Source organism: Cygnus atratus, chromosome 23 (genome assembly GCF_013377495.2).
Source record: "Cygnus atratus isolate AKBS03 ecotype Queensland, Australia chromosome 23, CAtr_DNAZoo_HiC_assembly, whole genome shotgun sequence".
Lineage (NCBI taxonomy): Eukaryota > Metazoa > Chordata > Aves > Anseriformes > Anatidae > Cygnus > Cygnus atratus.
This window is the reverse complement of record NC_066384.1, coordinates 4,008,038-4,074,203: the sequence shown is the minus strand read 5'-3', so window position 1 is coordinate 4,074,203 and position 66,166 is coordinate 4,008,038. Positions and strand designations below refer to the sequence as shown.

At 56.9% G+C, this 66,166-nt stretch overlaps 7 protein-coding genes across 9 annotated transcripts in view; 4 read left to right on the top strand and 3 right to left on the bottom strand.

Annotated features, from left to right (window-relative positions):
- Window positions 1-9,985: 9,985 nt before the first annotated feature.
- On the top strand, window positions 9,986-12,843 carry KDF1 (keratinocyte differentiation factor 1). Its single transcript, XM_035562333.1, has 3 exons — window positions 9,986-11,081; window positions 11,988-12,062; window positions 12,761-12,843. Exons 1-3 carry the CDS (start codon window positions 9,986-9,988, stop codon window positions 12,841-12,843), a joined length of 1,254 nt encoding a protein of 417 aa, XP_035418226.1.
- A 6,764-nt stretch (window positions 12,844-19,607) lies between these two features.
- NUDC (nuclear distribution C, dynein complex regulator) lies at window positions 19,608-29,396 on the bottom strand. Its single transcript, XM_035562342.2, has 9 exons — window positions 29,207-29,396; window positions 27,980-28,057; window positions 25,342-25,545; window positions 24,812-24,895; window positions 24,360-24,473; window positions 23,715-23,909; window positions 23,007-23,090; window positions 22,565-22,683; window positions 19,608-20,734 (listed from the first exon to the last, which is right to left on the bottom strand). Exons 1-9 carry the CDS (start codon window positions 29,300-29,302, stop codon window positions 20,683-20,685), a joined length of 1,026 nt encoding a protein of 341 aa, XP_035418235.1. The 5' UTR covers window positions 29,303-29,396; the 3' UTR covers window positions 19,608-20,682.
- Window positions 29,397-31,100: 1,704 nt separating this feature from the next.
- Window positions 31,101-32,752, top strand: NR0B2 (nuclear receptor subfamily 0 group B member 2). The gene is made up of 2 exons (XM_035562347.1): window positions 31,101-31,734; window positions 32,201-32,752. Exons 1-2 carry the CDS (start codon window positions 31,191-31,193, stop codon window positions 32,479-32,481), a joined length of 825 nt encoding a protein of 274 aa, XP_035418240.1. The 5' UTR covers window positions 31,101-31,190; the 3' UTR covers window positions 32,482-32,752.
- Window positions 32,753-35,787: 3,035 nt separating this feature from the next.
- GPATCH3 (G-patch domain containing 3) lies at window positions 35,788-41,000 on the top strand. 2 transcript variants are annotated; one of them, XM_035562329.2, is made up of 7 exons: window positions 35,788-36,161; window positions 36,518-36,933; window positions 38,251-38,425; window positions 38,798-38,857; window positions 39,132-39,253; window positions 39,406-39,533; window positions 40,060-41,000. In XM_035562329.2, exons 1-7 carry the CDS (start codon window positions 35,795-35,797, stop codon window positions 40,277-40,279), a joined length of 1,488 nt encoding a protein of 495 aa, XP_035418222.1. In that variant the 5' UTR covers window positions 35,788-35,794; the 3' UTR covers window positions 40,280-41,000. The 2 variants fall into 2 exon arrangements, with proteins under 2 accessions (XP_035418222.1, XP_035418223.1); XM_035562330.2 differs by lacking the exon at window positions 40,060-41,000 and adding an exon at window positions 39,866-40,051.
- Window positions 41,001-41,152: 152 nt separating this feature from the next.
- GPN2 (GPN-loop GTPase 2) lies at window positions 41,153-46,847 on the top strand. The gene is made up of 6 exons (XM_035562345.2): window positions 41,153-41,246; window positions 42,327-42,762; window positions 44,305-44,461; window positions 44,652-44,812; window positions 45,589-45,719; window positions 46,227-46,847. The coding sequence occupies exons 2-6, from the start codon at window positions 42,346-42,348 to the stop codon at window positions 46,297-46,299; spliced, it is 939 nt and encodes a 312-aa protein (XP_035418238.1). The 5' UTR covers window positions 41,153-41,246; window positions 42,327-42,345; the 3' UTR covers window positions 46,300-46,847.
- Window positions 46,848-51,709: 4,862 nt separating this feature from the next.
- Window positions 51,710-52,450, bottom strand: SFN (stratifin). The gene has a single exon (XM_035562348.1). The coding sequence runs from the start codon at window positions 52,448-52,450 to the stop codon at window positions 51,710-51,712; it is 741 nt and encodes a 246-aa protein (XP_035418241.1).
- A 3,861-nt stretch (window positions 52,451-56,311) lies between these two features.
- The window catches only part of ZDHHC18 (zinc finger DHHC-type palmitoyltransferase 18), a 14,380-nt gene continuing 4,525 nt past the window's right edge, over window positions 56,312-66,166 (bottom strand). The window contains exons 3-9 of one of the 2 annotated variants that reach the window (XM_035562346.1): window positions 64,620-64,769; window positions 63,093-63,230; window positions 62,531-62,579; window positions 61,992-62,094; window positions 60,419-60,528; window positions 59,103-59,202; window positions 56,312-56,673 (exon numbers count right to left, since the gene is read on the bottom strand). In XM_035562346.1, coding sequence (XP_035418239.1) covers window positions 56,632-56,673; window positions 59,103-59,202; window positions 60,419-60,528; window positions 61,992-62,094; window positions 62,531-62,579; window positions 63,093-63,230; window positions 64,620-64,769 — 692 coding nt within the window. In that variant the 3' untranslated portion in view covers window positions 56,312-56,631. Of the gene's footprint in view, window positions 56,674-56,991; window positions 59,203-60,418; window positions 60,529-61,991; window positions 62,095-62,530; window positions 62,580-63,092; window positions 63,231-64,619; window positions 64,770-66,166 lie in introns of those variants that run through there. The other variant, XM_050715210.1, reaches the window with a different exon arrangement.

Genomic DNA, 66,166 nt, shown 5'->3' with positions numbered 1-66,166 from the left:
ATTAAGAGAGAAAAGCAGAAAATCTGGTCTTAGGTCTTTGCATATTTTTTTTTTTCCTAGAAAGTTGTTTTCTCTAACGGAATAATCTCATAAAAAGGCGGTGGGGGGGGTGCTCTTTGCGCAGCGTTTTTGCTGGTGGAGGTGCTGGGGGTTATTTAAAGCCCTCTGCTCTCCCAGCCAGGGATGCTCCTGGCAGCAGGCAGGGAATGGTCCAAATCCTGGGCTACATCTCCCCTCTGACCATGTGTTTGGGGGTTTTCTCCCCAAATCTGAGCCCAAAAGGGGCCCAGGGCCCCCCAGCAGGTTGTTGTCCCCCCCACGGTGGGTGAGCGCGGTGGTGGTGGCAGCACAGCTCTCTGGGGGTGACACGGGGTTCCTTGCCCAAAACCACGGCCCTGGGACTCGGAAGGATTTGGGGTGCGAGGGCTGGGCAGGGGTGCAGGTGGCCGCATCCCCCAGCAGTCCCAGGAGGGTTATCCTGGCCTGGAGCAAGCGCCCTGTGATGGGACTCGGGTTAGATTTTATCTAATTTTTGTTTTTCCTAACGCAGGCACCGGCCTGGGGGAGCTGCTGTTGTTCTTTTACTCTGCAGACCGGGCTGAGGACACGGATGCCACCAACCTCCCACCACCCCTCCCCCTGCATTTCAGCTGCAAGATGATGCCCTGTGAACAGGGACATCCCGCTGCCCCCCGAGGCTGTGGGTGTCCAGGAGGCCACAACTGCCTCCCCCCATCCTTTAAAATCCCTTCTGCCTCAAGCGCAGCTTTCGCCACGTATCCAAAGCAAAAAGGTATTTTATTATTATTATTTTTGAGGTAAACGAGCGCTTATTTGCAGGAGTGAAAGCTTCAAGGACGCCTGGGATTGCTTCTTGCTCTCCCACCAGCCCTCCCGTCCTCGCTAACAGCAACAACCTCCCCTATCTGGTAGGCAAACAGGAATGTGGGTGAAGCACAATGAATTTAACACTTCAGCTGCAGACGCTGCAGGAACACGGTGTGACGAGGCCGTAATTGTACCGAGACTGAAGGGTGGGGAGGAATTGTTGCACCAAAGGATTTCTGAATGATTCTGGTCTTACCGGGTTAACAGAGTGGATTTTTTTTTTTTTTAAGGTCTTTCCCTGCAATTCCTTTAAGTAGGTTCGGCTCTAATCAGGTCAAAAGCTGATTTGCAAATAATCACCAGAGTGGGGGGGGGGGGGGAAATCGAGAGATTTAAACCCAAGCTGTGCATTTCATACTATTAATTGAAAGCCTGGGAGAGATCACAGAGAGATGATGTGTCCTTTCTCCTGGTTGAGCCCCGTAAGCTGCTATTAGCAGCAGCCTCCCACCCTGCTGCGGGATGCCTCCTGCCTGGGATTATGGTTGGGCACACAAGGGCAGAAGTCAGGGAGCACCGAGGTGGGATGTCAGCAGCACGGGGAGCATGAAAACGAGCAGCACGTGCACTTAAAATCAGTCTGAAAATGGGAATTAATAGGAGAGACACCTTTGCAGCCAGTGCTGCCTCCTAGCTTTGTTAACATGAAGTCGATGCTCAAATATTGCTCTGCCACACTTTTCCTGCACATATTTATGGGTGTCGTCCTGTGGCCTTACAATATTTTTTTTTTAGGGCAGACTCGATGTGTATACATGTAACTTATATATATGTGTGTGTATATATATATATATATATATAGTTGCCTTGTAGAGACCCATATGCCCACAGTGGCCCTTTCTGGGCCAGGGAGCCCCTATCCCATTTTCCAAGCCCCTACGTGCCTGGAGGAAGAGGTCACTAATCAGTGAAATCCACCCCGGTATTAATTACATGCGATTACTGGGGCTTATTTGCTAATCCCTGTTCTAATCACCCTCTCGGTGATGTTTCAGCCAGCACCTAAGGACACCAAACATAAGGAATAAAATATATGGAGTTTACTTCTGCTTGTGCCCCGCTGTGGAGCGGGGGCAGCGCGAGGCGGGCGGCAGCCCCAGCCAGCGCGGACGCGAGCGTTACACAACAGACCTGCTGTCTGACGGGAAGGTAGGAGCAGCACATTCATGAGTCAGTGAAATCCCCCCCCACCCCGACCCGAATCAAGCGGTTTTGTCTTTTAAATTAAAAAAAAAAAAAAACAAACACACGAAGCTGAGTTGGGATCTTCTGGCAGGAGGGGGGATGCATGCAGCCTCCAGGGAAAGCCACGGCGAAAGCTTGGCGCAGCGAAGCGAGCCCCCAGCTCCGTGGCTCATCCGTGGGGCTGAGGAAAGCTGCTAGCCCAGGGGCTACGAGCCCTGTGGCTGGCTGGAGGAGAGCTTGGCCAGCAGGACCGCTGCGGTGCTCCCGGCACGATGGGGATGATGCTGTCGGGTCCGAGCCCTCCGTGACGAGGCCAGCTCGGGGCTGGTGGGGCACAGACGGGGACAGCAGCGAGGCGGCCCTGCACCATCCTTCTGCTCAGAGAGGGTGCTTGGTCCCGAGCCCACCTCCTCGTCCCTTGAGATCCCACAGCACGTCTACCCCAGGGGCACGCTCTGCAGCAAGGTGACATTGGGGTGCCCGCAGGACGCTTGCTCGGAGCTGGAGGCACAGGGAAAGGAGGCTTCAAGCAGCGTTGGCCCGGTCAGAGCAGTCCCAAACATCCAGCGGCCGGCTGAGCCCGGTGGGAGGCAAATGGGGTCAGTGCCACGGCAAGGAGCAGTCCTCCTCTGCTCTCTGCCCCTGCAGAGATGCAGTCCAAAGCTGAAATCGCCATCTGGAGGTGGTGGATGTGGGGCAGCCCCCAGCCCTCTTGATCGTCCCGAGGCTTGCGTGGGGCACGCTCAGGCTGAGAACCGGTACCCGAGCTGTGGTGCGAGGCTGCGTCCCCCGCATTGTCCTGCCGGACACCCCCAGGGCTCCGGGGCATCCCTGGGGAAGGGGCCCTGCCCCGCAGCGGCTGCTCTGAACCTGCTGCCTTTGAGGGCTGCTGGCAGCAGATCCCCCTTTGTTGCCCCCAGAGCCAGTAAGATCCTCCAGGGACCCCAGACCCTGCAGGGTCCCCCAACCCCATAGGGGCTCCCAGACCCTGCTGGAGCCCCCAGCCTCACTGATACACACACCTACCCTGCACACCCAAGGACCCCAGACCCTGCAGGGTCCCTGAAGCACTTCAAACCCCATAGGGTCCCCCAGGGACCCTCCACCACCCATTTTCCTCAGGGCATCCCAAAGTCCCCAGACCCTGCTGGGTCCCCTGGAGCACCCCAATCCCACCAGATCCCCTAAAGGCGCCGTAGAGTCTTCCCCCATCACACTCAGGCCACCCTCGCGGGACCCAGACCCTGCTGGGTTCCCCCATCCCATAGATTTCCCTCAAGATCCCTGCAGGTTCCCCCCACCTCACAGACCTCCCCCATCCCCTACAGGTCCCCCCCACCCCTTAAGGCTTCCTCCATCCCCTGCAGGTTCCCCCTACCCCCCTAAACCCTCCAACACCCCAAATCCTCCATCATCCCCACCCCCCCAGAACCCCAACTCCCCAAGATCCCCTCAGCCTCCCTCAATACCCCTGAAGATTCTCCCCACCCCATAAGGCTCCCCCCACCCTCCTAAACCCTCCAACACCCCAAATCCTCCATCCCCCCCCAACCCCCAAGACCCCCCCCAACCTCCCTCAAGACCCCTACGGCTTCCCCCCCACCCCATAAGACACCCCCCACCCCCTCTAGCTTCCCCCTAAACCCTCCAGCACCCCAAATCCTCCATCCTCCCCCAGAACCCCAAGCCCCCCCACCCTCCCCCAAGCCCCCCCCCCCCTTTGGGCACCCCCTTCCCCACCCAACCCCCCCCTTCCCCCCCACCCCCTTTAGAGCCCCCCCACCCCCCCCACCACCACCCTTTAGGCGGGGCTGCGGGGGGCTGCGGGCAGGCGGCAGGCGGCGGAGCGGCGGCTGCGGGGGGCTGCCCAGGGCACGCAGCTGCGGAGCGCCCGGGCGGCGGCGAGCAGCGGGGCCGAGCGGAGGCGAGAGCGGCGGCGGAGCCCCTTCTGCAACCTCTGCCCTTGGGCTGCCAAAGCCAGCTGGGCTTGAGCGACCCCGGCCCCCAGCCGCCCCAGGGTCTCGGCCCTGGCGGCCAGGCGCAGCTCGGCGTGGCGCAGGGCGCAGTGCACCTGCAGCACCCGGCCCTCCAGCTCCGCCGCCGCCCTCCGCCGCCCCTCGGCCGCCACCAAGCGCCGCCGAGCCGCCGCCAGCTCCCCCGAGCCGCCGCTCGGGGCCGGTGGGGCCGGAGGTGGGGCCGGTGGCGGCGCCGGGGAGGATGCTGCGGTGCGCGGGGAATTGGGGCTGAGCTCCCGGTGCTGCTCGCCCGCCGGTGCTGGGGGTGCTGGGGGTGCTGGGGCCGGTGCTGGTTCCGCTGCTGGTGTCGCCATGGGAATGGGAAGGGGTGCGGAGCGGTGCGGGGCGGTGCTGAGCGGATATAGAGCCCGGGGGCGGCGCCCGCACAGCGCGGCTCGGCCCCGGTGGGGGCGGCACCGGGATGGGGATGGGATGGGGATGGGATGGGAATGGGATTGGGAGGGGGATGGGGATGGGGAAGGGGTGGAGATGGGGATGGGATTGGGATATGGGATGGGGATTGGGAAGGGATGGGGACGGGCTGGGGATGGGATTGGGATAGGGATGGGGATGGGATTGGGATATGGGATGGGGATTGGGAAGGGATGGGGACGGGCTGGGGATGGGATTGGGATAGGGATGGGGATGGGATTGGGACGGGGATGGGGTAGGGATGGGGGAGGATGGGATTGGGATGGGGAAGGGGTGGAGATAGGGTGGGGATGGAATGGGGATGGGGTGGGATGGGGATGGGGTCGGGGATGGGATGGGGTGAGATAGGATGGGAATGGGGTGGGATGGGGATGGGACGTGATGGCACGGCACGGCATGGGGGGGCAGCAGGTGCGGCTCTAGTGCGGTACTGGCACGGTGGGGGGCGTCCCTGGAATGTAACGGTGCGGTACCGGCACGGTGGGAGCAGCACCGGGACGCTGAGAAAGGTTGGGCTGGGGTTAATGAGAAAAGCTGGGTGGGTTCCTGGGGGTTACTGGGAACGGCTGGCTGGGATGCTGGGAGGTTACTGGGAAGGGTTGGGGGCAGGCTGGGCTGGGCCAGGCTCCTGGGTTCAGGTCTGCAGCCCCCCAACAAGCTTAAAAAGCCCCCAGCTGCCTGGGGATGCTGGTGCCCAAGCACCGGCCTGGGAGCAAGCAGGGGGCAGCCCCCGCACCAACAAAATCATGCAGATGGGAAGGTCCAAGTAAAGGTCCAAGAGGTGAAGAACGGAAAATCCTTCGTTGGTTTTTTGCTCTGCTCGGGTGGAACCCCCAAGGCACCCCCAAGGTTCCTGGCTCTGCCAGGGAAGGGGGGCACTGATGAGGGGCTGGGGGCTGGGGGCTGTGTTTGAAGCACCAGACGGAGGAGCCGAGGCATTGCCAAGCAGTGCATCGAGCTGTACAGAAACGAAACCCCAGCCAGGGAAACGACACTGTCTGGAATTAAGCACAGTGTTCCTGTGCCAGGGGCTTAAATAAATAAACACGGTCTTCATGCCCTTTAGAGAAGGAATGAGCTTCTTGGCACTCGCGTCGTCCTTTGAATTGATTTTTCTCCATCCTTCCCTCGGAGCCCGCCTGGTGCATCTCAGCCAAGCTCTGCCTGCAGCGTTTCTGCTCTCCTCTTCCTCTCTGGGGAAGGATTCGACCCCAGGAACGTGAGTCACCAGCACTTCAGCCACCGAGCAGCAGCAAAGGACAAGCTGGCACCCGGGCAGTGCACCGCATCCCCATGCCACCCCCATACCAAGGGGGGTTCAGGCATAAAGGACCCTCCTGCTGGGCAAAGCAGGACAGACGATGCTGTTTGCTGAGCTTACGGGGTGAAATAACCCCCATGGAGGGTGCGGGTCCTTGGGGCAGGGCTTGGGGGCTGATGTGGGTCCCTGCAGTGCTCCAGGCCCTTCACCAGCTTCGTAGCCCTTCTCTGGACACACTCCAGGGCCTCAATGTCCTTTGAGTGGGGGGGGAGGAGGAACGGCTTTAAACTCAAAGAAGGCAGATTTAGATCAGAGGTGAGGAGGAAATTCTTCCCTCAGAGGTTGGTGAGGCCCCGGGGGTGTACAGGACCAGGCTGGAGGGGACTCTGAGCAGCCTGACCTAGCGGGTGGCATCCTAATGTACGGCAGGGGTTGGAACTGGGTGGGCTTTGGGGTCTCCGGGTGGGCTTTGGGGTCCCTGGGTGGGCTTTGGGGTCCCTTCCAGCCCAAACCTCTGTGACTCTGTGACCTCGGTGGCCATCGACATGGACCCCCCCCCCCCCCCCCCCCCCGGTGTATCCCTGCCTCCCTTGTCCCGGAGGACCCAGAACGGGACACAAACACTCTGTCTGCGCCCTGGGATCGCGTGGAAGAGGGATCCCGCGTGTGTGGAGGATCCCTGAGATCCCACGGGGCGGACAAGGGGGGGGGGGGGGGGGTTGGAGGCCGCAGGGGGGTGGCTCAGGGGCAGCTTCGCGAGCCGCGCTCTCGTGGCCCTCGCGGCGCCCCGTCGGGCCGGGTCACGTGGGCGCACCTGGCCCAGGTGAGGCGGGGCCGGCGCCGCTCCCTGGCTCGCAGGTAACCGGGGCCGGGCCGGGCCCCGCCGCTGCCCCCCCGGCCCCGCCGCACCGCGCCGGGCCCAGCACCCAGCGGGGAGGCGCTGCCCCGCCCCGCCCCCGCCCCGCAGCCGTCCCGGGGTCCGTCCCGAGCCCTGCGCCCCCCGACAGGCTGAGCCCCCCCCCCCCCCCCGGCACGGCTCGGCCCCGTTCGGCCCCGTTCCTCCCCGCCGGGCCCGGGGCTGGTCGCTGGGAGCTGCCTGCGGCCCTCACGGGGCTTTCCCGTCGGGCTGGAGGGCGGTGGGGGCGGCCCCGGGGGTCCCCTGTCCTGCCCCAGGGGTCTCCGCTCCTGCTCCGGTCCGTCCCCGGTGGGTCCCGGATTTCCCCGGTCCTGCCCCGGTGGGCCCCGGTCCGTCCCCGGGGGTCCCCAGTCCTGCCCCGGGGGTCTCCGGTTCGTCCCTGGTCTCCCCCCGGGGGTCCTCGGTCCTGCCCCTGGGGTCCCCGGTCCGTCCCCGTTGGGCCCTGGTCCTGCCCCGGGGGTCTTCTGTCTCTCCCCCCCGGTGGACCCCGGTCCGTCCCCGGTGGGCTCTGGGCTCTCCCCGAGGGTCTCCGGTTACCGGGACCGGGCAGGCCGTGCCCAGCCCCTCAGAGCCTGCCAGCCACCCTCCGGGGACTCTTTAACCCCAGCCCCGTGGGGAACCGGCCGGGCCCCGCGGGTGTCCCGGTGGGCAGAGGAGCGGCACCGCTCGGCCCCACCAGGTTCCTTCTCCGGGAGCCCCGCTCCGACCCCGTGTCCTGGAGCACGGGGGGGGCGCGCTGGGGGGGTGCAGGGGCCCGGTGCGAGGCGTTTGGGTTTGGTCAGGGCCTGAGGGGGGAGGCTGGACGTGGGGGCACGAAGTGGCCGTGTTATTCCGAGCCAGGGTCTCCATCCGGAGGCCGAGCCGGTGCTCCCTGGGGCAGCTTTCGCTGCTGATGGGGGTGGCTGGGAGAGCTACAAGGTGTCGCAGCTTCCATAGACCTCAGAGAAGTTATATCTATGCCTAAATCCTGAATTTAGCATCCATAGATCCAAGAGAAGCTCTGTCTATGCCTAAATCCTGAATTTAGCTCTTCTGGCCCATTTTGAAATGACTGCTTTGACTTCCCTAGTTTCTAGAAACAGGGCACTGTGGTTATTGGCAAACCGGCGTGGCTTTATCGAGCGTACTCGCAACCTAATTTAGCCTTTTTTTGAAACTTTCGAAGGAAATCCTGTCCTCTGAACAATGAAGATCTTAGACCCTGGCTAACTCTTAGACGCGCAAACTGCTTGCAGCTCCCACCTCGCTCTTTGGGTACTGAAGTTCTCTGGAAGGATCTTCCCGACTCGGATAGGTGCCTGCGTGAGAGCAGAGAGAGCTCCCGGCGATCCCGTGAGTATCAGCCTGGCGGTGGATTTTAGCCCAGGTGTGCGTTTGGGGCTGTGTTGAGCTGCGTGTTGCGGTCCCTGTGCCAGAGGAACCTGCTGAATCGATGGGCTGTGTTCTGTACGTGCTCGCTGGGACGCTTTCAGACGGGTGTTCTGGTGGTCTTTTTCTGCAGAGCTGAGATAATTTTCCTAGACTAAAGATGCTTTGAAACTTCAGGATGTTATATTTCGTTCCATAAATGATGGTGGTTGTTCACGGGCAGTGCACGCGTTAGATCCGTTAACAAGACCTCCCTACTGAGAGAAACATCCCCCTAAGTGTTTCTGTGATTAGATCAGCTCAAATATTTTTTTGTTTGCTTTTAAATTTTGGACCTCGTTACAAAAATGGTGAAACTGAGGAAAAAAATAAAGACGGTTCTGAAGTGAGAGCAATGAAAACCCTCCGCTGGTGCCGAGTCTGGCGAGCTCTGCCCGTTTGACACCGAGATTGGAGCATCTGGGGCTTTTAGGTTTAGCATATCACCCAGGAATGTGCAAAAGGAGCTCCTGGGACAGGCGCTACTTACGAATTCTTATAAACTCATGGAGCCAAAAGGTTCCTGGAAAGCAGTGGTGTGATATAACTGCCTGGGGAGCGTTTTCAGTCTGCATCTGTTGCTTGGTGGGGGCAGCGTTGCAGCCGTAGTGTCACGCTGCCTGCAAAGCACGCTCTGACAAGGCAGGACAGATTTACTTACTCATGCTTGAGGTGCCCTATAGAAAGTACAGAGCAGAGCAGCAGGCGCAGTCCAAAACCACTTACGCTATGTCTGGGCTCTCACTGTTTATTAATTAGCCTAATTAGTATTGAAAAGGATCTCTTGGGGGTGAAAGCGGTGCTAGCCAAGAAGCTTAGGAACCGTGGACAATTTAGGGGCCCGTCACAGGCTGGGATAAAAGCAACAGCAATAAAAGTAGAGAGCGCCAGCCTTGACCTGACTTCCTTTGCCGTTGCCCGTTGCTGAGCTTTCTTTGTAATGGGGAGATTTCGTGTGCCAGACTCTGCCTGTGGGATCTGTGCAGTGTGACAACAGGAGCCTGTAAAAACACTTTGTGCCCAGACCTGGGGTAGCTGTGGTAGAACGGCGGCTAGGAGAACAGCTCGCTCGCTCTAGGATTCCTGCAGCAGGGCTCTGTAAAAGTTTTGCTCCCGTGAGGCGTGATTTCAGACGGACTCGTTGACAAGATCTTTAATCCAGATGAAGGCAGCAGTTTTCCTAGCGAAGCCTTTGACGTAACACGGCCGTGACTGGCAAAACTCAGCAGTGTTAGTAACGCCGTCATTGCTAAATCCTCCAAATTTGCCATTCGAATAACCTAGAGTCTGAATTGGCAGCTTGCATAATGATTGATACCTGTCATCTCCTCCTGGGCATAGTGTGTTTTGAAACGGGTAAGTGCTGTCAGAGCCCAGCTTAGTCCCAAAGAATGCAAGGCAAAGGGGAAGTTGGTTAAAAGGAGATACTTTCCCTTTGGAGCCTGTCAGTCAGCTCCACCTACGGCTGTGTTGCTCGGTTATCGCCTGGAAGCAGCGTCTCTGGAGCCTGCCTTCTTCAGCTGCCTTAGGAAAACCTCTTCTGAAGGCTGGGGCGATTTTGATGCCTTGAAAGGGGCCCCTCTAAAACATCTCCTTCCCGATTCGGGCACCTGCTGAAAGGAAGCAGCAAAGCTGTAGGAGTCGGGGAGCTCTGAAACACAGGGCAGTTTTCTTGTCTGTGCAACAAATAAGAACCGAGCGAGTTCTAATGCAAAACGTTTCTGTAAATAACTGAGATGCTGGATTTGAGCTCAGGCGTCACGGAGTTTGAACGTTAGGCCCTTCTCTGTTGACCGGGAGCTCGCTAAGGTGAGGCTGGGGGCAGACACGCTTTGTTTGACTCGAAGCCTTCTTGTTCTTCAGGTGCCTGAGCGGTGAGCCATGCTGGGCCGGAAAGCAGGACTCCCCCCCGACCTGAACAGCCACCGCCAGGTGAACCAGTCCTACCAGGAGGCCGTGCCCCTGAGGACCAGAGCATCCAAGGAAGCCGATGTCAGCCTGGAGGTGTTCAGCGGCTCTACGCCTGAAATCAAGCAGGGCCGCACCAGAGCCCAGCAGATGCGGGACAGGAAAGGTCGCAAAGCCGACCTCAAAGAGTCTAACGGGAGAGAGGCAGAAACGATTACCTTTATCTCTGGTACAGCAGAGGCTCCCCCGAACCAGAGCTTTTGCTGTTCCTCTCTGTCTCAGGCCTGGAACACGTACAAGGCTGTTTTCTGTTGTATAGTGACCTGCGGGGGCTGCTTTCAGGACTGCAGTGTCTGTATCCCCTACCCGGGGCCCGCTGAGACCTCCACTGATGATGGGAAGAATGGAGATTATAACGGGCGACTGCCAAACAGCCCTGCCAACGTCTCTCCCACCGAGAAGAACGGGAACCAGATCAAAAAGTCCCACATGGGCAGCAGTTTCAGTTACCCGGATGTCAAACTGAAGGGCATTCCTGTCTATCAGAACAGGAGCCCCAGCCACCACCTGGAATCCGATTCGTACTTCAAGGAGCTGCTGCCAGAGAAGCCCTTCAGGAACAGCATAGAAAAGCCGCCGCTTCCTAGCAGCCACCGGAGTTCGGAGGAGTATTATTCCTTCCACGAGTCCGACCTGGACATCAGCGAGCTGAACGGCTCCATGTCCAGCAGGGAGATCGACGTCCTGATCTTCAAGAAGCTGACGGAGCTCTTCAGCGTCCACCAGATCGACGAGCTGGCCAAGTGCACGTCAGACACTGTCTTCCTGGAGAAGACCAACAAGATCTCGGACCTCATCAATAGCATAACTCAGGACTACAACCTGGACGAGCAGGATGCTGAGTGCAGGCTGGTCCGCGGCATCATACGCATCAGCACCCGGAAAAGCAGGGTCCGGCCCCATATTTCTGTCCCAGCCAGCCAGAGCCACGAGGAGAAGTCCAGCAGAGGCAACGCACCGGACAGCGGTAACGAAACCATGCTAGAGTCCACGGTCATCAGCCAAGACGGTACGTGCAGGTTCCTTGGCGTTACAGCAGGGTAATTTAATCGAAGCTGTGGAGATGTGGCAGTGGAGTAGGGTTGAGAACTGGTGCCTGTCTTCAGGCTGGGCTTCTCTTCCCGGATGTGTGAACGGAGATCTTTGTGGAGACCTCTGCTTCTCGCCAGTCATTGCGATGTAGCTTTCTTGGTAGTATCTGTCACTGCCAGGAAAGCTTGCGCTGAGCAATGCAGCACTTATTCTGCTGCTTCTGCAATGGTGCTGGCTTTGCTCTGAACCTCTCAGCTAGGCAGAAGGACTGTGAGTCAAACGTAACTGGTATGACCAGACGAGCTGGCTTATTGCAGAGGATGTCCAGTTACCGTGCCGGCTCTCTTCCCCGTGTTCCAGCAACGTTCTTGCTAATTCCGCTCTCAGACCACTGTGACAGAGGGCTGTGTTGGAGCTGAGCCTTCCTCTGCACGGGGGGGTGAGGAGGAAGCAGTAAATAGCCCTGCAAGGAGGAGGGGAGGGCTGTGGCCGTGGTGTGAGTGCCTCGTGGCTATTCCAAGGATATTCTCCTTGTCTGCAGCAGCCTGAAGTGACTGACCTCTAGAACAGGAGAGCCTGTTGTAGAAAGACCTTGACAAGCTGCGTACGGGGAGCCAGGAGACACCCAGAAGTAATGGAGGAAACTGGTTGGCTGTCGTGCTTCCTCACTTAACAGTCAGGCTGCTGTTACTTCCTGGTGGTGATGGACTATAAAACTCAGATTACCGAGACAAAGGTGGAAGCAATCTGGGGAATAAGATGCTGCCTCTCCTGTTACCTGCGGGTGGTGCCCTCTGAAGGAGAGCGCCGGCGTTCCCTGACAGGTAGCTTTGCTCTTGAGTCACCGTTTCCTGTCTCAAGCCCTCTTGTTTTTTCGTTCCAGACTTGGCGGTGCAAATTTCGGAGGAAACGCCGGCAGATGTGATCGCCAGGAACATGAGGCGGCACAGCAGTGCAGGTAACGTGCCTGGCCGGGGGTCTCAGCTGCAGAGGCCTCGCTGTGGGAGGGGATTTAGCAGGAGTGAGGGGAGCGCCCTGAGCTTTTCCTGTTACGTGTGCCTTTGTTTTTCACCGCCTGCAAAGGCTGAGCTGGCATCTGCCTCTTGGGTTACCGTAAGGTGTGTCATTTTCGGGAGCTTTGGGAGCGAAGGGGGCTCAGAAGGCTGGGGTCTGCCCGGGTTCTGGGTCCTCCTAGAGGGAAGGACACCCCCGTGTGGGGTGCTCTCTGCCTGTGCACAGCGCCTGCCCCGAGAGCTGCCAGTCTGCGAGTACCCTGACAAAGTCTGGGGCTGTATCTGGGGTGTGCCCAGCGAAGGTCACAGCTGGGTTACACGGGAACAAAGAGAACTGTGCAAAAGGGGAGTGGGGCAGAATGACTGGCTGTCCCCTGAGCTCTGATCCTCACGGCATGCATGCTCCACTCCAAAGAGCCGCCCAGGGCTAAAAGACAAGTTTTCTCCTGCATAATAACAGATCTCTCCTCGAAGATGGCCACAATACAGGCAGGGTTGATCCCTGCCTGTGGGCTTTGTGTGGCTTTCTCCTCCCTCATGATACACAAAGCCTTTTGTGGCAGCTGCTTGCCTAACTGCCAGGCACTTGGCTGCTACAGTTCACCTTGTCTAATGTCACCATCTCTTCTCTCTCCTCTCCAAGGCTCTCCAACAAGCAGAGATTCCTCTTTCCAAGACACAGAGACTGACTCATCTGGAGCACCTCTGCTTCAGGTGTATTGTTAAGGAAAAGGACCCGAGCAGCAGGCAGGCATTGCGAGGCTTTGCTGCCATCAGCTTTCTCCTCTTTCAATACGGAGCATGCTATGTCACTTTTTCCCCCCCCCCAGTCTACCCTTATCCTTTTGTTGAAGCCAAACTACTTCTGCTGTCTGAGTTTCACTGGATTTTTATTTTTTTTGGACAATATAGAACATCAAGGAAGTGAACTGTGGAGCTAATGAACTTGGGAGGTGGAATGTGTGCCCAGGGAGGAGAAGATGGACAAGGAAGTATTGGATGACTTGTGCTTCTATGATTTTATTTCCTATCTTCACGTTTAGCTTCAACAAGCCCAGTGGCCCAGGTCTTTCCCTGCTTTGAGAATTTGCTGTACAGTTCTTGCTTTCTGGCGTTGCTTAAGTTAACCTGGGGAGGGAATAATCAGATGGTGTCTCTGTGATTGTGACGGTGCTGAGGCGAAAGCCAAGCATCTGCTCTCTAGGGACCCAGATCTCTGTGCCAAGGGGCTGGGTTGGTGGTCCCAGGAGCGTTAAGTCCTCTGTCCGTGGTGTTGCAGTGGCCAGATGACGCCTTCTTCCTCCTGACACCTTCCTGGTGACACCTCAGCGGTGTCATCTCCTGCTGCCTTGTAAGGAGAAGGTTCAGGTAACGTGGTTCATTTAATCTTTGGCCTTTTGGTCTCCCAAGATAGTCAGTGCCAACTGGAGGGTGGCGAGATGCCTGGACTGCTTCCCCACTCGTCTCCCAGTTGCTGCCAATCTGATGTGAACTACCAGCACGAGGTATTCTGGTTGCACTTGGTGACCTGTGGCTTGCATGCCAGTCAGCTCTTCTCACTCATCTGCCAAGCCCTCTGCGTTTCCCCATCCTGCTTGGTGTCATTTGGTGCTGACTGCTGGGGCAAGCCTTGAACTTGGGTTATGGCAGGTGAATGAGAGAATCGGTTCATTTGAAGGTTTTTGTGATTAAGAATTGGGCTGTTCGACTGTTCTGCCAGAAACTCCCTTAAAAGTGGCTTGCTTTGAAAGGAAAGCCTTCCTTGGAGAGCATCTCCAAAGGGTCTGCGAGGAGCTGCTTGGTCCTGCCTTCCCCTGGGGGCACTCGGAACCTTCTCCTTCCCTTTGCTCTTCTTTAAGAGCCAGTAACGAGCACGAGATGCGGCATTGCCACCGTGAGGGCACGGAGCCAGGTGACCTTGAGGGCTGCAGCACTGCAGCAGGAGGAAGCCCTATCTTTCTGTTGCTGCCACTTGGTTATCGTAAAGTAAACATGAGAAGCCATGGGACTTGGTTATACGTTCGGGTGTCCTTGGACATGACTAGAAAATGCTTAGTTGAATTTACCGGTAATGGAATAAACACACCCGCTGTTTTTTTGGGGAGGGGAAACCAAAATAGGTCCTGTGCTTTGGTGTGGACCATGTTTTTGTGCCTTAATTGAACTGAAATGTGCCTTGAGTTCATAGCCTGTGATTACTCTTCAAAAGGTTGGGTACGGGGGTGGTGGGGGGAGAGGATTATGTTCCTTACGTAAGCAGTCAAGCTTATTTAACTGGCCGAAGCCCTTTGAAATGTACAGTTTAAGTCCCTGTTAGAGCCTGTTTTTGTAAACTGCTCGCGTTTCTGAGCATGCTTTCATAAATCATGGACGTTACTGAGACCACACCTTGAGACACTGACTGGAGAGATTTTGACAATAAAGGGGAGAGACTGAGACTTTGGTTTGGCTTCCCCTCCCTGCTTTGTTTTTAAAGCTGGCCATTTGTGAAAAACCCTGTTTATGCAAGAAGAGACGCGAGGCGAGGACAGCCCGGGACTCCCAGATGGGCTGTGTTTGGTGACCTTCCTCGAATGCTGCATGTACCGACGGACCCGCTGGGCTTCCTGCCTCCGAACGGAGTTGTACATACATATTGGGACAAGTTTACTTAGACCTGTGCACTGAGGCGTCAGCACGGGTCACACTGACACGCAGCTCTGCGGTGGAGCTGTGGAGACGAGGGGGTGAGAACGGACGTGCAAAGAGCTACCAATGCCTACTACAGATGCAGTGGCCCATTTTTTTTGTTCAGTCTGTGTACCACGAGTGAATGTGTATGGATCAAACTTGCAAAACACACACAAGCCAGAAAAACCCTCAAGTGGAGTACTGTCAATCCCCTGGCCCCTGAAGCTGGTGCACCTGTGGTGTCTAGCGGGATTCTTTTGCATTTCTCACCCTTAAAATCCGATTCGGTCTTTTTTTTTTTTTTTTTTTTTATAAAGCAGAAGGTGTGCTCTTTACCCGGGCTCTGTCTCTTACGTTCTGCTCACGTTGCACCGGTGCTGGGGGAGCATCCTTCCGCGGGGGGAGCCGGGGCCAGGAGGGTGGTTTGTGCAGGGGAGGCTGCTCTCTGCCCTCCCAGCAGCACGAGCACGAAGGTGATTTTGTCCAGCTGGGAGCACTCGCAGTGCATGGGGGGATTGTTCCCAGGACTCAATGCGGAGCGGGTGTGTAGGACATGGGAAAGCCAGATGCAAATAAGGGATGCTCTGGGGAAGTGCCTGTTTGCATGTAGGGAAGCTCAACGGGCGGTGTTCGGAAAGCTGAGCCTGGGGGGGAGAATTTCCAACTTGTTCCTGGGGCGTAGAAACCTCTTGCTTGAAGGTGCCGCGATTGCCGGCTCCGTCCCACTTCTGTTCAACGAGGACTGCAGTTCAGCCTGACCACCAGGCACCGTTCATTGCAGGGATGTTTCCTGGAAGGATTTTAAACCCAGAACCAGGTAAATGCTGCCTTCTCGCAGCTGGAAAGGGTCTGCCAGAGAGGATGCTTTGGTGCCTGCAGCCCTCGGACCAGCCTGTCAGGGCCCCAGGGGAGCGGAGCAAAGGCTGCCTGCAGCAGCCTGCTGGCCAGCCGCTGGCACTGAGCTGGGACGTGGCTGTGTCACTGCTGACTCTGCTGTCCCCACCGGCTCCTAAGCTGCCCTGCTAGTTCCTCCTGCGAGCCTGGGCCACGTTATTCTGTCCTCTGTCCTTTCTACCTGAATTCCTGCAGTGCTCTTCCTGGAGGAGGTTGGTCTTCCCTCCGAGGGAGTTTGACCAGGTGGGGTGGCGCAGAGCGGCTGTTACCGGTGCACGGTACTGCTCCTGCTTCCCTTGGGTCTCCTGAACGCCCAGGAGGGCTGTTTGGATGTTTCGGGTTGTGCCTGCACAGCGTGGGAGCTCGTCCCCTGCCCCAAACTAGCTGGCTTGTTCAACACAGCTGCTGCAAGATCATTGCTGTTTCTGGAAATACTTGAAATCTTTGCCTTTAGAACTATGATCTCCTAGCTGCTCGCTCTCTCTTGCTGTTTTGTTTTTTTTTGTCTTGTGTTTTGTACCTCTCCTGGCTTTGAGCGTTGGTTTGCTGCATTGACCAGGCATTGATCATGGCTTGCTTTGCTCACAGCTGCCCAGGGGATGAATGCAGTCTGGTCGGCTGCTGAAGGTCGTTTGCCATTGACCAAGCCGTCTCAGCTGCTGCTGGAGTGGTTTTTGCTCTGAGCGTTAGCACTGAGTGTTTTGCTGGGTGATCTGATGTGGTTGCCAAAGAGATCTCGGAAATACGAGAGCCCTTTACCCAGCTAAATGCACAAATGTGGTGGTTTTTTTTTGTTTTTTATTTTTATTTTTTTTTTGCCTGGGCGCTTCCTTTAGGGAGCATGACTCAGCACCCTCCTTTTCCTGGAGACTTCGGTTTTGCTGGGCTCGGTTTTGTCAGGAGCCTCTCCCCGAGACCACGCAGCGCACGTGTCCTCACCGTGCTAAGCGGCGCTCCCTGCTGCGGCGAGGACCAGTGCCTCCAGTAGCACCCAGTGCCGCGCAGTCCCCGACACCCCACTGCCAGCGGCTTCCTCGGCTCGGGGTTGAGGAAGCTCGGTGGCTCTGATCGGAACGGCTGCACGTGTTAGGGAAACCTCCCCGTCCACACCTTGAGCTACTGAAGGATTTATTTCAGGGCAGCTTACGGGGTAGAAAGCAGATTAATTTTACCCAAAGTTTTACAGCCTGGTCCTTAGCAGTGACAGAGGAGTGGTGGCTTCTCTTCGAAGTACGCGAAGCGAAACTGATGTAAACGCCTCGTGCCCGTTTCCCTCCTTGGGGTTCTGCTATCTCACTGCTCCTTCCTAAGCCGTCCTGCGGCCTGTGCTGTTTCCTGAGAGATGTGAGCTGCGATTGTCATTAATCAAGGCCACGCCAAGAGCTGATGCTAGACAAAAGACCAGGAGACACTTTTAACACATGGGAAGCCCTGCAGAGAGCCTGCGCGCCTTCAAGGTTTTGTTTTTAAAAGATGGGAGAAGGAAGAGTCGGCGCTACCTCAGGAAAGGGGCCGCCTCGCTGGGTCCCACGGCACTGCTGGGGCCTTCCTCTCGGCTCCAGCCCTTCTGCCCCTGCTCCGAGCCACGGGTGAAGGGGAGCAGCCGTGCCCCCTTCCCCAGCCTGGCTGCTCGCTTGGGGACAGCCCCAAAACCAGCAGCGAGGGAGCTGCAGCCGGGTGCCGCACCGGAGCGTGCTGGCAGCCGCTGCTCCAAGGGGTGGCAGCAGTGAAACGGCTTCTCCGGGAGATGCGACATGGGTGTGACAGGCGAAGGGACCGTCATCTCTTGGCACCCTCGAGCGCAGCCACAGCTCGGGCAGGGAGACGTTTGCTGGGAATCAATACAAGGAAATATTTGTTGGGTTTGGTCCCCGATGTCCCCTGTGGCAGGCACGTTCCCTGCGTGGGTCACGAGTACGAGGCTGCGGTCCGGGCTCTCCGGTAGCTCAGACCCAGGGATTTGCAATCTTTGAGCCGCTTTTGCAGCTGCCCGGCCCAGAGCTGTCCTGCCCTGGCACGGTTTGCTCCAGAGGAAACCGCCTCTCGGGGCCCAAAGGGTGCTTTGGATTCAGCTCGGCCCAGAGAAAGTCGGAGGCAGCCGGGTGGTTTGCAGAGGACAAGGCCAGCGGGAGAAACACCTTCTGTTCCGCTGGCTGGAAGGGTTGAAGTCCAGGCGTAGCGCTCGGATCAACCCCAGTTCACAAACACAGCTCAGGGCATTCACCCGCTGCCAGTTCAGAGCTGCAGCTCTGGCCCAGTTCTCCCAGAACTGTTTGCCTTTCCTCTTTACGTGCCTGAAAGAAAGGCAAATGACGTCGCTCCCCCTCTCCCCCCCCCCCCAAAAAAAAATCCCCTCGCAGCTTCCTCCAGGGTTCCTGCTACTGACTTTTCTTGGTCTTAACTCTGTTTTTGCCTTCCCGCTCCGCAGCCCGCCTCCTGCCAGTGACACCAAGCAGCGTACGACTTGTGCCAGCCCGAACTGGAAAACTCAGGAGTTTCAGTCTTGCTTGCACCAACCACTGCCCTGGGCTCACACGGGCACAGACCGAAGGGCTGAGGACAGGAGCAGCCGCGGAGATTTTGGTTTTTGGTAACAGCGTTGTTTAAAAAAAAAAAAACAACAAAACTCACGGGCACTCTGCACTTAGGCCAGGCAGCCCCACGCTGACAGCCGCCCGCCGAGCCCCCGGTCCGGCTGCCTGCCGTCCCTTTGGGATGAGCTTGGGGTTTCTGGTGCGGGTTACAGGGCTGAGGTGGTGCCGGGGAAGTCACCAAGGTTGGGCTCGGGGTGGTGCCGTGCACCGCGCCGGTTTACGACCGGTCCCCGGTGCCTGCCCGTGCTTGCTCTGCAGGAGGGGCTGGTGGCCAGCCCCTTCTCCTGCTCGCCGGGAAGCAGCGCGGCATCGAGCCGTGCTCTGACGCACCACTGGGGACTGAGGGAAGCTCGTTGTACCCCCAGCACTGTAGCTCGTTTCCACACACCCCCCCCCCCCCCCCAAGCCCAACTGCTCCACGCACCGTGGTTCAGAGCAGGTACGTTCACACCAGGGCCGAGAGCCTCTGAAGCCAGCGCGCTGTCTGGTTTCCCTACAACAACGCAAGACCCTCTGCTGTTTTTCAGTCAAGTCCAGGAAGGCAAAGGTGCACAAGGTAACCGCAAGACTGACAGGCAGCGGGACCCCGAGCGCAGCTGCCCCATCCCAGCAGGTAGTGGGGAGGGCAGGCGAGACACAGGTGCCCTGACCCGAGTCCTCGCTTGCCCACAAGGTCGCTGCTCGGCTGGGTGGGTGTTGGTTTTTGACCCTGAGGGCCTGTAAAAGTGGAAGACGGAATGCAAACGTCCTCCTATTCGAAAAATAAATCCAAATAAGCCAGGTGCAATGCCAGGCTGAACTTTGCCCAAGCACGTTTTTCAGCCGTTTGTGCCCACTCCCTCTGGCGGGAGGTGGAAACGTCTCAGGGCAGCAGAAGCACGAACCCCAGCTGCAGGATTTTGGGGTAGCCTGTAAAGGACTCACGGGAGCCACGGCTTTTGTGCCACTTTCCTCACGCGGTTGTCATAAAGCAGACCTGGGGCAAGGGTGGCTTCCTCAGCACAGTCACACGCTGCTACGTGGAGCCTGGAGCCACGAGCCTTGGTCACAGCCAGGGGTTTAAGCTGGGCACGGAGATTTTCGGTGCTCCTGAGCAAGGCCCACAGCTCCTGCTGCCTCTCCTTAGCTGGGGAGCAAATGTTACGAGCGGGGAACCCGAGAGGGATTCACAAATAGCCACAGAGCACAAGCCCCAGCCCCTGTCAGGCAGCCAACCCCCCCCCCCGGGGCACCCTCGTCTGCAGGCGCTGCCCCCTCCCAGCTTGCACCCAAGCCTGCACGGGCTGCTTGGAGCCCTCCTGGGGAAGAAATCACACGTTCTGCCTGAAAATATGCCACTTTTTTTGTCTTTATGTTGCACCGCAGTTTTAACAAAGATACGAACATGCAGAGTAACGCCACTTGCCAGCAGGAGCTCAGAAGAGAACGCAGCAACGCCTGTCAGCGGTCGGCAGGGAGAGAGGCGCTTGGAAAAGGGCCGGGAGATGCACTGCCAGTAAGAACAGCACCCCAAAGACCCCCCCACGCCCTCTCCCTGCCCGCACCCACAGATTTCCTAGCCTTCCTTTCCCACAGGGCAGCAGGTCATCCTCTCCAGCTGGGACGGGAGCCCTCCCTTGAGCCCCATGGGGTCCAGACTGTTCCACCTCTGGCAAGAACAGAAGCAGCAGCAAGGGTGGAAGGCACCAAGTGCAGCTCAGCCACGAAACCCTCTGCTCAGATGTGATTTACCCTTGCGCCCATTACAGGTGAGGAAAAGGGAACCGTTTTTTTTTTTACCCTTTCTCCATTCGGTTTCCACGCAGCAGGATGATGCCCTCTGCTACCTGAAAATGATGGGTTATGGCAATGAGGAGGAGCTGCAACGGCTGATTTTTATGCTACTGTTTTCCTTTCCCAAGGCCCAGGGAAGCAGAACAGGAATTATTTCAAAAAATAAACCGGCCCTTGTTTTCACAAGACAGCAAGAATGCCAGAAGGGGGAGGGAGTAAAATCTCAGGAGAACCTGCTGCCAGAACTGATACGGCAAAGCGTGGATTACTAACGCTGAAGAGCCAGGAGATTAAGCTAAGCAATACATTAAGGGTATGTCCCAAAGCCTCTCGAGTCTGGCTCTTGTAGCCCTAATGCTCTTTTTGCTCTAGCCCCTCCTTCTCTGCTAACTGCTGTTTGGGAAGTGTCGCAGATGGCTCTGACTGGAACTGCTGCAGGCTGGTTCTGTGGCCTTGTGTTCTGCTTGACACGGGACAACTGAGGATGACTTCACGGAGCTGCCTCCCCAGCAAGCTCAGGTGGGGATGCTGGAAGTGCTTACTTGCCCAAGGTAAGGGATCCCTACTTATCCGGCAACACAAATCCTGCCCCGTTCGACGGGCTGACCGAGGGAGGGGAGGAAAAGAGGAGGACTCAGTTGAATTTAGCCTTTGAAAAGTCCATTTCTGGATGCTGCTCCATGAACCTGCAAGGAAAACAAAGGTAAGAGCTTGGTCAGTCAGCAGGAGCCGCAGAACAGCTCCCCTCAGGGACACACAGTGCCTAAGAACTCAGCACCCCCTCAATCCCATTTCAAGTCGCTCGTGCAGCCTCCTCACGTTCCGCTTTTCAGGTTCGAGGCAGCCTTCTCCCAAGGTTTAAGGCGTCCCTACTTCCTGTGCTATCGAGTCTGCTTCCTCCTCACACCCTCCACAGCAGGGACTGTTTTACCGAGCTTCCCGGGCCACAATCTCCAAACTACAAACGCTTTTCCCTTAGGTCAGTGGTATCAGCAATCCTACCAGCCGCCAAGGTCAGCAAGCCCAGACACATGGCAGTTGTTAATTATCAGATACACACCCTTTAACTGTTACCTCTCGGACAGACACGTAGCAGCTATGACCCTGATTGTGGGGCAGAGGGGAGATTATAAGGGCAGATTATGATTTAAGCTTAAACGTGTTCACATTACGCATTACTGGAGACACCGGGAATGTCTCCAGTGCTGCGACAGTGAAAACTAACGAAGCACACGACCGGAGAAATCTGTTCTCAGACTAGGTGCAACCTGATTACAAATGCCCTGCAACCCCAGCAGATAGGACTATTTGGACACGGGTTGCCACATCAGAAAGTTCTGAGAACAAAGCGCCGTGCCTGCGGGTGCTCAGCAGCGAGGCATTAGCACACGCAGAAGCTCCCACCTTCCTCCTCTGCCCTGCAGTTCACCATGGGGTACAACGCGTAACCGTGTGGGGGATGCAGACGCAAAGCACAGGAAGGGCAGGCCCCCTTCCTTCTTCCACGCTCTCATCTCGTGTTTTCCCCTGAAATGCTACCGCAGCATTTCCACCTCCACGGAAATCTGTGCTGCGGGACTCGTGTCCTTGTTTAGCAGCCAGGAGGGCTTCGCTGGCAGAGATCAGCGCCCACCTGGGTGTCACTGAGTCCACTTTGGCCTGAACAAAGTCTAAACTTCCCATCCGCTCCTTACCAGCCAATCTGCACCCAAGCCAAACTTGCAGGGAGCCCAACGAGTGACCTTGCCAACGAGGTATCCTGTACATGCACTTTCCAGGGAGGCAAGGACTGCCTGCCATGCTATCGGCTCCACGGGCACTGAGGACGTCTGGTCTCTGCTCCAGCAGTCTCACCCTACCCTAAACTCAGTGCACTGATCAGAGCGAAGCTTCTGCCGGCACAGATAAGCCAAGGAAGGAAAGGAGTCAGGTGCAGAAGGCAGGCCTGCTGCACTAATCCTCCTTCCAACCCGGAGATAAGACGGGGATTTGCACTTGCTGAGGAAGCTGCCTGATCCAGAACTGCCTCCACGCCTTCCTACGCGGCCTTGGGAGCCCTGTGAGTAATTTCCCCGCCGAGGTGCGTTTATGCCAAACAGGGCAATAAAGACATAAAAGGGTTATGGGCCTGGAGACAGCTGTCTGGTGGCAGGTGTGTAGAGCGGGGAGATTATCTGCGCTACTGAGTAGGAGATTAGAAAACAATCAAGACCATGTTAAAGTTCAGTAGAGATGGCACCTCCATGCCCAAACATGCTTTCTGGACTTGAAATCAGCAGATTAAGACAATGCCAGAGCTAGGCTGTTCCTAGAATTTCCCATTACACTTTCTACACCCACTGACTTTTATAGACACCGGTGGGTAGCCAATGACCGTCTAACTGCTGACATGAACTCAGGCAGGACTGAATGCCAACCCGTTTTTTGCTCGGTTGCACTGCTAGATATTTGTGAAGGGAGAAGAGGAGAAGGGGTATGGGAAAGCGAGTACCCACGAATTAATCAGTTCTACGCACTTTTTCAAAATGTCTTGCTTCTTCTGTTCGTCAGACGTGGGGAGGCCCATGGATTTCTGTCGTTGATCATACATCATTTTCTCCACCATGCTGCGAGTCTCGCTGTCCAGGTCTGACAACTGAAACCAAGGACTTCTATCAACACTGAAACCTTCCTCAACCCCCCCCACACACAACCTGCTTGCAGAGAACGCGACTACACTGACGTTACATGGTGCTGCGTGCACGGGCTTCAGAAATACTTATGCAGACACTAATCTATAAACTCAGCTCCATTCACTCGCAGTTCTGGGAGCGTTTATATTCTAAGATAGCACCATATGCATCAGTACTCCCAGCGCTGTTTTTTCTGCTAGCAGAACAAAGATGTAGTAGTTGAATGTGAGCTCAGCGCGAGCACATTTATGAGAAGGCTCCATTCAGTACAAGAGGGAGTTCTTACTTTTGAGTTCTCTGGATTAATTTTCTTGGTGTTGATTTCTGGGTCCGTGGAGACTAGTTTGTTCCACCATTCCATCTTGTTGATCTGAAGGAACAAAGAGGCAAAAATTATTTATTTTTCCTGGACTTGTTCTTGGAATTTTATGTCTCAGTCACAAGAAAAAAAACGCTGGAATCAAACTTTGACGGTTTTCTAAATGTCAGTAAAATCTGAAGGTGGATAAAGGGCATTACTTTCCTTTCTAACCACTTCACCTAGCCTGAATTTCCATAACTGGCAAATCTTGAGAGCATGTTACACGTCACGTTTGGCACAACAAAAGAGGATTAAAAAAAACACACCTGGAGAGGCCCAGAAGGGACAAGAGCAGCAATAAGTTCTGTCCCTGGATTTTTCATGTCGCTAACGGATGTGAAAGAATAGCGCTATTCCACTAAGGCGTAACTTTAAAATTATTGATTTCCTTCCAGCTTTTCCTGAACTGCCTAGCAATCAATTGGGCATACTGGATTAGCATGAAGGTAGGCTGAAAATAGAGGCAAACTGAAATACCCTGCTTCCAGCAGTATCACTGGCATTGTGCAACGGACGAGCATGATTCTTCTGTTTCAGCTCACAGAGCCCAGGGCTTTCGTTGGTTTTGTGACTCTCATTTCACTAAGTAAGAGGCAGACAAGCCCCAGTTCTCCCCGATCTGTTCTGCTTTACCTTCTCCAGGTGCACGGTGACTGTTTTACCATCTTCAATCAGCCAGGAGCTCTCCTCCACCTTCACTTCATTGAAAAGGTCTCCATCGATAACGGGCGAGTGGCCCTTCAGGCCGACTTTGAGGTGCCGTCTCTGGATATCAACCACCACGTCCTTCCCCTTCAGCCGGAAGCTCACCTTGAAAGGGATGGCCAGCTGGACCAGACAGAGGTCAGATGTGAGGAGCAGAGCAATGGAGTCTCTCCTTGCCCTCTCGTGCTGCTGTTTTAAGGCTTTTTGCCTCGCTTTCACCAGAGTAAGACAGTACTCAATGATTTTCCCTACGGTACTGAGCAAGCAGGCATAGGATGAAAGGATACGTGTGTAAATTTGGCAACAGGATGGCCAATGTACCTCAGTGGAAGGGAAGCAGATTTTAATGTCTTAACCGTGTTCGTCAAGGTTTGTCAGAGTTAAGTACAGCTTTTGGGAATTGTATTTAGTTACCAAGCTCTCCTCCAGCTATTGAAATGCTGCCATTAAGTAAAATTAGCAACCTTCCATGAGCAAACGAGATACAGGGCATCAGGTCCACCGTCCTTACTAGCACTTGCTCTTACTTCCTGGCTAAGATTCCTCAGGCCCTGGATATAAGGCAATACTTACATCCAGCTCTGAAAGAGTCTGTGTCCATCTGTAATTTGGAAGGTCAGCTCCATTGCCAGAGTTGGGTTTAAGTTTTCCTTTATCCTTCTCATCTTCCTCTTCTTCATCTGTTTCCTAAACAACCAATTTAGAGTGTAAAGAAAGGTTTTTCGAGTCTTCATGCATCTTTCACTTGTGTCAACAATTCTAGGTTTTTGTAAGAATTTCAGCTGCACATATTCAATATTCACATAACTTTGACCCACACTGGAAAGGTGTCTCTATTAAGACACAGTAACAAGGGGGCAAAAGAGGTGTTGAAGTCTTTGGAAATTGTGTTATGACACAACTTTTTCAGTGCATATTCCCAAAGAAAGCCAGGCTGGACATCCCGTAACGCTCACGAGAGTTCTGATGGTTAACCAGAAACATGTTTCTCTCAGCCTAACGTAAAGTCCCTAGGTGAGCTTTACCTGCTTGTTAGAATCTGAAGATTCACCTTCATCTTCCGAGGATTTCACTGGGACGCTGTTAACCTCTTTCTGTGCTTCTTTTTTCTGTTTAAACAGAGAATGAACACGCTCAGATAGCGCTGATACTTTGTGCCACTTGCTGATCTGACACTAGGTGGCCTCAGCCTCTTCATCTGGAGCTTAAAGAACCAGACTCGGAGCTACAGGGGGAATTTTCAGCCCTTCCAACAGCGTTACAGCAAAGTGGTCCTGCTGAAGGGAAGTCCCCCCGCCGTGATGACAGCAGCAGAGGGTGTTGCTATGAGACACCTTGCCAAGGGCAGAAAGGCAACGTGACTTATGGGCAAATCCACACCAAAAAGCAACGACGGTCCTCGGCTGACTTACGTTAGCAGCACACCACCTGCTCCCATCTGGGGATCCAGACACGGCCTTTTACATCGCTCACCACTACCCGAACTGCGTGCCAGCCAACAGAGGAGACAGCCCAGGCCTGGACGGCACCCACACGTGCCAAACGCTGCTCTCACCTGGTCGATTTCCAGCTGCAGCCTTTCTGCTTCCTCGTCCGTAAGTTCCTTAATCCTCGGCTCGTTCGCTTCCTGCTTTGCTTCTTTAGCGAGTTTCGCAGCTCGCTCTGCCTTTTCTCGCCGTTCCGCCTCTTGACGAGCCTTTTTCTCCTTCCGCTCCTTCTGAGCTAGTTTGTTGTGATGGTTGAAGGTGTCTGTGATCAGCTGAAAGACAGGAACACATAACAAAAGGTTTAAGGAAAAAAAAAACCACTTTTTCAAACCCAAATGACTAGCTACTAAGGCTCTGAGAACACGTTAGCCATACTGATGTGACTTCCCCTCATTTTCGCTCTAGTCGTTTGACTGAAAATTTAGAGGGGGGAAAGCTTCAAGTATTTAAATGCAGCCCTTCCTAGCCCTTTCTTATATAGGGAGTGTATTTCAATGGAGATAACAAAAAAATAAAGATTCTCCATTTGTTTAGTCATTTGTGCTCTTCCAGCAGAACAAGCAGCTGCCTAACCCAAAATTTTGACCACTCTCCGTACACCTACGAGAGCTGGAAGAACAGCGACACTAGACCTAGTTTTTGCACCTACTTTTGTCCTCTCCCACAACCACGCTTTCCCCAGGCACTAGATGGAGGTTCCTCTCTTATTAAGATCTGTATTACGAAACCTTTTCAATGAAGAAGCTCTAAAGCTCCTGGAAAGGTTGCTACTACTGCAACAGCAAAGGGCAGCAAGCAGAAACCAACAGGCATTGCAGTTTAATATCAGTGTTATGATTTAGCGGAGAAAAAAATGAAAAGCTTATCGTTTTACTGAGGGTCAAGTTCCTCCAAAAATCTTTGCTCCAAACCTACCTACAACTGCTCTTGTTGTTGTGACTGAAAAGCAAAATCCCAAGGTCTCTGATGCAAATGGCTGTACTGCTCAGGGGGAAAGCTGAGTACACAGGCAGTAAGCCAGAGCAATTGCCTCGTGGTCGATAATGCCAGGGAATGCTGTGCAAAGCAGCACGTATGAGCGCTGCTGTCTGCTCCAGAAAACAACGCAGAGACGATCTGAGTAATTAAATCGGAGTGGAGTTTTCAGACGGGTTTCATGTACTCGTTCATGTATACCCCAGAAATTCCACAAGGAATCAGCACCTTTCCAGAGCAGCTCAAAGCACCCAGGCCTCGCGTACTTCTGTACCCAACCGCCAACTATTTCGGCTTTGTTTTTGAAGGGCAAAGTGAGATTTATTTACGCAACCCGAGCCCAGCGCTTCCTAGGACACAGAATTCAAGACGTGCATCTCCCAGCTCCTGCTCCTAACAAGCCAGGGAGCGAGGCTATTTACACAGCCCGAGCCTGCCAGTGCGCGCACTGCATTTCTCTCAACTGCCATCGCATCCCCTCGCTCTACACAAGGGCTGCATAAAAGACGATGCCTTCCCACCCTCTCCTCTCTTTCTTTGATGCCAAAGGACCAGCAGGACTGGGGAAGCAGCTTCTGCACATTGTGCTGTTACTATGGTGTCGCAGAGCCCTTGTGCTGAGCACCTCCTCAGGAGACCATAAAGCATTTTAACAGGTATGGCAGTAGCCAGGACCTCCAAGAGCACCAACCAGTGCTTATCTCCAAGCTGCTGCTCGGTTTCAGTCCCAGGGAGCAGAGTCCTCAGGAATCTGGGAGATTTCTCTCCAGTCTAAGGACAACAGCAGGCGACTTCACCTCATTCTTCCTTTGAATCCATCCCCTTTCCCTTACCTGCCTCACTTAGCCACTCCGGGGACTAGACAGCGTACATAACGCCCTGTGTCAGCAATTAACGCCTTCCCTAACACGCTCCCCGTGGCAGCAGTGCCTGCTTTGCTCACAGGGAGTTCCACTAGACCAGAAAGCCAAGACAAGTCTTAGACAAGACAAGCACTCCAGATTTTGTCCTCAATTCCATACTGCCTGGGATCTAGAAGTACCAGACCCTCCCACATCAGCTCCCCTGTAAGCTCTGCTGCAACCGCCTGCAGCCTCAAAGCCAGGCGGGCAGCCGAGGGGCACCACGGCCCCCAGGCAAGCGTTGCAAAGCAGCTCACGTGCTAAGCCAGAGGGGAACGGCCACCACGCGGGTGAGTCCAACCAAGAAACCTTCAGAGAGCCTGCCTAACTCCTGCTGGAACGCTCCGCCCGCCAGCGAGGCAGCCCAGTGCCCCGGGCTCGCTCAGTCCAGACAGGTACGCAGCCCGGAGACAAAGGTGCAGCCGCATGTGCAGAGACGTGGACTTTGTGCTTTCTCTGAGGTGAACAAACAAGGTAACCCGGGGTTATCGCTTCTGCAGTGTCTGTCACCGTTAAGTCAGTGTGTCTGGCAGATTTGCTTTCCAAACAAGCCTTTGGCCAGAGCGTGGCAAAAAAAAAAAAAAAAAAAGAAAAAAAAGCCCTGCACCAACGGTATCGCTTGAACAAGCAATCATGCCTCACCTCACATCGGGGCAGCTCATTATTGCTTTGTTTTGTGGTGTGTTTCATCAGCAGCACAGGCTGCTCGTCCCCGAGGGCATTAAAGGGCTTTGGGGCCTTCAGAAAGGGAAATCTTAGCATGGCATAGACACGGCACATAAATAAGGCAAAAAAAGCGTGGATTTTGGTTTTGTTTTTTTTTTTTTACCTTCTCTGCTACGCCATCTTCTCCACCAGTGAAGAAATCTGTTTTACGCCTCAGGAAACTAAAGAACGTGTTCACAAGCTGGTAGAGAGGGAACAGAGAAAGGGGGGAAGAGAAGGGGTGAAGAGAGGAAAAAAAGAGCGGTGAGACCAGATCACTCCAGACCTCGTGTCTCTAGAGTAGCCTTTATTGTGCCCTTCCCATCTGTGTCTGCATCAGGACCGTACTGAAACCCCGTGACTGTTTCCCAGAGAAAACAGCCAAGGGCTTTTATGGAGATCCAGTTCCTGGATCCCATTTTTCGGAGGCATGTGTGTGTTTCATGTTAAGAGAGGGCAACCAGTTTATTCTCAGGTCACCTCGGGGACGCACCTACTTTGCCATCCCAAACTGTTACTCAGATCTCTCTGATGCAGAAACTTTGGCTATGCATATGTGCTTTTAGATATATATACACACACACAAATGTATGCAGATGCTCGCATATTCCGTATGCCTGTGCCCTCAAAGTGTGCAAGCCACCCCCAAGCTGCGTCCTGTTTATTTACAAAAGTTTAAACTTCTTTTTATTTCTGACTGTCTTGCTGCCTGCCAGATGTTGCTGGTGAACTGGCAGTTATGAACTGCCACCCCAAAATACCCCCACGGAAACGGGTTTGACTCTCAGTGGGTTTGATTCCCACTCCCCCCTCCCCTAGGAGTTATGTCTTGTCAGTATTTCAACCTGAAGCCCCACGGCGGCAGGAGGAGCTGTGTTTAACACCATTTCCCCATGTGTGGGGGCAGGGGTTGTTCCCGTACACCCCCCCTTGCGGACCAGCTCCCCACCAGGAGCCACCGCCTGGAGGAGCAGGAGGCCCCCGCAGCGCCCCACGAGGAGGGGAGGAGCCGCGGCCGCGTTTAACGGCACCTGGCGGCGGCCACAACCCGCTGGGGACTCGAGGGACCGCAAAACTGGGCCAGGGCGGCTCCGTCCTCCCGTGCCTCTCCCGCTCCGCAGCCGCAGCAGCCCCGGGCCCCGCGCGTGGCGCTGCCGAGGCCGAGAGCCCCCGGCGTGGGGAGGCCGCACACGGGGGCCCCTCGCTCCGTGGCGGCGGCGGGGGAGGGAACCCGGGGGGCTGCGTGGGGCCCCCCGGGGCCTCCTCCGAGGGCCGCCGCCTGCCCCTCCCCCCCCCCCCCGTTACCCCCGGAGGAGCTCGGCGAAGCCTCCGCCGGGCCCGGCGGCGCTACCTCGCGCACGCCGCCCTGGTGCTGCTGGGCCATGGCCAGGAGCATGCCGTCGAAGCGATCCTCCTGCTCCGCCGCCTCCTCCGCGCTCAGCCCCATCCTGACCCTGACCCCGCCGCCGCTGCCGCCTCGGCCCCCTCACGCCGCCGCTTGCCGGAACCGGAAGGTGAGGGAGCGGAAGCTCGCGCGGCGCTCGCCTCTCCCCTCTCCCTTCCGCCAATCGCAGCGCGCGGCCCAGCCGCTCCCTTCGCGGATTGGTCGCGGAGGGGTGGGGGAGGCGGGAGGAGAGGAGCGGGGCGCGGTTGCCACAGCAACGGAGAGGCCTAGGCCTTTCCAGAAGGCTCCGCGGGGCTTGGGGAGGCCCCGGGGGCCAGGCCCTGATCCCCGCCCCCCCCCCCCCCCCCCCTTCCCCAGCCCCGGTGGGCACCGAGCCGCCACCGCCGCCCCCTTCCCCACACGGCTCCTGGGGCCGCTCACCCAGGCCCCGAGCAGGGCAGGGGCCTGCAGCCTGCGTGGGGACGGGTCCAGCAGGCCCCGCAGGCCGCTGCGGGTCTCCCCCCTGTGTGATCCCCCCCTCCCCCCGTCTGCACCCCCCAGAGCTGGGTGTGCTCGGGGAGGGTTGTCCCCGTCAGGGCGAGGTGTGCTGCTCACAGGCTCCTGCTGCCCGGGGGATTCCTCAGCAGGCCCCCCGAAATCAGTGTTTGGATGCTGCCCCTTCCCTAAGCCAACTTGTGCTGATAACACATACAAATACATCTTGACACCTAACAATTGACATCCGATGATAAGACCAGGGGCGGTGGGTGCAGGCTGGAACGTAGGAGGTTCCGCTTAAATATGAGATGAAGTTTTTTCACGGTGAGGGTGCCAGAACACTGGAACAGGCTCCCAGGGGGGCTGCAGAGCATCCTTCTCTGGAGACATTCCAAACCCGCCTGGATGCGTTCCTGTGTGACCTGATCTAGGCGCTCCTGCTCCGGCAGGGGGCTTGGACTAGCTGGCCTTTCAAGGTCCTTTCCAATCCCTAACGTTTTGTGATTCTGTGATAGCTGAGAATTCAAGGTGAAAATCTATAAACCTGGCCCTCCCCTGCCCAGTATTTCCCCTGTGACACGTGGGGCCCTGCCTTGCCCACAGGCTCCTGCTGCCCGTGGGATTCCCCAGCAGGCCCCCTGAAATCATTACTCGGATGCTGCCCCTTCCCTAAACCAGCTTCTGATCAGCAGATACAAATACCTGAGCAATTCAAGGTGAAAATCTATAAACCCGGTCCACCCCTGCCCAGCATTTCCCCTGTGACACATGGGGCCCTGCCTCGGGATGAGTCGTTCAGTCCACCCGCTTCCTTAACTGTAAGAGCAGCGAGGCTCCTGTCAACAAGGTTAGGCAAATATCTGCTGATAAAACGACTTCCAGGTTGCTCTTTCCAAGGCCGGAGCACACAGGCCATTTGCCACAGGGCCCTCGCTCCAGACGGGTGCCGTGTGTGTGTGTGTGTGTGTGTGTGTGAACTTCTTGGCAGTGACACCTGCCATATAGTGCTGCCTGATTGCAGCGCGGGGCCTTGGTGCCATGGTACAGCCCGGGTTAATGACTTTGTTTATACTGTTTGGGTAATCGCGATAAGGCCGCCCAACCCGCGCTGCCCCGTCCCCCCGCGGCAGCTGCTGGCGCTTCATTGAGAAAACGGCCATTGACGCCACGCCGAGAACTTGCTGGCCCCAGCCAATCATCCAGGGGACGGCTGCTTTTTTTTTTTTTTTTTTTTTTTTTAATGAGGACCGCTTAATCACAGAGCGGTCAAGGCTGGGAAGGGGTGTTTCACTTGTGACCGAGCCTTATAAGAGCTGGTTTGAGCAGCCATGTGCTGGCAGAGCGGGGAGGACAGGGTATTTCCAGGCTGAGACAGGGAGGAAGTCTACGGCTCTCTCACATCTGCTGCAGCAGGAGCTGAGTTTCACAGAGGATCCGGGCTTCCAGCTCAGCTATGACGACCAGCAGCATGGACGTGGACTGCGAGAGGTGTCAGTGCCAGCAGGAGGACAACCGCACCGCCATCCTTTACAACCTCCTCAGCCAGAACCTGAACCACAGCCGGGGCAGCTGCAGCCCGGCCCAGCAGCGCTGCCTGTGCCACCAGCGCCGGACGGTCTGCCTCCGCACACCCCACGTCACCTGCAAGGCTGCCTCCGATGTGCTGGCGAAAACCGTCAGCTTCATGAAAAACCTCCCTTCCTTCCACCTGCTGCCGCGAGGGGACCAGCTCCTGCTGCTGGACAGCTGCTGGGTCCCCCTCTTCCTCCTGGGGCTGGCGCAGGAGATGGTGACGTTTGAGGTGATGGAGACCCCGGCCCCCAGCATGCTCAAGAAGATCCTCCTCGATGGCCAAAGCAAACGGCAGGAGCCCGAGCGGACGCAGCCCACGCTGGCTGCCGTGCAGCGGCTGCAGTGCTGCCTCAACACCTTCTGGAGCCTGGACCTGAGCCCCAAGGAATACGCCTACCTGAAGGGAGCCATTCTCTTTAATCCCGGTGAGTGCTCAACCCTCTGAGCCCTGCCTGCTGGTAGCAAGAGAAAGCCCTGCACGTGTTAGCATCTAAAAACATATTTCTTGGCTTGGAGTCGCTCAGAGTACGGGCAGGAGCGTGCGTGAGAGCAGAGAGGGCTGCTTGCCTTATCGTTAGCACCGATAATGCAGCTGACAGCTGGAAGGCGGGAAGGAGGGATATTAAATATAGCATTAAAAACAGAGACCTTATCGCTCTGCAAACAACGAAGAGCCCTGTACTTACTCTGTAAAGCTTGTTTGCCCTGTTAACTGTTTTTGCTCCTTCAAAACAGCAGCCCTGAAATAGCCACGTCTCAGCAGTGCTGTGTACATCTTGTTAGCGTGGTGCTCAGAGACTCCCTCTGAGATGCAGGGGAAAGGAATGGGAGAAACCTGCAGCTGTTTTCCAGCCTCCCTCTTCATGGGCTTTTCCTCCTTTCTCTCTGCAGATGTCCCAGGGCTGAGAGCCTCCCTGTACATCGAGAGCCTTCAGCGGGAAGCCCAGCGAGCACTTCAGGAGGTCCTGCGGCCCCTGCATCCTGAGGACCAGGGCCGCTTTGCCCGCATTTTGCTGATTGCCTCCACCTTGAAATCCATCCCTCCTGCCCTTATCACAGACCTCTTCTTCCAGCCCATCATCGGCAACGCAGACATCGTTGGGTTCATCGTGGAAATGCTGTACGAAATCACCAGCAGGCAGCTGGCTCCCACACCACGCATGGCGCTCTGAGACGCTGCGCTCGGCTGCCGGCCTCGTGGGTGCTTCCCAACACCTCACAGGGAGCAGAGAGAATCAGGGAGCGGGGATTTAGTAGGATGGGTGCTTGGACTCTGCAAAGAACTGGCTGTGCATGTGCCTGTCACTAGGATGAGCCTGTAGGACTCAGGGAGGCTTCACAGAGCACACAGGAAAATAACTTGGATTTGGCAGATGTTTATGGCAGCACCTGCTCCACCTGTGCCAGTCTCAGCTTCAGGGAGCACGTGTGTATGTGACTTTCCCTGGCCTATAGCTGGTGATACGTAGCTGCCAGCAAACTCTGACACAGAGCAGATGGGGTTAGAGGCCACTCCAGGTTTTCGCTCAGCGAATCCTTGGTCCCGTCAAAATCAATGTGCATTTTGCTGCTAACTCTGAGATGAGGCTTGGCCTCAGCTGAAACCTGTAACAGCTTGGTTATGCAGTACTTAGGTGTGCTGAGTACCCTGTCTTCAGTGGGATCACGCATAGGGTGTTACTAAGTGGAATTTGGTCTGGGTGAAGCTTTGGTCTATCTCTATTGTGCATGAAATTGTAGCAATATTCATAAAGAATCTTCCTTAAGCACTAAGAGGGGAGAGGCCAGAGTATAAAATCTTACAGGGTGTGCAGGCAGCCAAATTCGTACTTTCTACCTTCCATTAGATTGCATCTTTTCTCCATTATGCCATGAACTGCAACAGGATTGTTTTCAGAGCAATGGACTACCTAAGAGCAGCTAAACCTACGTCATGTAGTGCTGCGTGAATACCAGGGACTCCATCCTACCCATACACCATGCGGTGATTTTAGCAATATTGAGGGTGGCTCAGGCTGTGGTCTTACCTCCATTTCTGTGACAGGAAGAAACTCATTGAGCTGTAACACTGCAGAAACAGGCAGAACTGATTTAGTGGCAGAACAAAACATCCCTGTCTTGAGTTAGAGCAGGTTCTACATGTAGCACGTCTGGAAAGCTCGCTGCTCCTGTCTGCAGCTTTTGCAACAAGTCGAATGTCAGTATTTTATAAGTGAACATTCTTGTGATTTGTATATAAGATACAGTAAATTATTTTTTTAATAAAATGTTTTACACTTCGGAAAATGGCGTTGACTTTCAAAGATGGTGTTAAATTTTTGGGGTTCTAAATTTCCAGAAATACTGGCTGCGGGCCTGGCGTGGGAAGGACGCTAGAGCGAACAGGGACAGAGACTTTCCCCAGAGGCTCTCCGTAAAAATCCTCCTGCCTCCTCATCGCAGGGGAGCGCTGTGATGTGGACACGGGAGCTGATTCACAGCCACGTGGCTCTCAATCTCCTGAGCGCCCAGCAGAGAGAAACTTGCAGAGGCAGCAGAACCACGGCCTGTCCACACGCTGTGCCTTCCTTCACGCGCGCAGCCTCGCCCAGAGGGCTCCCAGCCAGGCGCAGCGCTGGTGCTGGGTGCTGACTCACCTGGATGTTCAGTCATTGCCACCAGGCACCGCGACCACCACGCTTTCCGTGCCTGGTAAAGCCCCATGAGGCCTCCCTGTCCCCTCTTACCCACTGAAACCCCTCAAATTTTAGCCAGCAGCCCAGGGGGAGGACAGACTCTTTTGTCTGTCTGTCCCCCCAGCTCTCACCCCAGCTGCAGAAGGGTGACGGGCTGCTTCCAAGGTGATCTCAGCTCCCGACAGCCATTTTCCATGGGGAAGGAGCGTGTGAGTCACCAGATGATTTCCGCAGGCCCACGCCAGCCACGGGCAGCCATGAGCCACACAGCGGTGACGCGTGCGTGAGTCATGGTGTGTCGGGTGCCAAACAGCCCCATTGCCACGGTGACAGAGGCAAACATTTCGGAACAGGGAAGAGCCCCCAGCCCCTCCGGTCCCAGCAGCTCCTGGGGACAGGATCCCTGCAGGTCCACCTGCACGGTGGAGCCAGCCACAGGTGGTACCTCATGTCACTGCCCGTGACACAGACAGAGAATCCTGGAATCATTAGGGTTGGAAAAGCCCTCCGAGATCATCTGGTCCAACCACCCCCTACCACCACCATCGCCCACTAACCATGTCCCCAAGCACCACGTCCAACCTCTCCTTGAACACCCCCAGGGACGGTGACTCCACCACCTCCCTGGGCAACCCGTCCCAACGCCCGACCGCTCTTTCTGAGAAGAAATGTCTCCTCATTTCCAGCCTGAACCTCCCCTGGCGCAACCTGAGGCCATTCCCTCTGGTCCTATCCCTGGTTACCTGTGAGAAGAGGCCGACCCCCAGCTCCCCACACCTCCCTTTCAGGCAGTTGCAGAGAGCGATGAGGTCTGCCCTGAGCCTCCCCTTCCCCAGACCAAACCACCCCATAGGACTTGTGCTCCATCCCCTCATCCCCCTCACAGGGCCCCCACAGCCCCCCCTTTGCTCCCTCCTTCATGGTGCCCCCAGAGCTGCTCCTTTACTGACTGTAAAGGTAAAGTAGAGGCCAAGCCCTCAGGCTTTGGACCTGGGTGGCACGGGGGGCAGCAGGGACACCCCCAGCACCCAGTAAACCCCAGCACCCAGTGCCCCCAGCACCCAGTAAGATAACTGGAAGCTAATTAAGAAAACTTTACATGGTTGTCATCAGTTTTCTAAGGGATTCTCTTCTGTGAGTTCATATTAAATATATTTTATTCAAATAATAAAGAGGATTTGTTTAATAACTAAGGAATCAGATGTTTGATGTTCTTAATTTCCATTGATGATTAGAGGACTGGAGCACCTGTCATATGAGGACAGGCTGAGCGAACTGGCCCATTTAGCCTGGGAAAGAGAAGACTGAGGGGAGAGATCATCAGTGTGTATGAATATCTGAGGGGAGGGTGTCGAGAGCATGAAGCCGGTCTCTTTTCAGTTGTGCCCAGCGACAGGACAAGAGGCAACGGGCACAAACTGAAGCACAGGAGGTTCCGGCTGAATGTGAGGGGGCACTTCTTTACTGGGAGGTGACAGAGCACTGGGACAGGCTGCCCAGAGAGGCTGTGGAGTCTCCTTCTCTGGAGATACCCAAAACCCGCCTGGACGCCATCCTGCGCAAGGTGCTCTGGGTGAGCCTGCTCTGCAGGGGGGTTGGACTAGGTGATCTTCAGAGGTCCCTGCCAACCTTGGCCATTCTGGGATTGTGTGATTGTGTGATTGTGTGATTTTGGGATTCTGGGATTCAGTGCCCCTCCCCCCCCCCCCCCAATTCCCATTCCCCCCCGCCGCCCACCAGGCGGCGCCCTCCCTCCCTCCCCCTCCCCTCGGGTGTCTGACGTCATCACCTCGCGCCACCCGCGGACAAGATGGCGGCGCCCAGCGGCGGGGCCGGTAATGGCGGCGGGGCCGGCGATGGCGGCGGGGCCGGGGCCGCCCGCTACTGCCTGGTGAGCGGCATCCCGGCCGCGCTGCGCTCCGCACAGCTCCGCTCCTACTTCAGCCAGTTCCTGGAGGCCGGCGGCTTCCTCTGCTTCCACTACCGCCACCGGCCCGAACGGGGCCCGGCAGGCGGCGGGGGGCCGCCGAGCACTTGCTGCTGCCCGGTGGCCGTGAGGCCCGGCCGCGCCCGCCGCTTCGTCCGCATGTACTCGGGGAAGAGCTGGGTCGGGCCCGGCGGTGCCTCGCTGCCCGGCCGCTGCGTCGTGCGCAGGGTCCGCCTCGGCCCCGGGACAGGTAGGACCGGGCACCGGGGGGACAGGGCACCGGGGCTCCCCTCCCCTCCCGACCCGTTTGGCTCCTGTTCCCAGCTGCTTAAAACCCCTCACGGAGGTTTTTAACTCCTTAATTTCATTTTGGGGCAAGAAGATTTGGCTCCGGGTCCCAGCAGCCCGCGTCAGCTCTTAAAACCCCTCACGGAGGTTTTTAACTCCCTAATTTCATTATGGGGCGAGAAGAGACAGTTTTGGGTCTACTCCCCCTCCTTCCCGGGAGGGCCCCGATTTACCTCTCTCCAGTGCACGGTTTGTGTTTGCCCCCCTCACTCCCCCCCCCCCCCAAAAAAAAAAAAAATCGTTCCTTCTCTCTTCCAGCCGCCGAGGCGTTTCCCAGCGGAGCGGACGCGAGGGCCGCAGGCGAAGCCGTCGCGGAAGCAGACTTGAAGCGGCTGCCCGAGTTCAACCCCCCTTCCTGCATGCCTTTCGGGAATGTGGGCACCCCCCTGAGCGTCTTCCTGGAGCTGATCCGTGCCTGCAGGCTGCCTCCCCCGGTCATCAAGAAATTGCAGCTGGATTTCCCGAAGACAGGCTCATGCCGGAGGTATGGGAACGTGCCTTTTGAATACCAGGACACTGAGACAGTTATAGAAGAAGAAAGAGTTTACACCGCCACGGGGGATGAGATCACGGAGGACGAGGGGCCTGTGGCAAGATCTGAGGCGACCGATCCAGCCAGCGCTGAGGAAGATGAGGGGCAGGAAAAGGAGGGAGAGGAGTCGCACTCGGATGACGTAAGTGGAGTTTTCTAGTGCCATCTGAGGTCAGCCTGCAAAGCTGGGGGGGCTGATAGAACCCTCAGAGCTCGTTTTTAACCTTTTAGTTGTATTGTATAAATCACTTGTCTGAAAATGATGTTAAATGTAGTTCTTCGCATCTTGGCGTGCTGAGCCCCTTGGTGCATGTAGCGGTGCAGACGTTAACACCTCTGAAACAGCTTGGCCAAGTTCAGCTGCTTTTGGGTTTCAGCATGAAGGGTTTGGTCCAGAGGAGTGAGCGCAGGCTGCGGCTGGTGCTGCAGGAGGGGACCTCTGCTTGCTGCGCGGCCGGTCGGTCTGGCTCTGCTGTTGCTTGTAAATGAGGTGGCTGGAGACTGGGGAGCACGTTAGTGCTCTGGCAACGACACGCAGAGCAGTACAGGTGGTTCACCTCGAATGCTTCTGCAGTGCAAGTTAGTCATTCAGAGAAAAATGGCTTTCCTGACAAGGACTCCTAGAAAACTGGGCTGGACTGGCTCTCCAGAGACTATCTCGCTCCCCCCAAGAGATGCCTGTCTAGCCTGTTTGCCCAAACCTGAGGCAACACAGTCCCGAGGCAAGCCATTCCCGTTCTTGACTGTCCTGCCACTCTACGCCAGAATTAACTCGTATGGCAGATCTTTGCTGCAATTTTATTCCATTAGGTTCTCCTAGCAACAGCGGACACAGAGAACACTTTGTTCCCTCCTTTACAGACTTCTTATTCAACGGCTGCCTTCGGTCTTTTCTTCTCCAGACTGAGCAACTCTGCTCCTCTGGCCGTTTTTCACAGGCTCTGTTTCCTGGATCTCTAGCTGTTCTTTAGGCCATTCTTTAGCTGGTTAATGTCTCCCTGGAAGGGCTGTGCCCAAAACTGGGCAGGCAGCATAAAGCTGTCAGCCTGATCTGTGGCGGTGCCAGCCAGCTTCTCTTCTGGAACTGATACAATCTCTTTAGGGATCGACTGGAGTGGAATTAATTTGTTGCTGGTGCTGACTTTACGTACAACACACCTGCTCCTTAAATGGGCATCTCCGCGTTACAGATCGGGTACGCTGCTGAAAGCATGCCGTGAAGTGGGTGTGATGTGGTATTTTTCACCACTTCTGTCTGCTGACTCTGAAGATGGCATTAGTCAGGGGAATGAGGTCATCAGCGCCGGTCGTGTCAGTGCCTGAAAGCAGCAGGCTGAGACGAGCTCTGTCGACAAAGCTGTTTCGTAGGGAAGGCATTGCAACGGGCCGTGAGGGTCAGGGAGTGGAAAGGAGGCTCTGTGCTGCTGGTGTCACCCACCTCTCGCTGGTTCCTTTGCAGGACAATGACACCTGTGAGGAGTGGGAGCGACATGAGGCTCTGCACGAGGATGTGACGAAGCAGGACCGCGTGGAGGAGCGGCTCTTTGAGGAGGAGATCGAGCTGAAGTGGGAGAAAGGAGGCTCCGGCCTCGTCTTCTACACGGATGCTCAGTACTGGCAGGAGGAGAATGGAGGTAATGGTGGCGTCTGTGTCACTGAGCTACAAACTGACCACCGCAGGCTGGGGACTGGGGGCCCAGCCTGCAGGAGCGGGTAAATTGGGTACAGTCCTTCTGGTCCAGCTGCAGATATAGGCAGGCATCTTGCCATCACTTTTTAAACCTTCCCTTGATCAAAAAACCTTCAGAGGTTCAGTCCAATGACCAGAGACCCCTCTGGTCCTACTGGCAGCCTCTTGGGTAACCACTGTGGCTTGAATAGTCTCTAATACCCCATTCCTTCCCATTTTGTTAGAGAAAATAGGGGGCTTGGCCACTGGCAAGCAGCTCTTCTTTGTCAGGCTTCCACAGCCACCACCAAAACTGGTTCTTTCCTTCTCTTGGCAGACTTTGATGAGCAGACTGCGGATGACTGGGATGTGGACATGAGCGTCTACTACGACAAAGGTATCTGAGCTTGGAAAAACTCCTTAGGAAATGGGGGAGGTTGGGAAGTTCTGACCCTGGAGGCTTTTTGACGTGGGGAACGTTTTGCCTCTGCCATCCTTTGAAAGCGTCCAAGACGTCAGAGCACTTGAAACGACATTTTTCTCATCTGGCTGTGAGAGCTGCCAAAAAGAACAGGTTCTACCTCCTTGTTGTGTGGTGCTCTGGGGGAAGTCACAGCAGCAAACAGCTTTCTTGGGCTGTGCTGCTCTGACTCCTGCTTCTCTCTCCTTAGATGGAGGCGATAAGGATGCTCGGGACTCGGTCCAGATGTGGTTGGAACAGAGACTCCGGGATGGCTTGGAGGATGGCTCCGTTTCAGGGCAGCAAATCGGCACCTTTGAGAGATACACCAAGGTGAGCTTTGGATACGTGCTTCGGAGTGGATGGGGCAAGGCGGGAAGGGCTGTGGTGGCAGTGCTCAAAGGGTGTGGGTTTTGGAGGAGGAGGGTTCTGGGAGATGAAGATGGGCTTTGTCCGCCAACTCTGACATTTTTCTCCTCTCCCAGGGCTTTGGCAGGAAGGTGCTGGAGCAGCAGGGCTGGATGGAAGGGCAGGGGCTGGGGAGCAGCAACTCTGGAATGGCCGAAGCTCTGGACAACGAGGGTCAGAATCCCAGATGCAAGAGGGGGCTGGGGTAAGTACTCTGCCCTGCCCTTCCAGCCTGTGTTTGGAGCCTCTTCCTGGGCTCTCTGAGCTGCTACTGCAGCTAAATGGCAGCAAAAGGGGTGGAGTGTGAACCAGAACAGTAAGGCTGTCCCAGGGATCCGCTGTCCCCCGTGCAGCAGGCAGTAGGGCCTGCACAGCACTCCAGAACTGAACGCGTTGCTCTTCCTAGCAGCCCAGCATTCGTGAAGGGGCTCGTGCTAGATCAGGAGGGGAACCGTTTTCAGGCTCATGCATCACAAAAACACAGGGGAGCTGTGCTCAGGAATTAAGGATCACCTCTGCTACAGTTTTTTTTTGTAGGGAAAGCCCAAGTGAGCTGAGGAAGACCTGTGTGCCTTGAGGGCTGGCTCTTGTTCTAGGGACATCTCACAGACAGGAACAGGACAACTGCACCAGCTCAGTCCTCCCTTGTAGCACGTGGAGGAGATAGTCTGGGGTTACAGGGGTGTCCCACTGCCTCAGTGTTGTACCTAACACCACCTGCTTCCTTCTAGATACCACGGGGAGAAACTGCCAATGTTCAGCAAGGTGAAGAAGCCCCGGCGGGACGCTTCCGTCCTCATCTCGACCATCTACGATGACCCTGACCCCATGGACAGCGGTGATCAGCTCCTCAGGCGCCAGCCGCCCACTGCCATGAAGTACAGACAGGACATGCCATTTGTCCGGGCATCACGGGGCACCCTGGAGAGCTTCAGTGCCCAGTCACACTGAGTAAAGACTGTCAGAGCTTTTTTTTAACTAGTGCTGCTCCTGTCAACCGCAGGCTGGCTCCTGCTGGTCTTGAGTCTGGAGCAGAGTGTTCATATATTTATTTTTGGAAGAAAGAATCTTTTAAAAAAACAAAACCAAAACCTGGTTGTCTTTTTTTTTTTTTTTCTCCTCCTTGAACCACTCTACTGAGAGGGGGGAATATATGTTCACTGGGAGCGGAGTGGGTGTTGCGTTTTATACTGGAGCTTTAAAGCTGATACTCCTGCCTGGATCAGCTGAGCCTGTGTGCTAGGTCTGCAGCCAGCTCATCCCAAAAACTAGAGCTCGTAGATCATGGATCCTTGAGACCTAGGGGAGGACAAGTACAGACAGGGCCAGCTGTGGCAATGTAACTGTCCTGCAGAAAGCTTGCTGCTGGCCCGCAGCTTCGTCTTGCTTGGGCGTGACGATCCCACAGTCCCGGGAGAAACTCACCGGGATGAAAGACGTGCCCTGGCAGCCTTTGGGAGGCGTCTCCCTGTGGCTGAGTGTAGCGGCTGCTTCCTTCCATGGCTCTCCAAGACCAATTCCAGGCTGCGGAGTCCCTTGGCCTGAGTGCTTTCATCCCGGTGACCTGGTATTGTGGCGTTAAATGTGGATTAGGTGTCCTCTGTGCCAGCGGGCTCTGGCTTGGCCCTCTTGCTGACTTTGCACTCCTTGATTAAACACCTCGGGGACCGTGCAGGGTGATTTCACTTCGGCGAGACGGAGTGGGAGGGTTGGGTGTGTGCGGGAGGGGAAGCGCCGGGGCCGGGACTCGAACCCGCGGACCCAGGGCTCGGAGCCGTTGGGGCGCGGGTTCGAGTCCCGGCTGCTCCGCGTCCCGCCGGCCGCCAGGGGGCGCCGTGGGGGCGGCCGCGCCCGGCCCGGAACGCGGGGAGCGGGGCCCGAGGCCGCCCGGAGCCGAGGCGGGGGCACCGGGGTGGCGGTGAGCGGCCGGGGGGGGCGCGGGGGGGACGTGAGAGGCACGGGGCGGACCTGGGGACGTGGGGGCTAAGAGGGGACACGAGGGGACGTGGGGGGGCACGGGGGTAGGGGAGACGTGCGGGGGACGTGGGCAAGGAGGGGGGCGTGGGGGGACATGGGGGGGCACAGGGGAAGGAGGAATATTGGGGAGGAAGGGGGGACACGAGGGACATGAGGGGCATGGGGGGGACATGGGGGCGTGGGGGCAAAGAGAGGACACGAGGGGACGTGGGGGGGCGCAGGGGAAGGAGGGATGTGGGGAGGGAGGGGGGACATGGGGGGGCACAGGGGTAGGGGGGACATGGGCGAGGAGAGGGGACATGGGGGGGGAATTAGGTCAAGGGGGGGAAGAGGGGATAGGGGAGGATGTGGGGGACACGCAGGGGGGAAATTGGGGTGGGGGGAGAGCAGGGTGATGTGGGGAGAGGGGACGTTGTGGGGAAATGGGATGTGGGAACTGGGGGAAGGGGGGACATGGGGAGGAGAAAGGGATATGGGGTGTGGGAAGGGGCATGGGGGAGAGGGGGCATGTGGGGACATGGGGAGAAGAGGGGGTAGGTGGAGAGGGGGGGGACGTGGGGCTAGGTGGGGAGGAGAGGGGACAGAGGGGACATGGAGGGTCAGGGCACGGGGACACGGGACTGGAAGAGGGGCCTGGGGACATGCTGCACCCATTGAGGGAATATAGGGGTGCTGTCACACCAGGAAGTGCCCAACGGGATTAAACTCACCCCAAAGGCAGGCAGGAGAAGGGACCTGCGCCCTACAGCACAGCCCTGCAGCTCTCGTTGGGGTTTTGTACCAGTTTTCAGCTGTGGCGTGAGGGGCTGGGCAGGCAGGGGGGTGACAGGGACAGCGTAGTGACCAGGTCCTAAGGCAGGGGGTGACAGCAGCGAGCGGGGCAGCGCTCACACAGCATCGCTTTCCCTTCCTCTCCTCCTGCTCCTTGGCTCTGAATTCCCTGCTGGGCCTAAGACCCAGCCATGGTGTTCTTATTAATGCAAACGAGATGGTAAATGGGAGCTTTTCCTGCCTTGCCTAGGAGAAGGAAATGAGCCGACATGTCTGAGGGCAGCAAGGGGAGCTCGCTGGCCTTCGGCCAGGTGGTGATCGGGCCGCCGGGCTCCGGGAAGACGACCTACTGCCACGGCATGCAGGAGTTCATGGGCAGGATCGGGCGCAAGGTGGCCGTGGTGAACCTGGACCCCGCCAACGAGGGGATGCCCTACCCGTGCGCCGTGGACATCTCCGAGCTCATCACCCTGCCCGACGTGATGGAGAGCTTGAAGCTGGGCCCCAACGGGGGGCTGATCTACTGCATGGAGTACCTGGAGGCCAACCTCGACTGGCTGCAGGAGAAGCTGGCCGCTTTCAGGGGTCACTACTACTTGTTTGACTGCCCGGGGCAGGTAGAGCTCTACACCCACCATAGCGCCCTGAAGAACGTCTTTGCCCAGATGGCCAAGTGGAATTTCAGGGTGGGTTCTGGGCTCTGCAGGGAGCTGGGATCAGCGCCCGGCACTGCACTTGTGCAAGGGGCTCTGAGGCTGTGTACCATGTGGTCGGGGCTTTTGATTGTGGATGTGGGTACTAATGACTGTTTTCTTCTCTAACCTGTTTGCCCTTTCATGTGAAAGTGCTTTATCGGGGGAGGAGAGGAATGTGTCCCCATTTTATGCTTGGAGGGATTGGCAAGAGCAGCTTGTGCAGGGCGTTTAATGCAGTGTCATTATCATGAACAGAAACAGATTCCTTCCTCCCAGTCTTACTCTTCTTGAAGGTCCTGTCCACAGAGCTCATGTGCTTTATCTGTCGGTGCTATATTTTGGAGCAGGGAGGGAGATGTGCGTGCAGGGTGAGTGGGGGATCCTTTGCATCGCACTGTGAGAAATTCAGGTGTCATCTCAGGCCCTACCTGCCACTCCTGCAGCCAAACCAAATCGCTGTGCACGCTGTAATACGTGCTCTGTGCTTTCTTGCACAATGGAAGATGCAAATTAGGAAGTGCAGGTGAGAAGAGTCCCATAACCAAGCTAACTTGCCTACGTTGCATTTGTTTTGCATTTGGGCCAAACCATGAATGTGCAAACCACGTACGGTGTGAGCAAGAACGGCAAGTTCATTTGCTTGAGAATGTCACTGGGAATCTGTACATTACAATTCATTTTTATTCAAATAAATGTACATGAAATTGTAGTTACTAAAAAAACAGATAGTTACGCTCCTGTTTTGATGCTCACTGGAGTGCTTACACCTGCCTGTGAGCTTCAAACTGGCATTTTTTTGCTGCAGAAGCAGAGCCGTGACTCAGCCACACAGGACTATAGAGCCCTGACTTTGAGTAACATTGTGTAACAGGCAGTAACTTACCAGAGATCTTAGACCACATTGTTACAGCTGCATGAAACACGGGGAATCAAACGACTCATTAATTTAATTATTAATTATTATTTCAAACCACATGACAATTGTTTCTCCCTGTTGAGTGAGGTGTGCTACGGTTACTGCTGCCGAGTGTATGCTGTGCGTGAGCATTCCTGTGGGGAGCGTGGAAATCTTGAGGTAGTCGTGTAGTTCAGGAGAGTTAGCCCACCTGCCACCCCAAAAACCTGCGGAGTACAGACAAGAAGGGAAACTTCATCTGCAAAGAAGGAAGCCCTGAGAAACAGGAGAGCAGTCGCAGGTTTTACAGTGTCCTTAAGTGCTGCTGGTGCAGCCTAGCATGCCAGAAGCCTTCCCACGGCCCTTTCTGTGCACCAGCACCCTCAGTCCTGAATCCCCCAGGTGGTCCACAGGTGTGAAAGTGGAGATAGGTGGATCTATGCATGTATGAGCAATCGTATATTCATATAGGATGTTTTATGTACACAAGCTGGAAGGTAGGTGGTAACTTTCCCTACATAGGAGTCTGTGTGGTTGTAGTTAGAGCTGAAAGGGTTGTCGTGCTCAGACTGTCCCAAAAGCAAGCGGATGGGCTCTTTACTGACCTTGTGCTGTCCCTCTGTGCCTTGGCTCCCCAGCTGGCTGCAGTGCATTTGGTGGATTCTCACTACTGCACAGACCCCGGCAAGTTCATCTCTGTGCTCTGCACGTCGCTCTCCACCATGCTGCACGTGGAACTGCCCCACGTGAATGTCCTCTCCAAGATGGACCTGATCGAGCAGTACGGCAAGCTGGGTAAGAGACTTTGCTGAGGGGGAGACGTGGAGCAGGGCAGCGTCAGATGCAGATTAGTTGCTTGGGTACGGGTTTTTTTTTGGGTCAGGGAAATGGTGCAAATCTCACTGGGTTCTTGGTGGTATCCTCCGGCCGGGGAATCACCAGTGTTTACAAATTGCCTTCAGAGTTTCTTGCTGTTTCCCTGCAGCTTTCAACCTGGATTATTACACAGAGGTCCTGGACCTCTCTTACTTGGTTGACCATTTAGCTTCTGACCCCTTCTTCAGAAATTACCGCCGCCTCAACGCGAAGCTGGTGGAGGTGATCGAGGACTACAGCCTGGTGTCCTTCGTTCCGCTCAACGTCCAGGTGATGCAGCAGGAGGAGAGGGGTGGAGAGAACAGGGAGCACTGGATACGTAGCCAGCATGTTTGGTGGCAGCTAGGGTACAGTTGAGTGTTCAAAAGTGGGGGGGAAGGATGAGTTCTGCAAGGGCAACACACAAAATTCAACGTTGCCTCTGCCTGCTCCTGCCCCCAAAACTGGCTGTGAAAAATAGAGCCATGAGGGCTGAAAAGCTTTGCTATGAAGAGACTCAGGGTTGTAGGAGGACAGTGACATGCGCCCAGACTTGTAAATGTTCTGTGGCAGCCAAAGGAAAAGGAAAACCTAATGAGCTTGGGGCTATGTGGGCCTTGTGACCTGGGGTGGGGAATTAAGACTCCCCCTCCATGCAGGTCTTCTGAACCTGCGTTTCAATTCTGAGCAAACTATTACCTGGAACGTCGTTAAGTCAGGGAGCACAAAATAATTTGAAGATGGGAGGAGTACCTTTGTGAGGAAGGGCTGAAAATGTTAATTCTGTAGCTGGTGGAAGTGTCGACAAAGGGATAGGCTGAGACGAGCGGTGATGAAAGGGAGCGAGAGGGTGGAGGGTGTCAGCCCGTCATGTATTCCGACCCCAAGGGGGAGCTTCTCCTTGTCTTGTCACCCCTCTGGGCTCAGGGAGGCAGGGAAGCGTCATCGGGGCTTTGGGTGCTGTTTGGGTGGCCCTGAGCCTCGGGAAAATCTGCGGTAAAGCCCAGCGTGAGCTCCCGCCTCCGGGGAGGACCAGGTTCCTTGTGTGTCATCTCCCTCCCTTTCAGGATAAGGAGAGTATGCGGCAGGTGATGCAGGCCGTGGACAAAGCCAACGGCTACTCCTTTGGAGACCAGGAGCACAGGAGCCTGGAAGCCCTGATGTCGGCAGCAGTTGGAGCAGATTTCCACTTTACTTCGTATCCTTCACTGCTCCTCGGTTGTGTTAAGTTTTAATTTCTCCTGTATGGGTTTGGGAAGAGGGCCTGGAGGTGGTACGGCAGCTCGCAGGTTATTTGTAACACCTGATGCTGTTCAGTGGTTTACAGGCAGCGAGTCAGTACAGCTCAGCCCAGACCTTCGCGTGCAGCTGTCCACGTCAAAGCCACCACGTTTATTGCTAATTGATATTGTAAACGTGGGAGGAATCTTCTGACAACTTTCCTCTCGTTCAAACTCACTTGGACTGTTTCGTTGCATTTTGTCCAAACCATACAATTGATTCTCCTGTACTTGTCAAGTCTGGGATCAGCCCGAGCCAGAAATAACTCAGGTGATGCGTGCTGCTGCCAGTACTGCTGTCTTCCTGCCAGCCTTCGGGCTAATGTTGGGGTTGGTTCCTCGCTGAGAACGTTAGAGCTCCTTGCAGAAGGGAGTGTTTGAGCCCTGCCCTGCTGCCTTGTTTTCCTTAATTAGTGTGTTATCAGCACACTTGCAGTGCAGGAGAAGTATGTGCAATCTCGGGACAAGACCGTGGAAGAAGAAGTGATGGATATGTAACACACCCGCCTCTGCCGCAGCTGCTCTCTGCTTTGACAGCTCTCCTTCCCTTGCCGGGAGTCGAAGGGAGGCTCCGTGTCGTCTGACTCAGACCAAGTGAAAGCCTTTCCATGCAGAAGTCTGGCTTCCGGACTCCCTTGCTGTGGGGATTTGACCTCTTGTGTTTCAGCCCCACTGCACAGAGCAGCGTTTTTGTGGAAAGGCTGTGGCTGAGAGCAAGGCAAGCAAGGGAGGTTTAGCCAGGGGAAGGCATGGTTAGCAAGAGAAGAGAAGCTGGGTGAAGGAGACTAACCTTTGCCAAGTCTTCTCCTCCCCATCACGACCAAGATGGAGTCAGAGAAAGAAAAATCAGTTTGCGTTGTCTCTTTTATAGTGAGACTTGGCATAAGTTCTAGGTTTACTGCCTAGGAGGATTGTACACAGTCCTCATAGGAACATCCAGGCTGAGAAGCCTCCAATCTGTCTCAAGGAGGACAGAAAGATGGTTGTTTTTCTTTTTTTTAAATAATGATGGACTCTTTCTTAATAAAACACTTCTTCGTCTCGCTTTCATCTTGTGAGTTTGCTGAACCTGAATAAATAAAACCGAGTGCTACAAAGCCCGGGGCTAAAAAGCCTCTGGTGGGAACGTCACAGCAGCTGTTGCGTTGTGTACTTTGCAGAAATGTGCCGTGTTTGCGACGTCGTGTTCCTCTATGATCTGCTTGAGAACAGACAAAGTCTTTGCTGGAGGGAGCAGGGAAGAGCGGCTGTGGGATGTGAAAGCAGGTCACTTCCCGCGCGCGCCTCTCCAGGGGCTGAGTGCTGGCGTTCGGTGCGCACGCAGCGCGCTGACAGCGGTGCAGAAACTGCGAACGCGGCTTTTGGGAGCTTTTGATTAAGAAAGACCCTGTGTGACTCAGCAGGAGTTTGGAGCACATCATTTCCATCTACGTCCTTCCCCGGCTGCTGGCTTGTCTGCTCTCAGCCACCTTTTTCTGGGCTTTTTTTTTTTTCCTGCAATACCTTCCTCTGATCCCAAATCCTGGGGCTTACCCATTTCCTACATAATTATAATAATACATCCTGACGGTGACGGCCGCAGCCCCCAGACCTCCCAAGCCACCTGCTCCACGTCCCAGCTGCAGATGACAGCTTGGGACCAGAGGTGCTGGGGAGGTTGGGGTGGTGGAAAGCAGCTCCCGCAGTGGCTTACGGGCTGGGAGCAGGGTCCCAGCTCGGTGCAGACGCAGCGTTCTGCCCAAGACCTTGCCAAAAGCAGCACAGCTCCTTGCAGCACACTTTGTCCCTTTGCAGTGCGACTGCAGACCAGTGGCTCGCTATCAAAATGGGACTGGGGGCTTGCCTGGCAGGCACGGAACTAAATTTTTCCTTTCCACAGCTTTGTGGCCAGAATTTGGAAAAATCCAGACAAGAAGCACTCAGGGGAAGAAGGGGATGAAGACCCATGCTTCCACTCACACAGAGACATGGTTGTATTTAGCCGATCGGTACGTGATGAAAGACATTTCAAACATAAATCAAATTCCTGTCTCCTGCCCCTACGTGAACACTTTCCCTGAGAGCCCAGGGGCTTCCCTGGGTATTCCTGGCTGAAACCTGGCAGCTGCCTCTCAGTGCTATCTCGGGCTGCAGGGCTGAAAGCCAATCTAACCATAACCAGAGCTGAAACTCCAGCCTTGCGTCGGTCCTGTGGGCTTCTCCTGGTCATCTCTGAGCCCTGCAGTTGCTATAAAGGGATGGAAGACGTGAGCATTTAAAAAAAAAAAAAAAAAAAAAGTGAACTTTCTGGCTGATTTTTCATGGCTTTGAGAGATTTGGTGGCTTAAAAGGGTACGGTCAGGTCAAGCCAGAGTTATGCAAGAGCCATCAAAGCTTTTGTGGCCGCTCTGCTTTTGCGCTTTAACACCTGTGCAGCATCTGCAACCCCAGCCCTGCAGTGCTGTGCCAGCGCCGAAGAAAATGAAAAAATCGGAGGCAACACGAAGTCCTGAGCCCGGGGAAGCTCTGCCATGGCCAAGAAGTGCTGAGGGTGGCTCTGCAGCCTGGTCCTGTGCCCGCACATCCCCATGCCGGGAGGGGACGGCTCCGGGGGCTGAGGGAGGTGACACCCTGGCTCCCGTCGCTCCCCGTTGAGCAATCGGGCACGGGGCCAGCATTAGTCACGAAGGCACAGCCCTGGGGGGGCCCGGCTCTGGGCCGAGCTGGGCCTTCCTGCCCCGGCCCCCCTCCAGGTGCTGCGCCCACCCCGACACTGGGGATGGGGAATTGGGGGGGGGGGTGGCTTCGGCTGCAGGTGCTGAGCGGGGGTTTGGTGTGTCCCCGCTGCTTCCAGCCCCATCCCTTGCCTTGAAGCAAAAGGGACACAAATTATTGGGTCCTGGGATGAAATGGCAAGTATTTGGGGCTGGTGTGGGCACACCAGGGCTCAGCCTCGTGGGGCTGGGCAGTGCACGGACAGACTCACGGACACCTCCAGGCACCGCACCCACCCAAAACACCTGCCCAAGACCAGAGCAACCCCACCACCACCAGCCTCGGGGGTCCTCCAAGCCAGCCATTAGGGCAGCACCCACCACAGGCACCCCAAAAGCTGCCATCCCAAACCCCTGGGAGGGGGCTCAGCTGCTGCCACCCACCCAAAACCAGCCTGGGGACAAGGGACAAGACTGGCTGTGGGTCCTGCCACCCTCCAGATTTTGCAGGCAGCATGGCTGGGGCAGCAGAGACCCATTTCAGTAGCCTTAAACCCATGGCTACTAGCCATGGCATTGGGGAGGCAGCCCCAAGGCATGGGGCTAGGGCAGGTCCCTGCTCCCAGAGCCTGTCCCCAGCCCTTCCCAGGGTGGCTCTGGGCTGGGGACACTCCCTGGCCCCAGGCACCCCAAGTCCCTTTGCTCTGCTGGTGCCCCAGACATTAAATCCCAGTGTGTGGCTCTGCTGTGCCCCGTTCCTGAGTGGTGCCAGGGATGCCTGAGCATCCTCCGGATGGGTGAGGGGGGGGGATAAGGACAGGGACAGGCGGTGCACAGCTGCTGACAGCGGTGTTGTGAGGCCTGAGGGCTCCCTCCCAGCCCCAAAAAGCCACCGGACCGGCTGGGAGGCCAGAGAGCATCACCTCCTACACGGCCCCGCCACGCTGCAATTTGGGGCGCTGCTGAAATCTGTGGCTGCCCGCTTACCTCCTCCTGGGAGGCCGCATTGTCCTCCAGCCTCCCCAGCCCCCAGAAGCAGCAGGGACCAATGGCCATCCCTGCGTCCCCCCAGGCTGGGCCCGCTCTGGGCACCACCAGCCCCGCTGTCCCCTCCCTGTGTCCCCAGCCCTTGGGGTGAGGGGCCAGCAAGGGCCCGTGGCTCGTTTTTCACGTCTGCCGGCCCTACTTTGGCTAATTACAAGTCTGGGGCCGGTTCCCAGGCTGGGTGTGCTCAAGGCCAGGTGGAGGCCAAGCAGGGGGGCCCCTCACTGTCCCCCCACCAAGAGAACCGGCTCCGCTCCCACCACCACCAAGGGACCTTCCCAACCGGGACCCCCCCCCCCCGACCCTGTCCTCCATCCTCAGCCCCAGGTTTTGTGCCTCAGCTCCAGCCCAGTGCTGGGGCGGGGGCTCGCAGGCCTCCCCCCCCCCCCCCACAGCAGTGCCCCGCAGGGCGCTGATCTGGCTCTGCCCCGGGAGCTGCGGCCGGGCGAGCAGGTTCTGCTTCGCGCAGCCTCCCACAGCCAACGCGTTCCCACGGCGGAGCCCTCTCGAACCTCACCACGGCACCAACTTCACCCTGCACCCCCTGGGTCGCTTCCCTGCTGTGCCTCAGTTTCCCCCAAACCCCGGGTTTGGCCGTGCTTAAGCCCGGTGAGGGGGCGTCCCCACGCAGGGACCCCGCAGAGGCGGCGCGCCCTGAGTCACGGCGCGCTTCCTCCCGGCATCCCGGCGTTTCCCATCAAAGGCCGGGTCCTGCCCAGCGCGGCCCAGCCCTGCTGCGCTTGATCTGATGAGCTCATAGCCCAGGGTGCCGTGACTGTATTTTATTGTAATGAGCCTCTCGTGTTGAAACTTGCGCTCCACGAGCTGCGCCCTTCGCCGTGGCCGGGCGCCAGGGCCAGAAGTGCTGAGCTTTCCCCCTGCGCTGGCGCATCCAGGCCTCGATGGGGAACGTCGCCACCCTGATGGGGAGGACATGGTGTCCCTCCCCGTGTCGCTGTTTCAGGAGAACCCCTGCTTAGCCATGGAGGAGAACTTGGCGGGGGGGGGGGAACCTGGTGACCATCCCCTGCTTGCACAAAGGTCCCTTGGCCATGGGTTTTGGGGCACTGTGTGTTGTATGATGGGGATGGGGACATCCTAGGGATGAGGACACCACGGGGATGGGGACACCCTGGGGATGAGGATGCCACAGGGATGGGGATGACACAGGGATGGGGACACCACAGGGATGAGGCTGACACAGGGATGGGGGACACGACAGCGATGAGGACACAACAGGGTGGGGACACCCCGCTGCAGGGCTGGGGACCTGGGACATCACCTCAGCTCTCTTACCAGGGCTACCCAAACCTTCTCCCCTTGGAAACCCCACCTGGAGAGCCCTTTCCCGGCACACCCCCCCCCCCCCAGGGGCTCAGTGAGCACCTCGACACCTCACTGCAGGGCTGGGGGGAGGCCACAAGCATCCAGACGGGTGCTCGGGGGGGGGGGGGGGGGGGGGGGAGCGCTGCGGACCCCGGCCGCTCCCCGGCACAGCGGGGCAGGAGGTGATGCCGGTGCCTGGCGGCTGCAGGAGCTGCCTGGGCATGTGTGCGGAGGGGGGGGCGGGGGGGGAAGAGACGAGGCAACCACAGAGGCAGGCGTGCACGAGACGGTTTATTGGAGACGCACAGAGGCTTTGACGATTCATGACCCCCCCCCCCCCCCCCCAAACCCCCCCTCTTTCTCTTTTCCCCATCCCGTCCCATCACCTCCTCCCGCCGCCTCGGGGGACCGGCAGCGTGGCTCCAGCCCCCCCACCCCTGGATGGTGGGTTTGGAGGTGCCACAAACCAGGCAGCCCCCTGCTTCCATCTAAAATGTTAAATTTTGGGGGGTGGGGGGGACTCGCAGTACTCTAGGAAGGGAGATGGAGGCATCCTCCTTCCTCCCCTCCCCTCCCCCCCCCCCAAAGTAAAGAGCATGAGGGAGAGGGAAGGGGAGGACCTGCCAAAGCCACCCCAGCAAACACCACACATGGCCCCCACTCCAGCACCCAACCTGGGGGGGGCGGGGGGGGGAGGGTGGGGAGGGGGCTGAGATGCCTTCCCAAAAGAAAAAAAAAAAAGAAAAAAAAAAAAAAAGGGAAGAGACACCGAAAGGTGGGGAGGAAGGAGGTGTTGGGGGGGGGGGGGGAAGGGGGCTGCCGGTCCCTGGCCCCGCGGGGGCCGTTCAGTTCTTGGGCTCTTCACCAGCCTCGCCGCCGTCTTCGCCTGCGCACTCGGCTGTCCATAACGTGAGGTTGTCCCTGAGCAGCTGCATGATGAGGGTGCTGTCCTTGTAGGAGTCTTCGCTGAGCGTGTGCAGGTCCCCCATGGCCTCGTCGAAGGTGGTCTTGGCCAGCGAGATGGCCTGCTCGGGGGCGTTGGCGATCTCGTAGTGGAAGACGGAGAAGTTGAGGGCCAGCCCCAGGCGGATGGGGTTCGTGGGCTGCATCTCCTTTTTACTGATGTCCATGGCCTCTTGGTACGCCTTCTGGGCTTTGTCTATCGTTTCCTGGCGGTCGTTCCCTGTGGCCACCTCGGCCAGGTATCGGAAGTAGTCTCCCTTCATCTTCAGGTAGAAGACCCTGCTCTCAGGGTCGCTGACCTTCTTGATGAGATACTTGTCCAGCAAGCCCAGGACGACGTTGCAGACGCTCTTCAGCTCCTCTTCCACCTTCTCCCGGTACTCGTTCACCAGCTGTGCCTTGTCATCCCCCTCTTCGGTTTTGTGCTCGATGCTGGAGATGACCCTCCAGGCCGAGCGCTGGCACCCCACCACGTTCTTGTAGGCGACAGAGAGGAGGTTGCGCTCCTCGTTGGACAGCTCGTCCCCGTGCTCCACCACCGCCTTCATGAAGTCCGCCATGTCCTCGTAGCGCTCAGCCTGCTCGGCCAGCTTGGCCTTCTGTACTTGGTGGTTTCTTGCCATGGCTGGGGACGCGGACGGGCGCGCAGGACAGACGCTGGGGCGAGGAGCGGGCCAGGAGCCGTCGGAGCCTCTGCCGAACCTCGCCGCCCGGATTCGCTTTTGGCTGGGCGTCGGAGCCCCGAGCGAGAGCGGGAGGAGCCAGTGAGGCTGAAGGAGCGGCCTCCTCCTCCTCTGCTTCCTCCCCGCCGAGCCCGGCCTTAAAAGGAAAATTGCCGTGATTCATCGCGCCCCAAGGCGGCGAGGCGCTGGGGAAGGGGCGAGCGGGCGGCCCCCGCCCTGCCCTTGCCTCGGGCTCTGGGTCCCTGGGGTGCTGGGAGGATGAAGCTGATCCCAGGAACGTCCCAGGGTCCCCGGGGAACCCCAACCCCACCCCCGGATCAATGGGGGACTCATCCCTGGCTGCTGGAAGTGCTTGGAACGGGGAGTGGCGGGGTCGGCGTTTTGGGGGCGAAGCAGAAGCGCCTGGTGTGCTTTTCCCACCCCCCTGGAGAAACAGGGCATGGGGTGGGCCCGGTTGTAAAGATGGTCTCCTCCCCAAAAATCCTATCGCTGTCGTTTTTACGTGGTGATTAACTCACTGGTAATTGCGAGGGCTTGAAGGGCAGGTATTTATTCCCACAGGTGGGGAAACCAAGGCAGGAGGAGCAGCCCTTGCCTTGCCCAAGCACCGCTGCAGGGATCGGGATTGGGATCGGGGTTGGGGCGTTCCCAGCTCCTCCACACTGCCCAGATCGGGGGAATCACCCTGGCCCTTGGAAACGCCAGGCCCCGGCCCCAGAACAATCCAAAATGCCACCAAACAACACTGAGCTGACAGCCCCCAAACCCTGCAGAGCCCCTTTGAGGCTTCTTTGCCTCTCGCTGCTGACCCGGTGCCGTGTCTCCCCCGCTGCAGCCCGGTCAGAGCATCTCACCAGTGACTGGTCTGAGCTCTTCACGCTGCGTTTGAAGGGTTTGGGTTTTGGGGGGGGTTGTTTTTTTCTTTTCTTTCTTCTTTTTTCTTTCTTTTTCTTCTTTTTTCTTTTTTTTTTTTTTTTTTTTTTTTTTTTTTTGCAAAAGCTTGCAGTAGGTGCTTGCTCTGCCCAGATTAGGATCTGCGCTCGGCGTTGTTGCGCTGCAGTTTCGCTCTCAGCCTGATTAAGCCTGTTCCCACACGCCGGCTGCTGCTGGCAGACGCCCGGCGCTGCTGCAGCCCGCGCGGGGCCCTGCGCTCAGCCGGGCCAGAGCGTGCAAGAAGGGCCAGCCAGGCGTATGGGGCCACAGCCCTGTGGTTTATCAACACCATGCCGTGCTTTCCTCGGCCCTGACGGGGATGCTGGGGACGGGAGGAAGGCCGGAGCTGCTTTTCTTGACCATGTGCATCCCAGAACAGCCTCAGCCCCCAGTATAGCCGGGCCCTCCCTGCAATGCTCTCAGGGTGTCTCAGGACACGGGTGATGGGAGATGTGGGGTTTGGGGTGCCCGTGCCATGTGCGGTGCCCAGACAGTGAGCAGTGAGAGCAGAGCAGGCCTCGCTAAGCCACAGGAAGGCTTTTCAGACCGAATGGCCGCATGGAGGCTGTGGTTTCAAAGGAACACCTTCCTGGGCCTGCCTCATGTCCTAGGGGTGGCAGGTGGGGTGCCCCCCACAACCACGCTGTCCAGTGAGACCCCAGAGACCCCTAAAGCCCCTCAAACAAGCATAAAATCCTCCATACGAGGGGTGGGAGGCCCAACCCTGGTGGGAGGCCCAGCCCTCTGACCGCCACCTCTTCCCATCACAAAAATGGGTCCCTTTGTGGGGGGGCAACTGGGAGGAGACCCCATGCAGGCCCCCCCCCCCCCTCCAGGGCCATAGGAAGCAGCAGTGCGAGCTCTGTGAGGGGGGGGTCGCTGGCTCGGCCTTGGCTCAGCTGCCTCCTGTCAGCGGCCCCTGCCAAAAGTGCTGAGCCACTGCCAAATTTAGGTTGCAATTAGCTACGAAGAGACCGCAAAAATATTCTGCTCTACCGGTTTTGTGAAAAGAAGCAGGGTGGGTAAAGGGAAGAGCCCCAGCTTGCTGCGCCCCACTGAGGCAAAGGCTGGGGGTGAGCTCGGCCGCAGCATCACCCTGCACAGCACCCATGGGTGCTCCGGACGCAGCAGAGCAGCACCCGAATGCGCGCCGACGGGGAGAGAGGGATGAAGAATTAAAGCTCAGCCCCAGGGCACGCTGCCCAGGCCGGTACGTGCCGCCTGCCCCGTGAGCCGGTGATGCTGATGCCGCCGGCGGGCTGGGGCTGGGTGCTGCGGCAGCTCGGCCGCGGCAGGAGGAGGCCACTGGCGTCCGATCCCGGTGGTGTTGGGAGGGTGCTCAGCGCCCCGCTGCTCCCCGGGCTGCTCCCAGCATTTCAAGGGCTGGGGTGGGTGCGTGGGGGGGGGGGGGACACCGATGAATTTTGCTGGGGGTCAACGCAAGGAAGACAGCAGGGAGAAGGCTGCTTAAAGCTGGGGGAGGCCGAGCCTCGCCTTGAGGCCATCATCGGTACAAGAAGGGAGCTTGGGGAGCTCTTGACCCCGTGGCAGGAACCCGTCCTTGGCTCCCCCACACCACACGGGTTAAGCACAAGGCACAGGGAGCAGCTCCACAGCACGGGCAGACACCGACGTATAGGAAATAGGAGAAATTTTATTTCGTTACAAAAATCAAAGGCATAAATAGGTGGCAAATCCTACCGGGCTCTAAACTGGGCCTCATAGAATGTCTCCCAACCCATGCGGCTCCACGGGGGGGACCCTTCCCCTAAATCAGAGCCCCGCTAACACGAACAGTAAGACGGGGAACTTGTGGGGCAGGGTCTGGGAGGGTGAACGCTGACCATACACCAAATCCCTTCCTATGGGGGGCTTGGAGAGGGGCTGGGGAAAAGCCCAGGGGGATCGGATGGGTAACACCAGCGGCTCGGCCCCAACACTAAGCCTGCTCCCCCAAAAACCGGCGTCTCCAAGCGGGCAGCCCCCAGGCATGCGGGGTAAGGCTGGTTACGGGGAGCCACTGGTGGCCCTGGCTCAGTTGTGTGGGGTTTTCCCCACCCCGGGAGGCAGCAGGAACTCCAGTTATTGCACTCGGGAGGGATGCTGTATGGCTTTCAGCTCGGAAGCCGTGGGAGGGCGGCCCGGGAAGGCTTTTCCTTGCACACGGCTGCTTTCCCCCTTCTCTGGCGGCTTGGAGGGAGGAAGGCGCAGCCCTGGAGAGCGGAGGCACAGGCGGTGCTGATGGCTGTCGTCCTCTCAGGAACTGCCCGCAGGGTCTGGGCTTCCCTTGGGGTGCTCCAAGAGAGGCAGAGAGAGGACTGCTGGCTGCACTTGGCAGGCTGCATGGCCCCAGAGCAGGGGAAGGGAAGGGGAGGAAGAGAAAGAGATGGTTAGTAGCAGAAATACACCGGGGAAAGCAGCAGCGGTTTGCCAGGGGTTGCCCAGCGGATGCTGAAGCCAGAAATCCAACCTGCTCCGGGGATGAGACAGCAGCAGGGAGAAAGCCCTGTGCCTGCTGCCACGTCTCAAGCTGTGGGGACAGGAGAGAGGGCAGTGCTGCAGCCCTTTGCACCGGGCAGTCAAAGCCGTGCTAATTCACCACGTGCTTTGAAGGGAACTTACCTCAGCTCCGGGCACGCTGAAGGACAAACGGAGTCACAGGGCGATGGAGGGGAAGGATGGACTGAACCCCAAAGCGCACCAGAGCTGCGGTGAGGAATCTGATCCAGCTCCCAGCCCTCTGCTCACCACAACCACCAGATTTCCCCATCAGCTGGGGGTTTCCCAGCAGCTCCACCGAGCACAAACCACCACCACGCTCTGTCCAGCAAACCCCGAGCTCCACGGCACCTCTGCCCCGAGGCCAAACTGGCCCTGGGGCACATCATCCTCTGAGCACCACCATGCAGACCATCTGACTCCGTCTGGCAAGGGGAAACCATCCTGCACGCCTTGCCAAGGCTGCAGGAACCCCTCCATGGAAGCCCCGCACTGGTGGGATGTGGTCGGGATTTCGGGCACACGGATGGCAACGCAGCTGGAGGCGATGGGCTCATGGAGGGAGCTGGCCATGCAGTGGGGATGAGATGGGTCACTCGGGTGGATGGCTGGGCGAGGAGAAGAAAGCACTTTCTTACCAGCTAGCCCTCAGAAAGCAGGGCTAACATCCCAGGAGGGGGCACATCCCGTCAGGCTGTGCAGGAAATGGCAAAGTCCTGGCAGGCGTCCTCCTGGGGAAGACACCAGAGGTTACGCACCGCAGCGCCTGCGGGTACACAGCGAGGGGGCTGGGTTGGACGGGTCGGAAAAGGATGGGTTGGAAAAGGATGAGTCAGAAAAGGACAGGTCGGAAAAGGACAGAGCTCTCCTAGAGGGCTGGGATAGGAAAATCCCTTGGCTCCGGCTGCTGCTAAGTGTCCCTCGTGGCCCCATCCCATGGGAGATTTTAGGAGCTTCCAGGCAAGCCCTGTGACTAACGCACCGTCCAACCTGAAGGCTGAGACACCTGCCCTTTGTCTTAAAGGAATAAAATAATAATCCAAGCAATTAACTCTTTAAAAATATAATTTTATTACATCGAGTAACAAAGGAAACCAGTTTAAATAAGAACAGGAAGGAGTTTGGCCCCCAATGACACCCCCACACACCGCTCCGGGCACCAGACCCTCTCCGTACAGCACCACTCGCCCTGTCCCGTCCCTGGGTCTGCTGCTGGAAGGTGGCACCGAGGCTCCCTGCAGGCAGCGACAAGCCCCCTCGGGGCCATCAGGGCAGCAGGAGCAAGGAGGTAACGCTGGCTTTCAGGCTGAAGCACCCAGCCCGAGAGGTGGCACCCAGCCACAGGGAGCCTCCTGCAGCGCTCAGCGAGGGCCACCTGCCGGGATGGGGCAGAAATTCAGCAGCTTCCAGGCTCTGGGCAGGGCCAGCCAAGCTCACAGCGAGCCAGAGGCTGGTGGTGGAAGCTGGGGGACAGGGGGAGGCTGCGAGGTGGAGGTCAGCAGCCGTGCTGGAGCTGCCCTGCCCTGCGCTCCTGCTGCTGCTCTGGCTCCTCGCAGGGCAGAGGCAGAGCTGGTGGCCACAAGGCAAGCAGGGAGAACCCCGCAGCGAGCCAGAAAGGCAAGGCAAGGGGAAGAGGCTGCTCTGCCATCCGCTGACACCCCTCGGGGCTGGCTCGGTCACTCACGGTGTGGACAGCACAACCCTGGCTAATTCAGTGGGGACAGGCTGCCCCCCTAAATGCGCTGCTGCCCCTGCCCGAGGCTGAAATTTGTGTGTTTAACTCACAGAAAACCTAACCAGGCAGCTTGACACAAAACACTGCAAGCCTCTGCCCTGGTGCTAACATGCATAACGCTATCTACATCGAATATAAAACGTTCTACATAGAAAAAAATCTACAAATTGTGCAAAATTATCCAGCAGCTTTTAGTAACGCGATTCAAGTATTGCTAACAAGGTCTGCGATTCTCCTCCACGCACGCTCCAGTGTTGGCAACCCGCAGAGCTGGCAGCCCAGCCCAGCTCGCCCGTGTCCCTGCGGGCCAGGAGCGATGCTCATGGATGTGCCGAGGCACACGGGAATCACTCCTGAGGTGCTGGGGACAGCCCTGCTCTCGTCTGCTGGCCAGAAAACCAAACCAAAACCACAACACGAGGTTATCAGAGACCAGCACCCGCCTGCTGCTTCCTCTGTGTAACCACCTGGGGTGGGTTGGACCCTTGGGAACTCACCCACTTTTCTGTAGCCATTAATTCTTTCTGCAGGCCGGCTACAGCCAGGCTTTCCTGGCAAGCTAAGGATCCCGAACCTTACAACTGTAGCCAGCATCTCATGGGGGGAGCTGCAGGATGGTGCGTGCGTTTCCTCTCCCCCACTAAAAGGAGGGCCCTCCTAACTTGTGTCCTTGCTGCAAAACATTGTCTTACTGGAAACACGAGGAGCTTGTCAGCACTCCCCTGGTGACCAGACAGAAAACAGGATCCACCGGGACCCCTACCCAGCCTCCACGCCTGCTGTGAGCCAGTCTCCCCAGCTGCATGGCCACAACCTACCAAGGCACAGCAGCTGCTGGAAAAGAAAAGCTGCTCTGGGAGCGGGCCGAGGCGAGAACCCGGCCATTAAGACACAGAACAGCCCCTCCATGTTGGCACAGAGGAGCAAGAGGCGTTTGTGGAAATAGCAGGGACACCAGGGAGCTTCCACCTCCACCAGCCCAGGGGACGAGGCTCGGCAGCACGGCTCCAAGCGGGAACCCTTTGCCAGTCCCACCTCCCATCCTCAGCGCCCCTTCACTCCCCGTGCAGGGAACACGGCGATTTCCCGGAGCAAACTCCCCCGGTTTAGAGGTCAGGGGGCTCCCCAGACCCATTTGCTTCCCAGGTGCAGGGGGGTTCCCTGCTTTCTGCACGAGCCTGAGGGTCCTGCATCAGTCAGGAGTCCGGGCAGGCTACATCACAGTGAAACAATTAAACAAAACCAATAAATAAATAATAATAATAAAAAAAAAGGCAACGTATGGCTCAACTGAGTCTTTGGCAGCTCTGCATCGCAGGGCTGTCCTGCCTGAGGCCGGGGAGATGGGAAGGAGCTGGCCGGAGCGAGGTGCGGGCGCAGCAGGCTCGGGGCTACATCACAGCACCGCTACGGCATGCCTCCTACCATGCTGGTGTCAGGCTTGGCTCCGAAGGAAGGGACTTCACTCTTCGGGCTGGACGGGGTCCCGACATCTGGCTGGATAAATCCTCTTCTGTCTATCAAACTGGAAAACAAAAGGGAGACGGTGCAAGGGGAGAGGAGTCAGGCTGGCAGAAACGGAGACCAGATGCACGTCAGCTGAATCGAAGAGTTTCTGGACAGTTTCTGCAGACCGCTGCCTCAGCTGGCCGGGGCAGCTAAACCCGCTCTGTCCACAAAATCGAAACCCTGCTGACATGCAGACACCCCCGTGGCGAAGACGGGAGCTCAGAAGCCACAGAGGGTCAGAACTGGCTCTCCCCATGGGAAGCAGCGCACCAGCAGGAGCAGTCTGGATGGATAACGCGGCTGCCTGCCCATTAGACAAACCACAGACTTATCACACAAGTCACCGGACGGCCTTTGGGCAGTGAAAGCTTTGGGACACCACAAACCCAAGTGGGAACCGGCGGAAGGACTTTACAACAGGAAAACAACACGGATGTGGAAAGATTTGGAGCAAAACGCTATGCTCCCACAACCTCCCAGCTCCCTGAATCCGCACATTTACCACTGCTGAACGGCAGCCCTGGCATTTTGGCACCTCTGAAGCCAATAAAGAGCAGTGGGCAATGGGGAGAGCAGGGCCAGATACAAAACACACTGACTGGAGCTGTACAACCTTCCCCTGCTGTCATGCTGCACTGTGTTAGCACCTCAGGGTTGCTCCACGTAAATCCGCAGCAGGCCCAGTGAACAAATTCTGCTCAAGGGTGCAGGTCCTCAGCTGCTGCAGCACAGCACGGCTCTGCCAGAGTGCACCCTCTTGTGTCAGAGCAGCAGTAACAATCCCCTGCTGCTTGTGGGACGAAAGGAGAAGCAGCCGCAGGTGCCTGCGCTTCAGGCCGAAAGCTAGCAGTGGCCCAGGTTATCTCACAGGTAAGAGAATTTGGTGGGGTGCTGCTGAGTATTTCAGGTAATCCAAGTTGGTAAAAACCAGGGTGTTCACACTGCCTGGGGCAGATCGCTGCTGGCTGCTTGCAGCAGAGGAAAACGTGCTAAGAAGCACTGCCACTGCCAGCATTTACCATCTGCTGCCGAGCCCTTTGGTGCTGTTCCTCTCCCCTTACTGAATCGCCGGACATCTTAGCTGCAAGCTCCATGAAACCGTTACAGGTGGCCCAAACTCTTCAAGTTCAAACAGGAGAAGCAACAGCTCTCCTGGGAGTCGGGGTAACCCAAAGCTGTGCTTGCCGAGGCCGCTCTCAGAGCGGGGTGCAGCTCCCGGCGCAGGCTCTCACCTGGGATGGAACGGGCCACACAGCACCGCGCAGCAGTTTGTGAGGATACTTTTATGGCTGTAAGGATTGGCAAACTCTGAGCCCCTCTTATTTGACCAGGACCCTTTGATCTGAAAGAAAAGGACACGTGCAGATTAAGGTAGGGAAGATGCGATAGTAGCTAATTACACAGTGACGGACTCAGTTAAAACCCTTGCTCACGAGGCGGAAAGTTTGCCTTAGTGCAAACAGCCTCCCTCAATCTGCTTGGACAAGCAGGACAGCTGCAGGAAGGCAGCCAGGGGAGACAGCAGTGTGCTGCTCCTGCCTCTGCCAGGGCTCAGCCCTGCAGCTTGAAGGCTCCAAAGCTGCGTCCTCCCGTGCTGCGTGCCAGCTTGGCAGTGTCACTGCCTTCATCGCCAGCAGCCTCCTCCCCTCGCAATCTCCTAGGCTGAGAGCTCATCGGAGCAGGGCTCTGGTCCCCCTGTGCTCCGAGGGCTAAATAAACAGCGAGGGGCTTCCCGGGGCATTCTGCAAAAGGAAAAAATGATCTCCTGATCTCCTCCTGATCTCCCACATCCCCACCCCGAGCAGCTGTCACTGCGACTCTCGATTTCGAAACTCCAGGCGCATCAAGCGTAGGCACACGAGTGGGCAGATGCTATACCTGGCCTCGGGCCCCTGGCTGCAGCGACCCATTTACCAGCACGTTTCCTCCTTTTGCTTTTACTTCCCCTCCCCAGCTGCAGCACAAACCTGGCACCGTGGGCAGCGTGGCCCAAGGAGCAGCGGCCACGTGCTGTGGACGTGGTGCCCTTGGTGCTGGGTACCTCCATCAGCTTCACAGCCCTGTGCAGCCCTGCCAATAACTCTAAATTACAGAAAGGGGGAGAGGGAAGGGGAAAATAAAAGAAAAAAAAGAAAAGGTGGGGATGCAAACATGCCGTCTGTAGTGCTGGAAGCTTCCAGCCAGGATTACAGGTGCTTCTAGCCAGGAGGGTGAATTCTGGTTCCTTCCGAGGCTCAGACAGATCCTGCTTTTCTGTACAATCTGCCCCGCTCAGGGCCCTCACCCGGCCCCTCGAGTCTGCACGCACCCCGGTCTTTAAGGTAAATATCATCAGAAGACGTCTGCACATTATTTGCTTGCTAGACGCGAGGAACTGACAGAGACAAAGGGACTTGCCCAGGGTCTCGCGGGACGCCTGTGGTTAGGCAGCATGCTGAATTAAGATCAGCCGTGTCCCAGGCTGACACCCAGATCTCTGGGGCCAGCTTTCCTTTTTTAACCTCGGAACTCCTCACTTTGAGCAAGGCCGCATACGGGCTGGAAAAAACTCACACGTGACCCTTCTAACGTTGCAGCTCGTTACCTCCAGGCCTGACACGAGTGACACGTGCTGGCCTCCCACCACGATCCCCTGCTGCTGCGCCCTGGGCAGGGGCTTTTTGCTTTGCAGGGGATTTTCACAGGCACCAAGACGCTGAGCCGAGGAGTCCCTGGGAACCTCACCTCTGCTGAGAAAGTAGCAGGGCTGGCAGCCCCGCCTGCACGCAGCTTTTGGGGTGAAAGGCCAGGCTTTTAGGTACTCACGTCTTCGTTTGTCGTCAGGTTGGAGGCGACTAAATAAGTGTGAAAACCTGAGAGGCCCAGAATAGACCAGACTGAGAAGAAACAAATGACCAGCTCCAGCACGGTGAAACAGGAGTCAAGGAAGATTCAGGCCACAAAACCATCCCAAGCGGAGATGCAGGGGCTGTTTCGGGAGGCACTCACAGTGAAGCCCACACCAACTGGGCCACAAAAGTAACCCAGCTACCTCCCCACTCCCAATGCCCTTCTGCAGGCGTCCACCAAGGGACAACCTTCTCCAGCCATTCCCCTTCCCACATAACCTGGCAAACTGGGAAACCAGTTTGTTACTGGCCTTCGTCCCTGGTAGTGAGGTGGAACCAGAGGTGTCCACAGGCTGCGAGCGGAGAGGGGCCTGCTTGCCCCAACCAGGCCAGGGCACTAAATGAAGTTGTGGGGAGTGCACCAGGGCACCCCCGTGAGGTTACCCAATTAGTAACTGCCCTCCTCTGTTACACAATTAGTGTTTGCTCGGCAGCCCGATGGCATCGGAAGGATATCTCGCGGGTGTTGTCTTCAGGGTGGTGAGGAAGCCATCCCTCTGCGAGCCTGCAAAGCAAAAGGTGACGAGGAACCAGGTCCCATCAGGCAGCCTCGCATCTCCTCTGCATCCCCAGCCAACGCTTCGCTCCCCAGCACGCAGCCGCCCCCCCGCGGGCCAGACGGATCTGCCCGGCTGCCTGCAGAGCATCTGCAGCCTGTAACTTTGCAGAAATGGCAGCGAGCAGACAGCCCTGGGAGATTTAGGGCTGGCAGGTGAGGCACCTTCCCCGCAGGGCTCAGGGCAGGTGCGCACAAAGCCCAGCGCTGCCCCAGCACCGCACCAAACTCGTTTGCTCTGGAGGGGACAACCCCGCCGGCGGCTCTCGAGGATTCCCTGCAGCGAGGAGCAGGGTGGATCTGGGGCTCCCTGCAACGTGAAACCTGATTTATTCAAGCCACCTGCACTGAGAAGCAGGGCTTAAACCAAGAGAAGCCAGACCCTTCCCATGCTCGTCCTACATGAACGGGGGGCCTCGAGATGCTTTGTGCCCAGAGCGAGGCTGCTGCCTCGATACTTACGCAGAGTGAGGTGGGTGACGACACAGGCGAAGATGAAGGCTGTCAGGAAGGAGAGGGAGAGGATGAAGGCGTAGAAGTAGCGGTAGTTGCGCTTCCCCACGCAGTTGCCCACCCAGGGACAGTGGTGATCGAACCTCTCTGAAAGAGAGGAACGGGGTGAAGGCTCCTGCCGGCTCCCGCTCGCTGCTCAAACTCTGAAAACCGCGGGCTGCAAACTGAGCTTCCACCCACTGCAGCACAACCAGCAGCTCTCTGCAGCACTGCATTAGCAACAAGTTTCAACAGCACTGCAGCCTGCTGATACGCCCTTTTTTAAGGATTTTAATCTTTAAAAGGCCAAACTTCTCCTCTCCCCAAACTCTGCGTGAATGCAAGCCTCGTGCCTGGTAACATCTCCCATTACTAAAACTGAAATTGAGCAGGGACACGCGGCAGGTTTTCCAGTACCAGCAGCACTGGGTGTGTACACGCGGCCTCGCTGCTCCCTCTCTGCATATCTGCTCCCCCCCGCTTTCGTCGGAGCAGAAAATATATTTCAAAGTTATGAAGATAGGCCTCTAAAACCACAGAAACTGCCTGGGAACTCGGGGCAGGTGCAGTATATCTGGAAACACTCCCATCCTGTAATGAAAGGGCTGTGCTTCAGACCAACAGCACCGCCGTAACCCTCCTCGGGGGGACACCAACGCAAACAAAACTCAGCACAAACCTGGCGCACGCCCGTTCTTCCCCACAGCTCCTCTCCAAGCCCTGTCCCAGCCGTGGCTGCTTTCCAGGCAGCGCGAGCAGGACCCGACCACCCACAGCCATCCCCAGACACCAAGCGCCGGGCAGCTCCCAGTTTTAACCCTCTTTCAGTTTAAAACCACTCCCCCTTGTCCTATCGTTATCTACACGAGCAAAGAGTCCCTCTCTATCCTTTTTATAAGACCCCTTTAAGAGTTGAAAGGCTGCAATGAGGTCTCCACGGAGCCTTCTCTTCTCCAGGCTGAACGCTGCTCCTGCAGAGGGTGCTGGGGTCTTCCAGCTCCCCTACACCTGCCTGGGGCCTTCAGAGGCTTTTCTCGCCTTTGTTCGACCCCTCCTGCCCCACCACAAGCTGGGGACATGGGGTGAGGACAGGGCTGAGCTAAACCAGAACCTGCGGAGGTGCCTCCACCTCCCCAGTGACCCTGAGGCCAGAGACAACCAGGAGCCTGCAGCAAACCTCGTGTTCGGTGGGGCCTTACCGATACTTCGCAGCACAGTGCCCTCCGAAACAGGGAAAGCAGAGAGCGAGCACTGGGTGTGCTGCCCCCGAGGCACCAAAGCGGCACACTCGGTGTCTTGCTTTGCAATCCTTTATGGAGAGCACAAGCAATCTGCTCAGGAACACAGAATCCTAGAACCACTAGGGTCGGAAAAGCCCTCTAGGGTCATCTGGTCTGACCATCACCCTACCACCAACGTCACCCACTGAACCATGTCCCCAGGCACCACGTCCAACCTCTCCACCAACACCAGCACATTCCCACTCCCTGCACTCACCGACGCAGTTGTCGCAGACGCTGCAGTGCGAGGTGCGCGGCGGGCGGAACATCTTGCAGGTGTAGCAGTACTTGAGCTTCACCACGTACTTGTTGATGACCACCTCCATCGTGCGGGCGGGCGGGCGGTAGGTAGAGGTGCCCATGCTGTCTGCAAGGGCGAGAAGGAGCAGTCAGGGCAGGGCAGGTGAAACCCAACCGACCCAATGACCCCGCGTCGCTGCGAGCTGCCTCCGGGCAGAGAAAGGCGTTATTAGCACACGACTTTAACGCCAAAGCTGGGAGGCAGCTCAGCCACGCGATTTGTTGCGGAGTTGGCAGCCAAGAAATCCAGTTGGCTCTTCGCGGCATTCTTTATGTCCTTTCCCTGTCAACGGGGTGCCAAGAGGAAGTAATCTCTGCCCAGCGCTCCGAGAACATAAAGCAACTTACAAATAGCGAGCACAAAGGCAGCAGTGTTAGCGTGCCCAACTCCAGCTCATCTCCGGGTGCCGAACGGATCACGACGCGAGGAGGCAGCGGGCCCTGTTCACACGGCTGAGGTCCGTCCCTGCTGTAAGAGCAGCAGCCAAGGTTCAGAAAGCAGCGGGGGGACCTCTGCAGAAGCATCCCGCAGGAGCCAGCCTCGTCTCCATCAGGGAGCAGGAGGGCAGCAGGCAGGTCTCAAGCGCTCCAGGCAGATTTCGTTGCAATTGTGGTGGCGCGCGAGGATTCCTCCTCCTCGAGGTGGGGATGGAGGATTTTTAGACGCTGCGTTTCACCTGTGTGCACCGGCACGCGGTTATTCATTCGGAGCTGGCGGCTGGAAGCCTCTCACCTGCTCAGCAAAAGCGTGAGCTGCAAAGCCTCTGTGCCACGTCTGCAGTTTGGGGGTTAGTGGTTTATTTAAGTCGCTCTTGAAAGAGCACCTTTCCGACCCCGAGGAAGTCTTTGAAAATAGAGATGTACCAGCGAGCGAGTTAAGAGGAAAATAAATGGATTATGTTAGCAGGAACAGCTGGCACACCAGGCAGCATCTGCAGCCAGATTCCTGCTGTAGGCTCTTATAAATAGAAGCACAGATAACTGCTCCGAGGAGATTTTAAAACCAGTTTTTTAGGCAAGTGCAGAACGATTGCCTTGCAACTGTTTTCCGTAGGGCAGGCTGAAATTGCCCCACATCGGTGTTGATGAGGCATTTGTCACTAAGCCTAACACCAACACGGGCCACAGACCCTGGATGCGTGCACCCTCCTGGCCAGAGCAAACACGGTGTGAGAGCAGCTTTCAGACGGGACAAACACGAGCATACTGTTAGAAACCATATAAATATAAATATTTATATAAATATATCAATATAAAGAAACCCCGAGGTACAGCTGGCTCAATGGCAGTCATAACCTTAAAAACCATTCTCCCTAAACTAATTATCCTGAGTATTCAGCACCAGCATTTTGCAGAGGGATGTACGGAGCCAGATCCCTCCAAGTTCGGACAATGTTCAAACCAACAAACGCGCTGCTGCTCTGGCACTCTGGCTCTAGCCTTTCTTTGAGGAAAAAGAGGAGC

Excerpts from the sequence above, each read along its gene's own strand:
- KDF1 (XM_035562333.1), top strand. The coding sequence starts at position 9,986 with ATGCTGGGCCGGAAAGCAGGACTCCCCCCCGACCTGAACAGCCACCGC. Across the intron at positions 11,082-11,987 it reads CACGGTCATCAGCCAAGACG|ACTTGGCGGTGCAAATTTCG; the intron begins GTACGTGCAGGT and ends TTTTCGTTCCAG. Across the intron at positions 12,063-12,760 it reads GAGGCGGCACAGCAGTGCAG|GCTCTCCAACAAGCAGAGAT; the intron begins GTAACGTGCCTG and ends CTCCTCTCCAAG.
- NUDC (XM_035562342.2), bottom strand. The coding sequence starts at position 29,302 with ATGGGGCTGAGCGCGGAGGAGGCGGCGGAGCAGGAGGATCGCTTCGAC. Across the intron at positions 25,546-27,979 it reads AAGATGGCGTAGCAGAGAAG|CTGATCACAGACACCTTCAA; the intron begins GTAAAAAAAAAA and ends CCTGTCTTTCAG. Across the intron at positions 24,896-25,341 it reads TGCAGCTGGAAATCGACCAG|AAAAAAGAAGCACAGAAAGA; the intron begins GTGAGAGCAGCG and ends CTGTTTAAACAG.
- NR0B2 (XM_035562347.1), top strand. The coding sequence starts at position 31,191 with ATGACGACCAGCAGCATGGACGTGGACTGCGAGAGGTGTCAGTGCCAG. Across the intron at positions 31,735-32,200 it reads AGCCATTCTCTTTAATCCCG|ATGTCCCAGGGCTGAGAGCC; the intron begins GTGAGTGCTCAA and ends TTCTCTCTGCAG.
- GPATCH3 (XM_035562329.2), top strand. The coding sequence starts at position 35,795 with ATGGCGGCGCCCAGCGGCGGGGCCGGTAATGGCGGCGGGGCCGGCGAT. Across the intron at positions 36,934-38,250 it reads AGGAGTCGCACTCGGATGAC|GACAATGACACCTGTGAGGA; the intron begins GTAAGTGGAGTT and ends GTTCCTTTGCAG. Across the intron at positions 39,534-40,059 it reads AGATGCAAGAGGGGGCTGGG|ATACCACGGGGAGAAACTGC; the intron begins GTAAGTACTCTG and ends GCTTCCTTCTAG.
- GPN2 (XM_035562345.2), top strand. The coding sequence starts at position 42,346 with ATGTCTGAGGGCAGCAAGGGGAGCTCGCTGGCCTTCGGCCAGGTGGTG. Across the intron at positions 44,462-44,651 it reads CGAGCAGTACGGCAAGCTGG|CTTTCAACCTGGATTATTAC; the intron begins GTAAGAGACTTT and ends GTTTCCCTGCAG. Across the intron at positions 44,813-45,588 it reads TCGTTCCGCTCAACGTCCAG|GATAAGGAGAGTATGCGGCA; the intron begins GTGATGCAGCAG and ends CCTCCCTTTCAG.
- SFN (XM_035562348.1), bottom strand. The coding sequence starts at position 52,450 with ATGGCAAGAAACCACCAAGTACAGAAGGCCAAGCTGGCCGAGCAGGCT.